The following is a 71,552-nucleotide window of genomic DNA, read 5'->3' as shown; positions in this document are numbered from 1 at the left end:
TCGCATAGAGTGTGAAATGACGGGGAAAATTTGGATGATTTTGTGTTGGTTATGATTAAGGTAATGATTGGGATTTTTTTTTTGAAAATATTTTAAAATAATATATTTTTTAAATATTTTAAAATTTATTTTGTAGATTAATATATTAAAATGATTTAAAAATATAAAAAAATAAATTTAAAAAAAATAAATTTTTTTTAAAAGCACTTGAACTATGAAAATAAACACACTTTAAATATGTTGATGTTGTTCTTAATGTAACTGTGGTTAAACCTTAGAATTTCAGAAATATGGAATTATTATTGCTGTTTGGTATTGTTTTGATTGATTTTAGCACGTTTGTGGGTTCCACATAGCTTGTGAAATGATGGGGTTGTTGAAAATTGAAATCCTGATGAAACAGGTGTTAATTGTTATTGAATAAGTTGTTTGTTAACGAGATTATGGTTAAGTTTTGGGAATATGGAATTTGGGTGTGAGTTTTGAAAGATGAATAAATTGGGGTAATTAATTATGATTGAATATGCGTTACTGTTAATGTGATTATTGATTGTTATGGTTGAAGCATGAAGAGTTTTTGGCTTAGATTTCAGCGTTTATGGGTTCCACAACTTGCAAATTGAAAATACGAGTGAAATTGGTGTTAATTAGGATTGGAATGTGATTGTTTAGGCGATTATCTTTAAAAACCTTGGAAGTCTCTGTTAGGTTTTTGCTCAGATTTCAGTCCTGAATTTTTTTTGTTTTGGAAATGAAATTGGTGATATTTTGTTTGAGTTTATCATAGTTAAGTGACCATGGTTAAATTCAGAAATATCTTTTGTATTAATGTTGAAATATGAATCCTAGATGCACAGTAAAGTGGGTGTAACGAAGAATTAGCTTTTAAGTCTTCATTAGTGAATATTCTAATTTTAATGTTGACTGAGTATAGGGACTGAGTATAGGTAAAGGCTCTTTTGGTTTGTGTTTTTGAATTGGGAATTTGCTTTTGTAATATTTAGGACTTTCAAACTTGAAAATCGTATTTCTCTGCACTATGATTCACTTTGGAACTATTGATGCAGCTTGTGTAACGTTCTTTTTTCCACATTCATGAATGTGAAGGGAAGAAATATAAACAATCCCTCCTAATTATCATTGGATAAATTCATATATCTGTATGTTTTCTAGCGTTTTGATTGAAATCAATGAATGAAAAAAGATACTTTGTTATCCAATAATTTTCATCTTTGCTATGCTTTTTTTTTTAAATGGATTGTGTGAGTATTGACGAACTAGTTTTTCCTTTACCTTGTCTGATTTTCTATTTTTGGGAATTATTTTTGTATCTCATACTTACTAATTTGATAGGTGATAACAAAGTTCTGTTCAGAACGCATTGCAAAATATGCTTTTGAGTATGCTTACCTGAATAACCGGAAGAAAGTGACTGCTGTGCACAAAGCAAACATCATGAAGCTTGCAGATGGTTTGTTCCTGGAATCTTGTAGGGAGGTTGCTACAAAATATCCTGGGATCAAATACAATGAAATTATTGTGGACAATTGCTGCATGCAACTTGTCTCAAAGCCTGAGCAATTTGATGTCATGGTACGGAGTAAGCACCCAGAAAATTCTATAGTTTATATGCGACTTGTGTAGCTATTTCTGCAAAATTTAAGCAATTGCTGTTGATACTATTGCATTGACTGCATGGCCTCTGTTGACTTGTTATCTTAGATTTGCTTGACTCTGTTCTAATCTATCTTCATTTTCTTTTATTAAATCTTATAGTTAATAGTAAGCTGTTTTGTTTTGTTTTGAATTAATAATTTTCTCTTAGAAACTGTTCTTTGTTGACATAAGATTTTAAATTTAGACTATAATCAATAGTGGTTTGTGAAGCTCTGCTGGCTCTTCTTTCAAATCTCAATATTTTTCAGTTTTCCCTTTGCATTTCTTAATTAGTAATATGGAGATAGATAACGAAGTTACCTTTGTTGGCTGATATCACTGGTTTTATAATTTGCAGGTGACACCTAATCTTTATGGCAATCTCGTTGCAAATACCGCTGCAGGTATTGCTGGTGGCACTGGAGTCATGCCAGGAGGTAATCTATGGATATAGTTTGCTTCACAACTTCTTGGTTTATTGTATTCTTCTGTGCTGTTGGAATCCTAATGATAGAAAAAACACAAGAAGTAGGTAATCATGAAACAGTGGTTATCACAGTTTTTTCCTGGTCTAATGTCTACTTTATGGTAATGAGCTCATTCATATTGAATACGTTAAGCTACCTTAACATTGCATGCTTTGCAAAATTTGTTGATAGTGGAACTTAACTAGGACAACATATATGACAATCATGATTTTAGGTGCTCTTTGTTTTGTTAAGAGTTTCTTGTTGAAGTTTTAGTTGGTTTCTATATTTTTAAATCACTTAGGTGCTGTTTGAAGAATGGAATAAAGCGAATGGAAATGAAAGTTTTATTCCTACTTTGTAGGTGTTTGGTTGAAAGGAACGAGAATGAAGAGTGAGAGTGAAAATTAAACATAGTCGTAGTTTCACGGGGAAGTGGGAATAAAAACACAAGGAATAAGAATGAGATTTTTTTATTTAAAAAATAATATATTATTTCAATTAATTCCACCACCACCACCACCACCACCACTGGTTTTGATGCTTAATTGTTTTTCAAATTATTATTATTATTATTCCACTTCTATTTAACAACTACCACCACCACTATTCTTTCAAACCATCACCTCTTATTGTGGTGCTATTAATTTTTTAAAAATATGTTACTGTTATTACTATACCACCACCATCACAACCATCACCGACCACCTATTCATTGTCCTCTTCCTCCTTCTCCACCACCACTATCACTTGTATCATTTTTACTACCATTACCTTTGATGAAATTATTTATTTAACAATTATTCTCTTTCACTTAAAAACTAGACATTAAAAAATTTAAATTCCATTTTGATTCCTTATTAATATTCTAAACACAATATAGAAATTAAAATGCCATTCTGATTCCCTAATTTTCATTATGATTCCTACATTCCCATTGATTAAGTCTACATAATACTTCTATTCTTCTGAATATAAAATGAATGATTCATATGGTGGCGCTGGCTCCTTTGAGAGCTCTATAGTGCTGGAGGATTTCACCAAGACATTTGAGGTCATGAATTGAGCTGTCAGTCTATTGGGAAGTCAGGACTGCAATTAGTGGCCCATCTTGGAGATGGTTTATGCCAGAGAATGTTGAGCTCAAAATGAAATGTGTCTGATAATTGATGTTTCCAATGCTAAGATAATTCCCTACCTGGTCTATTAGAAAGATTTTGTTCCACTTGCCCAAAGTTGTTTTTTTTCCTTCAGAATCACTAGGAATGCTAACAAAGCAAATGGTTATTACAGGCAATGTCGGGGCTGATCATGCTATTTTTGAGCAAGGTGCTTCAGCAGGAAATGTAGGTAATGATAAACTATTGGAACAGAAGACAGCAAACCCAGTGGCACTGCTTCTCTCTTCTGCCATGATGCTAAGACATCTCCAGTTCCCTTCTTTCGCTGATCGATTAGAAACTGCAGTCAAACGGGTAATTTCAGAGAGTCATTACCGGACAAAAGATCTAGGCGGAACCAGCACTACTCAAGAGGTTGTTGATGCAGTCATAGGTGCTTTAGACTGACTGGTTAAATACTCATTTAGCTGCTGGTGTTAGTAAAACATTGTTTGTCTCACACTTGTTCACAACTTTGTTCGATTTTCTGCCCACCACACTCTAGATTTTATCGTCATTTTTTTGCTGGTTGGGTTTAAATAATCTCAATCCCATATGATAAATGATGTTTCAATTTGAGTTATATACCTGTAAAAATGGTCGGATTCCCTGTTTGCTTCGACATGAAGCCTAATTTGTATTTGAATTTGGTGGAAGTTGTTATTTATTTTTTACCCCACAAAAAAAAAAAATTCCAAAAAATACAAGAGAATGTTTTAAGTTGGTGGTGAAGGATCAAATCCACAAGTAAAAAATTAGAAGATCAAAATGTATAAGATTGGTAAAATTAACAACTTAATTTGATTGATAAAAGGCTTTATTAGTAAAAATATTTTTATTTAGGTGTTTAAGGACTCAATTGGAATTTTAAAAGGCTTAATTAATTTTATTGAGGACTTAATTGCAAGGAAAATTAGTTTTTGAAGTCAATTTGGATGTTAATTGCAACAAATTGAAGTTTGGGGATTAAAATTGAACTTCAGAAAGTTTAATTGGTTAAATCAAGGGTTTAATAGCATAAAATTCAAAGTTTTATAGGCAATTAAAGATTTAATTAAAAAATTCATAAAACAATGACTAACATGCAAAAAGCGCATGACTTCATGAACTGAAATTGGTGAAATTAAGGGTCAAATAAAAGAAAATGAAAAGTTTGTCAATCAATTGAGGGTCCAATTAAACAAATAAAAAATCAAGAATCAAACCGTAAAAGACGATCAAATTTGGGGCTGACAATTGAATTTGACAAGAATGAAATTGCATGAAATTAAGAGCTCAAGAGGAAATTATGGGTAAAATTAAAAGAAACGGGATGAGTAGGGATTCAATTGAAGTTTATCAGAACAAAAATTAGAAAACCTTAATTTGTAGGGTTTAGCCAAAATGATGTCGTTCAGCTGTTGTGCACATTTTTCTTTGACAGTTTTGGCTGATCGAGTAGGCACTTTCAAATGAGTGAATGTGACATTTCTAACCATTTCTGAAGCTGCAACCACCACCATTCAACTGAGAAACACCCTTTCTACAACCTATTTACCATGAAATCAAACGTTTACATTCCATTTTCTCTAATGATCTTAACAACATCTTGTCCTCGATTAACTATCAGTGCACTTTCAGATTCCATGCTGATTGAGTTGAAACTTTTAAACGAATGAATGTGGAACTCCAGACCTTCAAATTAAACAAGAATGGATCCAATTGAAAGGTATGCACCCTTTCTACCATGATTAGGTGATCTCAAGCGACGTTAACATCAATGTTGCTTTGACAAAGTTACGAAAGTGGTCAACTCAATCACCCTTAACTGAGACAATCATCTACATAAAACAATCTAACTCTTTTATGTGTTCACACTTAAAATCTCCAAGAGGGTTCTTATCATGGGTTTAAAACTATTTTTTCAAGATTAAAAGATCAGAAACACTTCGACCTCCAAGTTTGTTACAAAACCACCCAAAGCTAATATCATTGATCCAGGGGTGAAACCAATCTAATTTAGGTTTGTTATAACCTTAACAAACTCATCTAAAATCTCTGAATTTGCCTATAATAGAAGAGGTAATTAGGGAAGAAAAGAGGAAAAAAGGAGAGGAGGAGAAACTTTGATTAAGGTGTGAGAAATCCAATCCAGTTTAGGATTCTAAGGGTTCATTTTGTTTTTGTTGGGTTTGAAGATAAGAAGAAAGGGAAGGCAACATTAGAAATCCACTTTAATTTGAAGATTTCAACGTTGGAAGGTATATATCTACAAACCTTGAAAGTGGAGTCAATTAGACTAGCTAGATTGATTTCTATTTTTTAAATACAATGTTTTGAATGTGTTGATGTGTTAATGATTGCGTTGGTATGTTATGTTTACATGTTTATTTGATTTGGAATCTGCCAAATAAGGTAGTAAGGAGTTCATACTTTCTGTTTAGTTAATGCATTCATTTTTGGTTTTTGAGTTGTGGTTTAGTCTTTTGGAATGTTAAAATGTCAATTTTGAAGCCCATCGATTGGTTAAGCATGCTTTTTGTTATGAGTTGACAATTTTAGGAATGAAAATTAATGCATGTTTTTCTCGTTATTGTTAGTTTTTTTTCTTTTACTTATGTTTGTCATTGATAATGTGGTTTGTTAGAATACAGATAATATGTTTTGGAGGCCTAAAATGATCATTTTGGGGTTGAATAGTTAGCTAGGTTTTCCTGGGTTCATTCTCTAGGTTTTAGGCAGTGTTCTTTGTGTTCTTGAGAAGAACATTGTCTTAGCTCTATGATTCTGACCAATTTTGGTCTAATTTTTTGCACGAAACCCTTCAAACAACTTGATTAAAAAATAATCTAGATTAAAATGCATCAATAACATAAATTAATGCAATTAGATTCTAGGTTTTTTTTTACTACTTGAAATACATTATGATTAAACCATGACATTTGAGTGATAATCAATGGTTTTTTATGCTAGATTCTTGATCCATGCATGCTTGTGAATAAAACCATCTCCTTGCTTTTTTGAAATCTTGTTTATTTTAGGTTGCATGTTGTTGGGTTTACATTTGAATGTTCTTGGTGTTCTTCTTTCTTTTTATGTTTGATTTGTTTTTCTTGAGAAATTTTTTGAGTTTTTATGTTTTTCTTATGTTGGATCTGTTTTGGTCTTAGGTTTTTGTTTTGGTTTGTTTTCAAGTCAACCGAGTTGGTCAACCTAATCGGATCAAAACTGGGTTAGTCTTCAGGCCTTGTTTGGTTTGCTGTTATTTTTTTGTTAAGGTTTATTTGGTTTAAGGTTGTGTTTGTCAAATATCCTTTTGGCTTGTTTTGGGTAGTTTTCATTTCAAGAAAAAATGTTTCTTTGCCCAAATGTGATCTTATAAAAATACAAAAAAAATATATAATACATAATAACAAAATGTATTTTTGTGTGTTACGTATAACCAAATTTCTCAAAAATACAAAAAAATTATTTTTTAAAAATATAGATATATATATAAAAAATACATGTGTTTTAGCTTTTTTACAAAATATATATTAACATGCATTTTAAATTAAATAACCATTGTATTGGATCCATAAGAACTTGATTAATATTTCAATAATCACTAAAATTTTAATTCATAAAAATTAATAATCAATATTATGATATACATGTTGGACCTACAAGTAATATTGATATTTAAATATCAAGAGTTAATTTATTATAGGCTTGTGTGCTCAAATAAATTATTATAAAAATAGTTTTGCATAATTTGTGTAACATCAAATTTATTAACACCAATAAATCTTCATCTTAAGCAATAAACAAACCATTATTCGTAAACCCATTAAAATATTTAAACCATAATACAATCTACCTCACCTGTGTACTAAAAATGCAAATACTTTTTCCTAGCTACAATCATATAAAGTAAATTTATAGTCATTATTATTATTATTTAACTAAATTATGATAAAATAAATTATTATTTTAGTTCAAAGAAATACAATTTTTTTTGACATAACTAAAAAAAAATCTCTCTTACATAGACTACTCATCTTCATTTTATATCTCTTAAACCGCCACTCCTGTAGAAAGAGAATACAATACTGAACACTCATCTTCCTCTCCCCTACACTCAACACTTAGAGCATCTCCAATGGAGAAGCTAAATGGATAGCCAAAAATAAAAAACTAATATTTTAGCTTTTTTTTGCTTGTTTTTCATACTCCAAGGGGAAAGCCAAACAAAATGCTAAAATATCTTTTTTTTCCTACAAATGTTATTCCTACATATCTCTTAAAAGAGCCAAAACTAACAAAATGGAGCCAACAAAAGAATAAGCCAATTAAATCTAGCCATGTGAAAAAAAAATCAAAATCATTAAAAAAAATAAAACATTTATTTATTCCACTCTAATAGAATTGGCTTTTCAAATGGTTTTTTTCTATTGAAATATACATAGTTAAAAAAACTATATTTATACTATTCAAAATATTATTTTATCAATTTACCTTTTTAAAATAGCGTTTACAATGGGAAGATGCTCTTAGCACACAAAAAGGGTCAGAATCCATCTCTCAATTTTGCCTGACAATCCATCTTCTTCAAGCCAACCCGCAACCAGCCAAATCCCCGACCGCCTCCAATAAAAGCCTTCACCATCCCTCATCACTGTGCACGACCTCTCTCTCGCAATGCCGACAGCAGCAATAGTAACAACGTCATTCATTCTATTTCCTCCAGTCGACCAACAACTCTTCCTACTCCATCCCCAACATCGGCAACATCTCCACCCGCTGAATAGATCAACCATGGAAACCTAATCCACAAACCACCAGTAGCTGCGACTATCTCCTATGAGCTGACCAACGGCCAAACGCGCCTTCTTCCTCCCACTTCAACTCACGACCAACACCAGTCTCCACTAGCCACCAGTGATCAGGAGAGTTTATATTTTAAATAATGATAGGAAGATTTTTTATTTTTTTATTGATTTATTACTATCTTTTTGTAGTATTGTGTTTGAAAGTAAATTTATAGTGTCTTCGTTTAAGAGGCGCCTCATGAAAAGTATAAAATACATGCTTTGTGTGAGGTACACAACAAACACATTTTTAGTACTTTTGCTCATACGCAGGCGAATCTCATCTTTTGGCGTGCAACAAACACTCTTAAAACACAAGATTATGTGCCAAAAAGATTACTCTACCTTCCGAGTCGGCGAATCTCCTTCGCATATCAAGGATTAATATGGGCATGGCCACCTCTTGTTGGGTCATTTCTGGTTCATTTCAAAATTATTTCTATCTCATTAATTGTGAGTTTATGTCTAAAATCATTCCATATACCTGATGTAAATTGATTTAAAAATCAGTTTGCTTACGAGTTTGGTTTAAAAACAATTTCTAGTTTGTTGCAATATCATTTCTATTCGATGCAGATCCATTTTCAAAATGGATTCATATTTGTTATGGATTAGTTTTCTCTCGTTGCGAGATTGTTTATTTATTATCCGATGTAGATGTAGATTTGTTTTCAAAACCATTTTGGAATCAAACTTAACTCATTGCAAGTTTGGTTCTAAAATCATTTCTAACTCGTTACGAGTTCGTCTCGCATCTGTTCTGGGTTTTTTTTCAGAGCCAATTCTCATCATTTGCAAGTGTGCTTTTTCATCCTTCTCGTTGCGAGTTTTTTTATTTTGGATTTGTTGGTGAAACCAAATTTGTAAGACCTCTGTTTTTAAAATACTTTGGGTGGTATGCCTAATCATTCTTCTTCTACATAAACTTCATTTTACATGTATTATCACATATTTTGTTTCAAGTATCTAAAGCAAATCTCAAAGTTTGCCGCCTCTTGAGTTTTATCTTTGTTTTAAATGCTGGGTGATCTAGCCTCCTTATTTTGTCAAGCATCATATGTTCTTCACATGATTCTTTACCTCTATACATACAAGCCTTTGTCCTTTTCATCCTTTCTTTACAAGTTCACTTTTTAGAGTGCAAAGAAAAGCATTTTTCAATGACTTTTCTTCGTAGTAATATTGTGAAGATGAGGCCATTATCGTAACTCCTCTAATTTTATAATTTTACCAAAAATAATAATTTATATATGATTTTTCTCATTTTTGCAAATTTTAACCATTTTTATGCGTTTTCATGAATTTCTTTTATAAGCCGAGTATATAAAAAATAAAGAGAAAATAAAAGTTATGTGAGTAGCGTGAAAAACCCAAGGAAAATAAGAGCAAAAAAAAAAATCAAAGGAATTAAAAAGAATATGAATATATATGCGAGTTGGATATCTTATTCCTATTATATATTTCCCTGTTCAATCTTTCTGAGAATAGCCTTATCCTTATCTTTACTCGAGAAAGAATCCAACCATTTAGCAAAACATTCTACGTGGAGGATAAACATGAACCTAGAAAAAACATTATATATTATATATAAAAACTAAAACAGTTCAATGTTTATTGTTTAAGATTTTGTTCATCAATTAAGAGTATTCACGTTGCTATTCACATAATATTTTATAGACTTTTTAGACCTTTTAAAGTCTCTTATTTGTTTCGTCCACTACACTTTGGTCTGTATGCCTTGGTTTTTTTTCCATAATAGTTATATTTTCAGTTTTATGTATCCGGGATGTGTTTCGCTATCTGCAAGTTCTCTTATATGCGTGGTAGCAGTGATTATTCTTACATTATGTTGAAGAAAAGTTAAAAAAAGGACCAACACTAATAATAAATAAAAAAAACAAAGCTGATGTTTTTCATTTTCATTGTTGTTCCAAGCGTTCTGCTCGTTAGTGAAAAATACGAAGATTTTTTAGAAGTGGTCTAATTGTTCCAGACGTTCTGCTTGTCGGTGAAAAGTACGAAGATTTTTCAGAAATGGTCTAATTGTTCCACGTGACCTACTCGTTGGTGAAAAATACAAAGATTTTTTTGGAAGTTGTCTAATTATTTCAGATGGCCTGCCCATTAGTGAAAAATATCCAAATTTTTTTTCAGAAGTGGTCTAATTGTTCCAGGCAATCTGTCTGTTAGTAAAAAATACAAAGTTTTCTTGGAAGTGGTCTAATTCTCATGGACGGCCTGCTCGTTGGTGAAAAATAAAAAGATTTTTCAGAAGTGGTCTAATTGTCCTAAGTGACCTGCCTATTGGTGAAAAATTCGAAGATTTTTTGAAAGTGATCTAATTGTCTTAGGTGACCTACCCATTGGTGAAAAATACAAAGATTTTTTGTTAGTGGTCTAATTATTCCAAGCGACCTGCCCATTGTGAAAAATACAAAGATTTTTGGAAGTGGTCTAATTGTTCAAAGCGACCTGCTCGTTGGTGAAAAATATGAAGATTTTTCAGAAGTGGTCTAATTATCCCAGGCGACCTGACCATTGGTGAAACATTTGAAGATTTTTTATAAGTGGTCTAATTGTTCCAGGTAATCTGCCTGTTGATAAAAAAATACAAAGTTTTTTTAAAGTGGTCTAATTGTTTCAGGCGACCTACTCGTTGGTGATAAATACGAAGATTTTTGGAAAGTGGTCTCATTATTCCAAATGACCTGCTCGTTGGTGAAAAATACGTGATTTTTTTACAGGTGGTCTAATTATTTTTGGGTGACCTATCTGTTGGTGAAAAATACAAAGATTTTTTGGAAAGATTTTTTGAAAGTGGTCTAATTATTCCAAGCGACCTACTCGTTGGTGAAAAATATGAGATTTTTTTAAAGTGGTCTAATTGTTCCAATGACCTGCCCGTTGGTGAAAAATACAAATATTTTTCGAAAGTGATCTAAAATTTCTCAAAAGTAAAAAATTTTGAAAAACGTTTTCAATTCTTGACCATTTTAAGGTGGCCTTCCTTTTAAGAATCTCATCGGGGATTTCTCTTGTGAAAATTTTCAAAACACATTGTTCAATATTTCAGAGTTAGATGATATGCATGCATATTTACCTGATTAGAAATATAGGCCTCAATTTCTTCTCAATCTTTTTTATTGCTTGATTGGTGAGGTCTTGTTATTTCTGATTTGAGCCCTCATGGTCGTTTGGCTTCTAGCCCACTCGAGATGGTCTATGTAGGTCTTTTTTTCAGAATATTTTTAATTTTACCTAGCTCAGCCTTTATTATGCCCATCGTAACCCATTTACTAGCTAGAAAATCTTTATCTCATTGATCAATTTGAGAAGATCATTCATTAATTTCTTTTCTCACTACCAACAACATTCAGTGTCACTTGTTGAAAATACCAAGTTATCTTTTGTAATCAAGAATGCCCCCTTATCTCGTTGTAGGAAATGTTTCTTTTCTCTTTTTGCATTACTTAAAAAGATTAAATCCCCTTCTAAACATAATATTGCCCCTTTGTACGGGTCATTGCCCTTAGTTGTGCTCTGTTAGTGACTCAAACAAAAAAATAGTTTTGAGTAAACCTTCTCTCTTTTCTCCTTCTTTGTCTTAATGAAGGAATCTTTGTCTAGAATGAACCATAAAATCTTAATCTTGCATTTTAAAAACAAATATTGTTTCATTGTGAGCTTAAAACAATTTGCTTTTCAAATCATGTAATTCTCTGATTATCATTTTTTTTCTTGGAAAGGAGATGATTTGTTCTTGTGTCAGCGATATTGTCATTGGTAAAGGTACATTCTGAGATGACTTTCTGCTTTTATGGGTTACAAAGTGAAGGGCTCGAGAAAAAGCTCGAGGTTTTGTTTGAGAAAAATTTGTTTATTTTTTAACACAAACGTGAATAATAATGAGTAGCTGATTCTCAATGTCATGACTCTTATGAAAAAGTACTTTTTGTATTTTGAGAGCACCATTTATTATTCCAAGTTGCTTGCTTGATTAGAAAGGACTTCTATAAGCACGTGATATAGGCTGCGGTTTTTTGCTATGAAAGAAAATGATTTATAAGGCTTAAAGAGTGTTTCAAGGTTTTAAAGACTAGGGATTACTATCAACAGTTCGACTCTTTGTGTCTTTCATCTTTTCTTTTGTCACTCTTCTTTGATTTGCCCCTTTTCATTGTGTTGGCCAGTATGCATTCACTTTGTTTTGTCTATCATTTTTTCCTGTGATTTGGGCATGCCTCCTAGCGTTTGAGTTTTTCCGGCTCTTTTGCCTTTTTGGCTTTCTCACAGTTTTTTCATCATTTTTTATCATTGAAAATTTCACTTACCCCTAATGTGGGGTGTGATCATAGTCAGGATTTTTCATGAAAGAAAATTTATTCAGGCTAAAAAAGAGACAACAAGGGATATATTCCTTTTAGAATGTGAAAGAGATAACAAAAATAGCATTTCCTTATTTCACGTGCAAACAATTAAGATTAATAAACTTTGATCTCGTCTAGTGTGATGGTTTAGACTTTGCAAAGAGATGCATTTCATGAGTCTATGAACAACGAATCCACTACATACTATTATGTATACATTTAAAACACCGGACTCAAGAGTCATGGTGTGAGGATGATTATTCATTATTCTATTCATATACTTTGGTTTAGAATTTAATCACCTCAATGAAGGAGTTGTTTGATCATTTGTCAAAATGTTTTTTTAAATAAACATCAAATCATCTTTGAAATCAAAAGCAAGTTCATTTTTTCAAAATTCCTAAGGGGAAAAGATTTTGGTAAAAGAAATGAATTGAGTATATAAGATCATGCAAAGCTACAAAGGTGTATTTATGAGTTCTAATAAGAAACCTCTTACAGGATTTATAAAAATAAATGAAAAAAGAGACATAATTGAAGGACAAGCTCATTATTTCATTGAAACTTTTAGAAAAAAAGGCTTAATAACAAAATCTTATGCCAACATCTTGAGCTATAATGTCTAGCAAGGTAATATATAAAAAGGCTAAACACTTGGAGTTTTCTAGAATCTCCTAATCGTTCCTCTCCTATGAACTCATTAACTAGGGCCTCTTTCCAAATCAGTCGGGGTCATATATAGATCATTCTTGGCCTAATGACACCATAGCTTCATCTTCAGGATGATTGGTTTCTAGGGACTGATGTAGAGAAGTTAGCTATATATGGGGTAGGTGTCTTTATTTTGGTAGTTCTTTTTCTTGCCTTTGTAACCATTTTCGATATAGTGAACCTCAGTTTCTTTTTTTTTTTCTAATGAAATCTTTCTCCTCAATCGAGTCAGCAATCTTACCCAACTAGATGGTTTGTTCAATCCTCTCAGCTATGAAAACCAAGTAAGTGAAATGTTGTGTAGAGCTTCTAACTAAATATTTAAAGTACGGGGCCTTAAAAGTGTTGGAAAATAAACTGATCATCTCTTTTTCCAACAAAAAAGGATCAACTTGTGCAATTGCCTCACACCACCTTTGGACGTATTATTTTATGGACTCTTGTTGTCTTTCTTCATAGCTTGCAAGCTTGACCTATTAAGGCCCACATCCATATTGAACTTATATTGCCTAATAAAGGCATCAACCAAATCCTTCCACTTTTTCACCTTGGTATTGTCCAACCATATATACTAAGTGAGGGCAGCATCACTCAAGCTGTCTTGAAAGAAATGAATCAGCAGTTTCTCATCATTAATCACCTCAGTCATTTTGTTACAGTATGCTTTGAAAAGAGTTACAAGGCATTGAGTTCCAGTATATTTAACAAATTCTGGCACTCTAAACTTTTTGGGAATGACCACATTAGGCACCAAACACATCTCAGTAGCCTTTATGAGATCATATAGGCTAGTTCTCTTAATAGCCCTCATCCTTTGCTCTAAGGCAGCCAATTTTTTCAGGTCATGTTATTTTATCATTTTGTCCTTTCAAGATTCCTTCATTGTAAAGTCAATGGTAGACGACATTCTTATAGGATATGCTGGTTAAGCAAATTGGAAATATGTAGCTTGAAATTCAGATGACACCTTATTTGCTTCTAAATTCTATGGATTAAAAGGAGTTGTAGGCATTTGTGGAAGCTGAGTTGTAAATATTACTTCTTCAGATTTAGATCCTAAATCTTGTTCGAATATACTAGTAGCCTTGCGACTTTTTATTTAAGACTTTCAACTCCTTTTGGTGTTGGGCTTCTAACTAAGCTTCATTTATCTTTTTCACAGTTGAATGTTATAGGTGTGTTTCAATGGAGAACTTATATTTCAACTTGCTAAATAAAAATCATGAAATTATGTAAAAATGTTGATGTTATCAATAAGAAAAATGCTTGTTCAATGTGGACTTACCCTTCATGTGGTGACAATAGTTGTTTATACATTTATTTTGGGAACCTGATGTCATCATCATGCCAATAAAAGGATCTTTGTCTAGTCTTGCCTCAACTTGAGCTTTTGATAAGCCTTTCGGCTTTCATTTCAAATTAGTTCCCTTTTGTCAACCGTAATAACTCAAATTCTTGTATCCTATGTGATGACTATTGGCCACCCAATGGTCTTGGAATTCAAGATGCCACATGTTAGACTCACCATAGAGAAATTACACAGGGTACAACCTAATAGGTAGGTTCTAATCGTTAAATGCATTAAGGGGTAGGTTACTATTTAGTCTCAAAAGGTCTTTCGCATGCTCAATGATCATCTTTGAAAGGTTGATATGAAGCTTACAAGTATTGTGAAGATAAAGACCATGAGTAATATCATATTGGCATATCAACCATTATCAAGTAAACAATCAGGCAAGAGTTAGATGGTTTCACGAGTCTTGTCCAGGCTATAGCCATTACGGATACTGTTACTTTCCCACCTATCTTAAATTTTAAGGTCTATGCTTTTAAAGGGATGCATGACAATATAAATAAGGATGCATGCTAAAGCAGTAAAAAACGATAACCATATAGACACAACATAACAAACATCATAGCAGTTGATAAACAAAAGGCAAAGCTTAGTCAAAGGATCCATAGTGGAGTCGCCATTTTGTTACACCCGACATCACGATGACCTTTAAAAATTAAATGCATAAAGAACAAGTATCTGACATTGTGTTCTTAAATATAGAAAAGGTCTTGTTTAATGAGTTGTCACCTAATATTTTGGTCACTAGGAACCCTAACTAGTCAACAAAGATTCTATGGTATGGGACTGGTTACGCAAATGGAAGATATTATCACCTCTTAAGTGTCCTACCTGAGGTAGACTGCATTACTAGTTGTCTTAAATTGCTAAGGGTTTGTTGTATTTTATTTTTGATGGTTTGCTTATTCGACTACAAATACTTCTAACTCTGGTGTTGGTAAATATTACGTAACCGAAGAAAGTATAATATTATTTACTCTAGTGTTAGTGGATAAGCCAGTAAAATTAATTAAAAGTGAAGCATACATATTTTTTTTAGAAAAAAATGTAAGTATGTATTGTATACCAGATTCACAGTTTACAGTAAAACTCCACAAATCAAACATACAATGATATTATTGAAAAAAAGGCGTGAGGGACTCATAAATAAATTCAAAAAGGTCCATGAATTTTTTGATATTAAAAAAGGTCTGTTTGGTTAGATATCAAAACAAATGAGAGTGAAGCAAAAGGGGTAAGGCATAAAGGTGTGTTTTGCCAAACACACCCTTGACCTAAAACAAATTGAGCTGGTTGGGCCTGGCCTAGTCACAACTAGTTTCTGTTTTTTTTTAGATTGGATCTAGCCTTGCCGTACAAGCTGGGCTAGATCCAACCAGCATGGCCTGGTCACTGGCCCAAGCCACTGATCCAACTAGGCAACATGCACGTGTGAATTAATTCACGTGTGCGTGTACAAACAAATAGTATGAACAGTAGGCGATGAATTAAAATTGCATGTGTACAGTACCTACGTAATTATAATTACAAAGACGACGGAAATAAAGAACTTACCTGGTCTGGAGATGAAGGGACGAAAAAAATGGCAAAGGTGTGCTGGCCGGCATAAAACTACTTTCTTCCCTTCTACTTCTATTTTTAGTCTTCCTATGCTCTTTCTCCTAGTCCTGCTTTTCTCTTCTCTCTAGGTTGTCTCTTTTTTTGCCTTCTAAAACAACTCATAACATGCACAGAATTATAAATTCATATAACAAGTTTGTTTGAGAAAAAAATAAAAAAAACAAGTAAGCACCCCAAATAAAATACATATACTATAAAAATATGAAAAAAAATAACATTTTAAAATTGTGTTCAAATTAAAAAAAAAAAGAAGAAGATGGATTTGTTTACTTAAGATTGAAAATCCTCAATAAAATTTCAATCAGAACATGAATGCAGACAAACATAGAGTTGTTATGACTAGAAAAGTTGCAGGAGGATGAGTTGTGTTGAGATTGAGGGGGGGACGGGGGGCTGTTTTGTTAGAGAAATTTTAAGGAAGTAGAAATAAAAAAGGGGTGAGAGGAGGGTCGAGCATCAAGTCATACATTAAATATTACAAAAAAAAATCTATTGGTGTTTCCTTTTGTATTCGTCAATTTTCTGGTAGTGTTTGACCCTTTAATCATGCTAAAAAAGTATATCAGGATCTAAAAAGTTTACTTTAATTTGATTTGATTTTGAGTTTTTAAGCTAACTAAAATATGTTTTTTTATTATTGGAAATTGGGTTATGGAGGTTCCTATGATATATATTTTTAGTATTTTAGGTGAAAACATGTTAAACTTTTGGTTTTCAAGATCCAAAAACTCATACCTGTATTTTTCAACCACTAAAGATGGCTATAAATTGTTGCAATGGATGACATATTATTCACTCATTTTTTTTAAAATTACCAAGTGGGCGAGCCTGTCCTTCCAAGCCTAGGCATGCCTGAGATTTTCTTTTCAAAGACTAGGCACACAAGCTGAGTCTTATAATTTAGATTAAGATAAGAAACATTATTTAACTAAAATATTGCAAACACAAGACAAGGATTAATATATATTTTAAACCATCTAGTTACACATTTTACTTAATGTTATAACAAGAAATCCCTCGTAAAAAGATAAAGGAGATGGAAAAAAAAGGGACCATTTATTATTTTCTCTATTCTCTGTATTTCACTCTCTTCTTTTCTTCTTTGTCTTTTTCTCCTCCCTTTACCCCTTTTCTTGAACACTCAATATGTTTAGATAACTGGAAAAAAAATAGTGGGTGATGCAATGTAACATGCCACAAGTAGGATATTGATGGGTGATTGCTATCTTTCCTTCTAACCAATCCCTTACTATTGATCTCTACAAGACAAGCCATTAAATTTTCTAGTTACTTTAATTTTAGGTAACGACTTCTTTTTCATTATTTTAACCTGTTAAAACTCATTGCTAGATGCGCTCTTATGATAAGTTTGATGATCTTTAATTAAGGACTAAATTAAAGAAACTTGAGAGTAAGAATCACCTTGTAAAAAGCATTTGAATCTAAGGGTCTAATTGAAAAAGACAAAGGGTGAAATTGTAAAGATTCCAAAAGATTAAGATTGATTGGGTCAATTATAAAGTTTCAAAGGTTTATGGACCGAATTAAAAGAGGTTGTAATTTCACTGTTCATTATCCTCTTCTAATTAAAAGAAAAGTTGCCCAAGTACCAACTTTCATGCTTTTGATTCTTCTTTATCTCTTCACCAAACAAGATAAACTTCAAACCCCCTCACACCCTATCGTTTTTCCTCTCATACCAATCGAAACTCAATTATTTTATGCCCCAAACCTCCTGTAAAATTCATATCAAAAGTGTCACCTTAAGTTGTCCAAAACATAAGAGTTGTGTATGTCCTTGCATTGCTAGCTGCAAAACCAAACATGTTTTAATCTTCATCTTCAATCAAACTATGATCCATCCCCAAACATAATGGTTCAAGATGACCCAGCTAATAGGCTTTATAACCTTCCCTCTTGGCCTATAAAACAACTCTAAAGTTATAACTCATAAAAAGAAAAGCAGAAAAAATCACGAAGCTCATGACCCAATAATCTGATGTCAAATTATGAAATTAAAAAATATATATATATTTTTAAAAATACTGAAGTTAAATCGAGATAATTTTTGAAATCTATGAAACGAATCATGAGATTACATCTCCTTATAGAAGGAAAACACAAAAATATCACGAAGTAAAATTCTTAATCATCCAACTATCAATGGATGGAATTGAAAAATAAAATTTAATCAAGACAAGGATTATAAAACAAAATAAATAATAATAAAAAAAACGAGGATTAAATTCATTATAAAAATTAAATGAAATAAAACAATGTGGCACAAAATTGATAATTTTAAAAAATAAAAACAAATGATAAAAAAAATAGCAATTAAAATAATGAACATCAAATTAAATGTAAAAATTAAATGAAATCAAATGTTAAGGGATGAACTTGAAAAACAAAATTAGCTTAAAAAAGCAATAAAATCAAAACAAATAACAATAAAAAAAATAAGAATTGATATAAATACTTACTGATAGGACACATTTAATTTTTGGCAGGGTTGATGCGAAACCCGAGGCAAGGAAAGAGAAAATATTGGGGGGAAGTCCATTGGAGCCTAACTATTGCTCTGTTGTGTACACATGTTTGACCACTATGAAAAGGATATCAGGACGCTTCCAATAACGTCGTGGAAGGTGGTATTTAGTCACCGGGAAGACACCTCACGCATCGTTTAAAGAGCTGAGACTTCTTTCACTAACTAACATATTTGTTGCATGAGCCAACCACATTTGGTTTAAAAATAATATTTTATATTCATTAAAATACCAGAATGAAAATACAAAAACATCCCTTGATGTTAGTACAAAAACTTTGCTTTTAAAGGTAGTCTAGTCTTTTTACTATAGTTTAAAAAGTAAAAATCCAGAAAAACCCCTACCTTTCAGTTAAATATATTTTGTTTTTAAAAGTAATTTAATCATTTTATTAGCCTTTAAAAAAATAAAAAGAACGAAATATCCCAGTAAATCTAAAAATAACTAATGGAATTTTTATTAAGAAATAAAATGTTCATTATACTATTTCAATTGACTGTTTGCCTTCAAAGGAAAACACTAAATCTCCTTTAGCTTTTTTAATTTGCCTATCATCCTTCCTTTCTCAGTTTATGTACAACAACTCATTCCATCCTTAACTGTAGCTGTTCTTTGTATATAAATTCAATATAAGTATATGATACTGAGATATGAAAAACAAGTTCTCTTTGACATCCCATTTATTTCTCTTGTCAATTATGGCTCCTTCTTTAACCATACAACGCATGCTTGATTAGCCTGGGAAATCTAGACCAGCCAAGCATTATCGTAGAAACACTGGGTACATGACTCAACTACTAAGATTAGTCGAGGCATAAATACTTGTCCATTATCTGTTGAACAGAAACTTTAATAACCAATACATTAAAAAAAAATTAAATTAAATTATGCCATCAAAACCTGTTACTTGTACGGATGTTTTGGTTGCCCCCACTGACAAATCTTTGACAGAACATGTTTATAGTTGATGCTAAGGAACCCAAAATCTTTTTGATGAACAATACTATTAATCACGCTTATATTTTCTTCAATTAATACCCTTAATCTGTCTGTTAAAGACACATCATACTTCTTGCATCAAACAACTTGCATCACTAAGCTTTTACTGAGAACAAGTAGTAACATCTGCTAGTGTCTTGATGTTAGTGTTTCACATTATTTGAATGCCAACGGTAATTTGCTGCATAAACAAGACACCAGCATAACTACTCCAAACAAAGCCATTTACTCTTGGGCCAGCCAGAGTTTCCAATAGGCCATACCCAAAACCTCATCGAAAGAAATAATTGACGGGCCCGTAGAATCATTAGGCCATAAAATGTTTCAAGTCCACCGTATGAACCATAAAATGCTGGCTAGCCGATTGGATAAAAATCCTGGTCACCACTTTCCAACAACAAAGCAAACTAGAGCATGCTGCACTAAGGCACTAAAGCAACAGTGAGTATCTGATTTATTAATATTGTTTAAAGCAGACTATATTCAACCACAAAAATTAACTGAAAGGAGTTAACAGAAACAGAACCAAAAGAGATTAAGAAGTTTCGAATTATAATGCTGATCACAAGTAATAAGTAGAAACTTGGATTGAGATTTCAATGAACAATTTCTTATATGGAAGCTTGGATCTCATCTGAGGCCACTGCAGTTCCATTGGGGGCATCTTCTGGATGCAGTTGAGCAGAAACCTCATCTATAGCAGAATTTAGCTGTGCAATCTTGTCAGCAAGCACTTGGCGGGTTTTCTGTTACCATAACATGAAAACCAAAGAAATTTCAATGCAAATAATGAGCAAGATACCAAAAAAAAAAAAAAAAAAGAAAAAGAAAAAAGAAGCTAATGTGCAGGAGCAGGCTTGATTTTGTTAAAAAGTATGACCAGTCTAGATGCCTTTCAAAAATTCTACTGCTAAAAGCCTTCTATATTGTTTGACAATCAACAGACTTTTTTGCACAAGCATGCACATATGTAATGCTAACAACCTAAAGAAAGTGAGATAGCTAACTTATTTCTCTTCCTCTAGCAACAGTATCAATGAAATACCCAATAAAAATTTCAAATTGAACTTAGATAACGCAAATACAGGTCACTAAGCATGATTTAAATGGATGATAAATGAAATAACAAATTCCCACCTCCAAAGCTTTCTCCTCATCATATATGAACTTGGGTAGCTTCCTCATCAAATCTTTTCTGTCTGCTCCAGCTAATGCCTTGCTAATCTGAAATACAAGTAAACATCAATCAGATACATAATATGTGTCATTTTTTGCACGTGTTACAACTACCTCATGTAAGGTGCAGCTTACAAGCAATATTCTACTGGACAAAAGAAAACCAATGGTAAATAATCCATAATAATGTATTAGTGCACCTTGTAGTGCTTCTTACAAGACAATCAAATAACTTGTTATGCAGTATGCGCAGATTAAAAAGCGCAAAAATAAACATGTCATGTCTGGTAGTAATCAAGCTAGCAAGTCTCACAATACTAAATAGTCTTGAAGAAAACACACGCCATCCATCTCAAAGAATAATTTAAAGAAACACAAGTACAATATAAATAGAAAATTGAACTATAGCATATCACATTAGTCATTGAGCAGTACCTGTGGAGCATATACACAACCCAATGTTCCAGCTACCATTCCTCCCAATATGAAACCGCCAATGAAGATACCTGCACCACTTGATCCACCACGCTCACCACTGTCCTTGCACATGAGAGGAAAAAAAAGAAGAAAAATCACAGTTGAAAGAGAGATATGGTGGTGGGTGGGTGTGGATCAAAGACCCCTCTTGGAGATGTCGAGTAAAAAGTAATGAATATGATACAACAAGTATATAAAACTTACAAAACTAATAGTAGAGAAGCAGCAAGCAAAAAGAAAAGGAGGACTAATTGAATATCCAACTGATTTCAGAGATAAATTTAGGTTTTACGACTTGAATTTGGACTCTTAATGGTAGGCAGTGGCTATTGGACAACATATATACAAAAGCAGTTCTGAAATGGAAGTAAAACAAAATTATAGTGGAGAAAGAGGAAAAAGAGCACATATAAAATCCAACCATGTGTGATTCTATCAGTGTCACAGCTTTCATGTTTTATAGGTGATCCTAACAGATAACAAAAGTCTCAGTTCATGAGAGTGCACACCCTCAAATGGGTGACAGTAGCCATTGAAAAAATTAACCTTGATGCTGCTAATCTGTCTTTACAACAGATGATGTACAGTCCAACAAATTACAACAACACCATACCTTGCTTGAATTGTTAGTGACTTTTTATGTGTTGTGGGTTTTCCTTTACTAGAGAGATTACCAGGTCTAACGCATATTAGGCATTGGTCTTTTGGCTTCAAAGAAGAGCCTGGAATTTCATAATAACTAATGATTAGAAAAGGCAGGGAAACCAATGAACAAAACAGTATTACTCATCACAGTGAAGTGGTCATGCTGGATAGGAAAAGGAAGAGAAATGCATATACAAAATTGAGATCCATCATGAATTAGGTATCTTCAAATGCAATAATAATTCGTAAATAAGAGCACAAAGTGCCTTCCTAAGTAACCTGAACAGCAAATCATATCATCTAGAAACATAAAGCAAATTAAAAAATATTTCCAGTTCAGTATTAGCAATAATTAGGAGTTAATCAGGTAATGTCCTCCATTATATCAATAGATTGAAAAGGCTAAAAAATTTGTTTGCTACATGATCAGACTCCATTATAACTTAAAATTTCGAGAAAACTGACACAAAATGAAATTACATCACCAGTTCTTCCAAAATTAACATGATATTTTGGATCTTTCACATTTCAAACATTCCTTTAAAACCCAGTTCTCAAAGGTCATAACTTGGTGCATAAAAATCCAATCTTTAATTCCTTAATAAAACTCCTATGAAGAAATGCAGTGAGAACAAAAGCCTAGATGCTAAAAATTAACAAACAAATGAGAAAAAAAATTTAAAAAAGGAAATTTCTTTTCATTTCTTGAATATTTATCTCAATCAAATAAAGCTTACAAAAACTAAATCAGCAGTCAGAATCCACATAATCAGAGAAAACAAAATTACCAGCAGATAAAAAGTGAGCTTGGGGAGTTGTAATTGAAAGAAGAGAAGTTGAGAGAGCAGTCATTTCTTGGACTTTCTTTTGTTTGAGTAATCAGAAAAGGAGAAATGGCACTAAAAAATGGTTGCTTTGCACTTAATTATGTGTCCTCGATAATATCGAGCTCATTGTTTTATTTACGATTGATACTGGTATGTGATCTTCGTCTAGGCTGCGGAGATGAACTTGGGCTGCATTAGCCCATCATTTGAGACTACTCAGTCAGCTAGTATTAAAGAAGCCCAAGAAAACCATTCTTAAAACTTTAATTCACTTTTTTGGGTTTAAGCAATTACTGAAGTTCCGCGTAAAGAAATCAAAATCAAGTTTGGGTTAGGCCCTGAAAAATAATTTTTTAAAAATGAATTTTGTGCAAAGTAAATTCTGAAATAGTATTTTTTGATATTTGATAGTGTAATGAAAAATAAACTAGAAAATATTTTCTAGTATTTAGTTATGTTATGAAAAATGAACTGTAAAATAATTTATTAATGAATTAATTTTTTTTTCTAAATTTATCTAATATATGAAAAATATCAAGTTTTGATGTAACACTCATACATATTAGTTCAAATTCATAAATATAAACATACTAGACCGAATTAAACAAGTAAACATACTTGTCAAAAAACAAACATAAACTTTCTTATCATAGTGAAATCATCTAGCAATTAGACCTGTAGCAGTGTTAGTTCATAAAATTATGAACCTAAAAATTAGCATTTTTTGTCATAAATGCTTTTGCCAACATTTCATTTTGGACCAAGTGATCAAAAGCATAACCAAGAGTGATCTCCTCAAAGCCTTCAACTTTCATCACTTCTATATATAACTCATTAACATCAAGTTGATTTTTGCTTAGGCTTTGAATTACAAACGCTACATCTCTAATCTTTTTAGACAACTTTTCAACATTATCATCTTCATACGTTCAATATCTCTTTTTATGTTGCCTCTTTTGAGTATTAGAGGAAAATGTCTCTTTACCTTTTGAAGTTTCTTCATATTCTCCTTCATTTTCAATTGAAATAGATCGCACTTCAATGTTCTCTTCCAGGTTGATATCAGCATATGATTTAGCAGTGTTAATGCATAACAGTGCTTGGTAATTATATACATGCATGCATTTACAAGGGCAGTTCTTTATTAAAGTCGAGTCTAACAAGCTTAGGGAAGGAGACTACAAGTAGCTCTTGGTTAAGTTTAGATTCACATGTGCCTTTTGACTCCAAAAATGAAAGCTGTGCATGGAAAAGGTGTTGCGATGTTGTGGTCGCACAAATTAATTACCCTAGCTTAAAACACACAAGATAGTATAGAGCAAGCAAGGGGTCGATCCCACAAGAAAGTTTCAAGTCAGATTTTTATGTTGTACGCTATGTAATTAGGGGGATTTGGTTTGTGATTATCTAAACTATGACAGCAATTAAACTAGCAAACAAAATCAATTAAAACCGAAACTTATCAAGAAAACAAACATTGGTCGCAAGCACACATCCACCAACGGAAATTAGAACTGATCCTAGAAATGAAAATTGCAGTTTATGTTCTGAAATTTTATATTTTCTTAACGTTGATTAATTAACGGATCCGCCGTATAACTAATCCTAACTAATAAACAATCAAAGTGTCCGCACTAATGATTCAATTTAATGGTAGCTTTAAGAACTAGATAATTTCATCAAGATTAACATTCAAGCTATCCGCAGCTTGTGTCACTTTGTTCTAATGTTCTCCCTAAGTTCAATAACGTAGTTCCGCCACAATTATCAAGCTTAGTTGCTTCACAAGTTCATATATCACAACTTTGGTTTTGATATTAAACTTAGCAATAGATTGTTCACAACAATAACTTAGAGTTCGCTCTAGCAATCATCAACAACAATCATAGGAAATATGCATAGGAAAACAATCATACTCATTCATAACATAAACTAAAAATAGAAGGAAGAATAAATCTCACAGTTCTTGAAATCCGAAGGTTTGTTGTGTCCTTGCAACCAAGAAAAGAGCTTAGCCTTGCATAACTATTGAACAACTACTTCTAAAGAATGAAAAGAGCATGATTTTTTAGGTTTGTAGAGGAGAGAATTTGTGTTTATTCTCTGCTGGCTGCTGCCTCCTTCTGCTCTCCCTCTTTTCTTTGCTAAGAAACCCTTGTCTCTATTTTACAAAATAGTCCTTCCTTAAGTTGACAGTTTACATTTAAGTACTTCAATAACTATTTTTCCTAAAAAGAAGAAATAGCCTTGCATGAAATCTTGAAACTCTGACTTAGAGGAGCTAAATTGCTGATATAAAAACTTGGATGTCGATTTAGATGCTTCGGAATGTAATTTGGACTCCTTTCTTCACGAAACCTGTTTGCTAGCAGAATTCAGTTTTCATCTTTGAAAAATCATATCTCCCTCATATGACATCATTTTTGGCTGAAATTTGGGGCGTAGATAGTTCTTTGAATTAGGAATCCAAGAAAATTAAGTTTACATCAATTGGACTTCTGTAGCTCCAGATATTAAATTTTGAATGGCCAAAGGTCAACACTGGCAGAATGCAAGATTTGACTTTGCAGGATGTGATTTCCATGATCTTTCTCCTTTTATTTTTCTTGCATTACATTTCCAGAACGGTATGGATGTTAGATTTTTAGTGCCACTAGAATCACTTCATTTCAATCTCTAGAACTCACGCTCTGCACAAAACATCGACTGAACGTCAAATCTGCCAATTACCTCCAATTTACTCCTTTTTGCATCTTTCATCCAAAAATACCTTCAAAACATAAAACAAAGAATATCAAGGCATTTTATATATAAAACATGGACAAAACATTAGATAGATGTGGGTGAAACTATCGAATAATATGGTTACATCAAATACCCCCACACTTAGCTCTTGCTCGTCCTCGAGAAAGGATAAATAAAATCAAATTGAAAAAAACTATGATCAATCTCTTAATCTCCCATCAATGTCCAAGAATATATGCATTATAAACAAGAATACAATCATGAAGGATAAATAGTATAATTCTCATGAATTCATTTACATGCAAACTTCAAAACTCAATCAATCGTCGGGATTTAAATGAAATCTATTTCATGCCAAAGTGATAGGTCCTCTCATTGATATACACTCCAACACTCATGTGTTTAGGGTTTATGTGTTTAAATCTCTCAAATTCAATCAAAGAGTATGTTCTACCATAAGCTTGCTTTTCAATCTCATCTCCATTAGCAACTTATTACAAGTACTACATGAATCAAAACATCTTATTTTCCGGTTGTAATGGGGCTAAGGTTAAGGTGAGGTAAAAGAAAGTAAAAGGAAAGGTTCAAACCAAAAAGTAGAGCATTCTGAAAAATGATATTTCAAACAAGATATTCCATCAAAGCATATACATTTTTCATCTTTAATCACCAATGCATAACTTCTTTTGATTTCAAGCTTTTTCAACATAAAATCTTAAGAACCTAAAGTAACACTTTTTTGCTTTTTCTTTGTTCTTTTTTTTTTCTTTTTTTTTTTACCTTTGGCAACTTTGCCCATCTTTTCATCAAGCATCACTTCTTCTTTCTTTTTACATAATTTCCAACCATAATTCCATGAGATATCATAAGTATATGCTCTACTAATCCTTGGCCAAGGGAAAAGGAAAACATATAAAAAGTTAAGGCTTATACATGGATAAAGCAAAGAAGAGATAAACAAGCTCAAAAGGGGCTCACTAAGGATAATATGCTTTAGGTTGGCTTTTTGGCTCAAGTGGTTAAAATTTCTAATGCCTTTATCATCTTCATGTATATATGTAATGCGAATGTAATCTCAACAAGATATGAAGCAAGTTCTAGAGATACATATCATTGAAAGAATGCACAATCAAAGAATATAATGTCGAAGGCTCAAAAGCTTGCATTGGTATAACACTATAAAGTCAACATGGCATATTCTCAAAGTCAATCCCTAAACCAATTAAACCTTAAAATTTACATGCATACTCCTTCATTTGATTTATATCTTCATCTATCTCAACTAATTCTCATACATAATACTCATATTCTCAAAAACCAATGGGAGTTCAAAAGATCAAACATAATTATTTTTTTTGAAAAATAACAAAGAAAACTAAAATTAGAAAACCAACATTCTCCCAATACCCCCACACTTAAAACACAACATTGTCTTTAATGTTGAAACAAAAGCAAAGGAACAGAAGAGAATGACAGAAAATAAATTAAAACAAAACATTGTCCTCAATGTTGAAATAAAAGCAAAGGAACAGAAGAGAATGACAGAAAATAAATTAAAATGCGAAAAAATAAAAGATAAGGAAAAAGAAAGCAAATTTGATTTTTTTTTGTGCTGCATTGCCTCCCAGTAAGCGCTTTTGTTTTATGTCATTGGCTTGACATGTGGCATGCTCATTCTTCATAGATTGGTTCAGCTAACTTTACAGAAGTGGTGAGTTCTGCTGTCCAACCTTCATAGAAAGGTTTCAAACGATGCCCATTGACCTTGAGTACTTTGTTGGTTTCTAAACTTGTAATTTCAACTGCACCATAAGGAAAAACATTAGAAACAACAAAGGGTCCAATCCAATGAGAGCGCAATTTTCCAGGAAAAAATTTCAAACGCGAATGATAAAGAAGGACTTTGTCTCCAACATAAAACTCATTTCTTGTAAGCATTCGGTCATGAAGGTTCTTAGTCTTTTCTTTGTAAATCCTAGCATTCTCATAAGCATCATTTCGTATTTCTTCCAATGTAATTCCAATCTTTTTGGGCACCAAAAGGATAGGCGCCACCCATTCATTGTCCATGATGGGGTGAATGACTCCTGCATCATGGGGAACAGTTTGCAAAGCTTGCAAAGCCAATGCTGATTCATGCATGTTTCGGGGAACACACACGTGCCTCTCCATCGCTTCTATCTTGGTGAAATCATAGCCATAGCTCAAAGCTATGCTTAATCCGTCTTCGCAATCAAAATCACAAACTTGCTGCACACACTTATCAATTTGATCATAACATGTGATAGAATAAACATTGCTATAAGAATATTTCATTGCATCATGAAAATTGAATTCAATTTTTTCATCTCCTACCTCTATAAACAAAGTATCCTTACCACAATCAATCTTTGTGATGGTAGTTTTCAAGAATGGTCTCCCAAACAATATAGGAGTGCTAGTTGATGAATCACAAGAATCATGTTCCATATCAAGAATATAAAAATCACATGGAATAACCAAACTATCAATCTCGACTAGGACATTTTCTATCACACCAAGTGGGTAAACAAAACTACGATCCGCAAGTTGTATTACAATGCTAGTTTTATTCAAAGGCTCAAGACTAAGAGAATCATAAACATGTTTGGGCATAACACTAATGGATGCACCTAAATCGCATAAAGCTCTTTTAAAACTAGCATTACCAATAACACATGAGATAGTAAACGCACCTGGGTCTTTTTGTTTTAAAGGCAGATTCTTTTGAATAACGCAGATACAACTTCACCTATACTTACCGTTTCATGACCTTTCAGTTTGAAAGCTCTCTTGGTAGTACACAACTCCTTCAAGAATTTTGCATACTTGGGAATTTGCTTGATAGCATCAAGCAAAGGAATGTTCAGTTCCACTTTCTTGAAAACCTCTAAGATCTCTTTTTCTTTGTCTTCTTTCTTTAACCTAGAAGAACTCACAGGAAAGGGTGGAATTGTTTTAAAACTGGAATTAATTGAGTGAGAAGTTACCTTTGGAGTGTTAGTCTTTGTTTCAGTTTGTGGAGGAAGAGGATGTTCTTTCTTTGTACTCAATTCAGTTTCTATCTCTTCTTCCTCCTCCATCTCAATTTGTTTCAACTTTTTCTCTTCAAGTTCTTTCCCATTTCGCAGCATGATAGCATTAACATTCTCTTTTGGATTCAATGCTTGGGAGGGCAACTTTCCATTCATTTGTGCTTCCAATTTCCCTACATTTGAAGCTACTTACCCCATTTGCTTTTCCAAGTTGTGAATACTTGACCTTGTTTCCTGTTGAAAAGACATGACATTTTGTTGCAAGGTAACAGTATTAGAAGCCAAAGTTTTCATCATCTCACAAAGATCATCATTGGATGACGACCCCATAACATTGGAGTTTGTGAATGGACCGGGTTGTCTTGCTTGATAATTTTGTTGGGGCTGAAATCCATGGGGATGGAACTGTCGGCCTTGATTGCCTTGTTTGCCTTGTTGGGATGGGTTGCTGTAGCGTAAGTTGGGATGATCTCTCCATCCAAGATTGTACGTGTTGGAAAAGGGATCATATTTACGTTGGGGCTGTCCGTTGAATGCTCCATCAATTGCATGAGCTTGTTCAATGTAATCTTCTTGCATTGTTGGGCACATATCCGAAGCATGTCCTTGTAAGGAGCATATGCTACAAACTTTCACCTGCTGCACATTTCCACAAGCCAAAGAACGCACAAGAGAAGTAAGATCATTAACTTTATTTTCAAGGTTAGAAATACTTACCTCATTTACTCGTTTGTTGGAGAAGTCTCCACGAGTGCCAAACTGTTTTGAGTTGGCTGCCATGTTTGAGATCAATTGGCGTGCAGCCTCGGGTGTCTTATCCACCAATGCACCTCCACTTGCAGCATCAATGATACTACGGTCAGTAGGCATCAATCTTTCATAGAAATATTGAATGAGCAGCTGCTCGGGTATTTGATGACAAGGGCATTGAATACATAGTTGCTCAAATCTTTCCCAATACTCGAAAAGTGTCTCTCCATGAGATTGTCGAATCCCACATATTTCTTTCCTTATATTGGCAACTCGAGATGCTGGAAAATACTTCTCCAGGAAAATCTTCTTCATAGCATTTCAAGTTCCAATAGATCCTGGAAGAATAGAGAAAAGCCATGCCTTTGCTGCCCCCTTCAAAGAGAAAGGGAAAGCTTTCAACTTAACTTGTTTTTCATCAACTACATTTGGTTTCATGCCAACACAAACCATATGGAACTCCTTGAGATGAGTATGAGGATCTTCTCCTGCAAGACCATTAAATGTTGGTAACAAATGTATAAAACCAGATTTGAGCTCAAAGTTTACATTATTGTCAATGTTTATGCACAATGGTTGATTTTCCACATTATGAGCAGCAAGCTCCTTGAGTGTTTGTTGTCGTGCAATAGCCATGGTGTTGAAGCGAGCTTCCTTTCTTAACCCGCGTAAAGTGCTTTCTATTTCAAGATCAATCTGCACTTGAATTTGATTAGTAGAACGGGTCACAGGCATAAATTGCTAAAAAAAACTCAAAAGAAAGTAACCACACAAGAGATTGAAAACAATACAAATTGTACGAAAATCCTACGGTAGAAAACTAAAATTGCCTAAAACCACTAGAAAACAGCGAAATTTGGCCTCAATAGGGTGGGGCTAGTGATTTATCACTAGTCCTATTCAGAACGTCGTTTTCCTTTAGAAAACAAAAGAAACATACCTAATTCCACCAAAAACTCTGTTTTGAACAGTACCGTCGCAAGCAAAAATTCTGTTTCTCTTTTTTTTTTGAATCACAGCAAATAAAAATAATAGTACAAGCACAACAATCAACTAAAATTACCTCCCCGGCAACTGAGCCAAAATTTGTTGCGATGTCGCGGTCGCACAAATTAATTACCCTAGCTTAAAACACACAAGATAATATAGAGCAAGTAAGGGGTTGATCCCACAAGGAAGTTTCAAGTCAGATTTTTATGTTGTACGCTATGTAATTAGGGGGATTTGGTTTGTGATTATCTAAACTATGACAGCAATTAAACTAGCAAACAAAATCAATTAAAACCGAAACTTATCAAGAAAACAAACATTGGTCGCAAGCACACATCCACCAACGGAAATTAGAACCGATCCTAGAAATGAAAATTGCAGTTTATGTTCTGAAATTTTATATTTTCTTAATGTTGATTAATTAACGGATCCGCCGTATAACTAATCCTAACTAATAAACAATCAAAGTGTCCGCACTAATGATTCAATTTAATGGTAGCTTTAAGAACTAGATAATTTCATCAAGATTAACATACAAGCTATCCGCAGCTTGTGTCACTTTGTTCTAATGTTCTCCCTAAGTTCAATAACGTAGTTCCGCCACAATTATCAAGCTTAGTTGCTTCACAAGTTCATATATCACAACTTTGGTTTTGATATTAAATTTAGCAATAGATTGTTCACAACAATAACTTAGAGTTCGCTCTAGCAATCATCAACAACAATCATAGGAAATATGCATAGGAAAACAATCATACTCATTCATAACATAAACTAAAAATAGAAGGAAGAATAAATCTCACAGTTCTTGAAATCCGAAGGTTTGTTGTGTCCTTGCAACCAAGAAAAGAGCTTAGCCTTGCATAACTATTGAACAACTACTTCTAAAGAATGAAAAGAGCATGATTTTTTAGGTTTGTAGAGGAGAGAATTTGTGTTTATTCTCTGCTGGCTGCTGCCTCCTTCTGCTCTCCCTCTTTTCTTTGCTAAGAAACCCTTGTCTCTATTTTACAAAATAGTCCTTCCTTAAGTTGACAGTTTACATTTAAGTACTTCAATAACTATTTTTCCTAAAAAAAAGAAATAGCCTTGCATGAAATCTTGAAACTCTGACTTAGAGGAGTTAAATTGCTGATATAAAAACTTGGATGTCGATTTAGATGCTTCAGAATATAATTTGGACTCCTTTCTTCACGAAACCTGTTTGCTAGCAGAATTCAGTTTTCATCTTTGGAAAATCATATCTTCCTCATATGACATTTTTTTTGGCTGAACTTTGGAGCATGGATAGTTCTTTGAATTAGGAATCCATGAAAATTGAGTTTGCATCAATTGGACTTCTGTAGCTCCAAATATTAAATTTTGAATGGCCAAAAGTCAACACTGGCAGAATGCGAGATTTGACTTTGTAGGATGTGATTTCTATGATCTTTCTCCTTTTATTTTTCTTGCATTACATTTCCAGAAAGGTATGGATGTTAGCTTTTTAGTGTCACTGGAATCACTTCATTTCGATCTCTAGAACTCTCGCTCTGCACAAAACATCAACTGAACATTAAATCTGTCAATTACCTCCAATTTAGTCATTTTTGCATCTTTCAATTGATTGAAATCAGGGATAAAATTGCAAGAAAATCAAAGTTTATGGTCAATTAACGATTAAATTAAAGATATTCATAACCAATGATCTTTTTGAAAAAACCACTAAATTTCAGGGACTCAATTCGTGTGAAACAAGGGAAATTGAAGTAAATTGAAAGTTTAATGGTCAATTAAGGGTTAGTTTGTATAAATCTAAAACCAATGACCAAAATAAAAAAGGTGTTGAAATTTAGGGTTAGTATTAAAGTTCAGCAAGGATAAAATCGAATAAAATTAAAAGTTTGAGGTCAATTAGGGATGCAATTAAAAGAAATTAAAGGTCAAATGACTATATTGAACTTTAGTCAAATCTCTAATTAGAACTCTAAGAAAATCAAAATAGCACCATTTCACTTAAATGAAAAGATGAGTTTTGACTAAAACACATCGTTTTATTTAAGTGAAATAGTGTCTCACTATTGTTCATCATCTTTGACCTTTCATATTAGAAAGGCTGCTTGGGTGATTACTTTTCCAAAGCATTTAATGTTTCGTCTCTCCACCAAACCGGACAAACCATACACCACTATGATTGTCTGACATTGTACCACACCCCTGTATAATTCTTGTTGGCTGATTGCCCTTACAGTCGTCGCCCTAAAGAGGCTAACCCTATCAGCCTTTAACAGCTCATGATGACCACTTTGAACCAATGGTTGAGATCCTTCCTGATTGAATCTTGTGGTCCCCAATAAAGATAAGATGTCTATCTTCTCCTCTATAAATAGAAGTGGATTTTAGGTATTAAGGAGCAAGAGAGAAGACTGTAAAGTGAGTAAAAAGCTAGCTTTTTTAGCATTTTCAACACGTTTTTTCTCTTCGCCGCCACTACAACCATCTTTTCCACCATGAATTCTAGCAGCTCCAGCCTTTATGTCGTGACCAACAACAGTCCAACACCCTTGCAACTTAATCTTCTCACTGACACCCAATCTCTTTTTCTAGTAGCGCCAGCCACTTAAAACTAGCTTTACCGCTGGCTGCTTCTCCACCAACAGCTCCACCATGAGCCACCAGCAACACCTCATCCAGCCTAGGTAAGCTTCTTCATCCCTCCTACTCGTGTACTTTCTTTTCATGCCTGCATGAAGGACGTGAATTAATTCACGTCATGCAAATGTTGGCTTTTGCCAACAAATGTAAGCTGAGCTGGACTAGTTTAAGCTCAGCCATGTTGGCTGGGCTGAAAGGGTCCAGAACATTTCAAAAAGGATTGTTGGGACTGGAGTCAGCCCAACCCAATTTGATTGGGCCAAACTTGGGCCTTGGTTTGGGTCAAGTCCAAATAATAAAAACAAATAATTTTTTTAAATAATTTTTTCAAAGACCATTTTAAAATTATTTGTGGGTTTGTTGCATGTTTTTCTAACAATTTTGTTTCATATCAGGTCTTAGATTTACACTTTAAAATATGGCCCTAGTATCAAAATATCTTATTTTTCTAAAAAATAAACCAAATTTCTTTTATAAAAAAGATGTTTTGTTTTCATGCATATGACTAAATCCTAAAGGTTTTTCATGCATATTTCCTAAAAAGGATAAAATCATATTTTTATCATGTTTTAAATGCAGAATGTATATCATAATCGGTTTATGATAATCCATTATTATTTGACAAAAATACAAATAATCCAATAATATTTAGTTTGTTATTCAAAATGTTAGGAATTAATTATATCTAATAAATAAATGTGATGTTAAATATGGACCTTAGAATAGTTAGGACTTAATCCAATAAGGTAGAGGCTTCTTCATGAAAGGAGATCCGCCTTGAATTTTAGACAAGACCAACAGATAGAAAAATGATCTAGAAAAATAGCAATGCAGCTTGCCTTAGGTTAGGTGTACTAAGGTTGATGTGTCTTTCCCTTACACAACTAGTCTCCTTACCTAGACTTTTGCAGGCTATTAGATTTTCTAATGATCATAATACTAGGTGACGACTCTTGAACCCCATAATCATAACTTAATGATTAAACCCAAAGCCCCCTTTAATTTCCAGGAGATAGCTCTGCCACGCGACGTCGTGCATGTCATAGTATTTTTGACATTATATTTTAAATTAGTAGCTTTCTTTTTATAAATAATTCATAGCGATAATATGCAAAATGTAGAGATTAATCAATTTTTTTTCAGATCCTAGTTATTGAATTCTATTTATAAACTTGATAATTACTTTTTCAATCCCTAATTAATGAATAATAAAATAACAAGTGATTAAGTAATTTTAAAATTGCTAACAAAATATATTGAATGACTCTACATCTACGTCTAATAAATAACAAGTCATACATACAACTTTTGTGTGGTAGACTACTTAGTCTCTTAGTTAAAAAATATAAACCCTAAAAATTTTATTTTTGTTAGTTACCCATTACAACTTAGATTCAAAATTCTGAAACTTTCTTGAAAGAGAAAAACAAAGTGAAATAACCCCAACTAAATTTATTATTTAGAGAATTAAAAAAGAAACTGACACTGAAAATTCAAGAATCATAATAATCCTGAAATTCTAAGGGTATAACATGTATACAATTAATACAAATAAATCAAGAAAGCAAAAAAAAAAAATACCTACCTAGAATTTAACAAGAAAAAAATAACAAGGTAGAAACTATTGAGATATAAATCTATAAGTTATCGTCTTTCGTCATTTTTTACTTTCTTTTTTTTATTTAATTTTTTGCAAGATATATATTAATATTTTAATATAAAATATCTTTTTAAAAAATTTAATGGGGTATATACCAAGACACTAAAAAATAAAAAAAAAAGTATTATAGTTTGACGTGGTCAATATTTGAGTGTACGTAGTTATTAAGGTAATTTGTCTTCGTTGTTTCTGTTTGTTTCTTCGAAATCCGGCATTAATATATTTTTGTACCTCTACTTAAAGAAAGGCTTCCCACATTGCGAAGTCTGCGAGACTGGATCATTTTAATTGGGGTGAGAGTTCTAGACACTGAGAAGTACAGCTTTAAACAGCCATAGCCAGCCATGGCTGCAGGTGGTTATGGAGAACGTTCTTTGAAGGAGACGCCCTCTTGGGCTGCTGCTCTGGTTTGTGCTGTTTTTGTTGTCATTTCTATTGTCATTGAACTTGGAATTCATTCCCTTGAAAAGGTAATTAGAAACTTCTTCCTCGGGAAATATGAATAAATTTGACAAAATCTGATTAGTAATGTATATGATTAGTTAGTATTTGTTGACAAATTTCGTTATCCTCTTTGATTTATCAGTTAGAATCCATATGAAAATTATTCTTATATAACTAATTAACTTGTTTTTTTTTATAAAAAATATTTTTGTTATTTGTAATGGTAGTGGTTTCAAAAGCGACAAAAAAAGGCCATGATTGAGGCTCTAGAGAAACTTGAAGCAGGTAACACTCTCATATTGTTTCAATCCTCTAGTTTCCGTAGAGCAAAAAATATTTAGTCAAGTAATTTGAAGGTTTGATGATTTGAACGACGCAGAATTGATGCTCCTAGGCTTCATATCACTACTTATAACAGTTGGTACAAAACCAATTTCTAAGATCTGTATTCCTGAGAAAGCTGGAAATACCATGCTTCCTTGTAAGAAGGAAGCAAAGAAGGATTATGGGAACGGCGACGGGAGAAAGCTATTATGGTATGCTGGAGATGATATATCCCATCGCCTTCTTGCTCCCGCCGCCAGTGGGGATGACTACTGTTCCCAAAAGGTAAATAAGCGCACACATATGCATATGCCGCAAATGTTCAATTTCTTTAAGAATATAGAGTACCAGCTATGAAATAAAATGGTTAGGGAGAATCCCGTTGAAAAGGCCTGTAAATTAATTAATCTTTATTTATATCTTAATTAGTTTCTAATTCTTTCAACAATCATGGATTGCATTATAGAGATAATTAACTTGTAGAGCATTAACGTGATTTCATGCATGTATTCTTGCAGGGTAAAGTATCACTGGTTTCACAGTCAGGGGTTCATCAATTGCACATCTTCATATTTGTGCTGGCAGCATTTCATGTTATCTATAGTGTAGTGATTATTGCTCTGGCAAAGGCTAAAGTATGCCCCGCTTTTTCTTTTTCTTTTTTTCTTTTTTTTTTATGGGAAAAGGATAAACATGACTTTCAACTATTATCACGTTCTCGAACATGAAAATAATTGGGGCTATGCTAGCCCTTTCCCTTGGAATCTTGATTGCAAAAATGATGGGGCTAAAAAGGGTTGTGAATGACTCGAACAGATGAAGAGATGGAAATCTTGGGAATTGGAGACAACATCTCTAGAGTATCAATTTACTAATGGTAATTGACACTAACATAACTGTGTTTGGAAAAAGAAAAAATGGTATTGAAGTAGTAACATTTTGGCTCTTGTGGTGCTTGAATTAGACCCTTCAAGGTTTAGGTTCACTCGTCAAACTTCATTTGTTAAGCGGCACACCGGCTTATCTGCAACGCCTGGTCTTAGATGGATTGTAAGACCTATTCTTTTTATTTACTTTCCATTATTACCATAATTGTTTTGAAAAAGGAAAAAAAAACAATGAATAGGTCCATTTTCTCACAAAAGCTAGTGCTTTTCAGGTGGCCTTTTTTAGGCAATTTTTTACATCGGTAACAAAGGTTGATTACCTTACATTGCGACATGGATTCATCAATGTAAGCTTGTGTGCTTTTATCAGTCATTTTCCTCTAAAACACCATACCAAGTGCAAGAAAAAGTTTTGAGTGACTTTCGAGCAAGGCTCAGTTTTTGGACAGGGGAGGCTGAACCCAGAAAACAAATCGCGCTTGACTTGTTATGTGTAAATTAACCAGACGAAAAACAAATTGCAGGCTCATTTTGCACCAAACAGCAAATTCAACTTCCACAAGTACATTAAGAGATCAATGGAGGATGACTTCAAGGTTGTCGTTGGTATTAGGTTGGCCTCACTCCCTTTTCGTCTGTCTAAGTGGATCATTAGCGAGTGGCTTATATAATTCCATGTTAATCTGCGACTTCCTGACTGTTAAGGTTGTTAATTCTGCAGCATTCCACTGTGGATATGCTCTATCATATTCCAGCTTCTCAATGTTTATGGTAATTTTAATTTTCATTACAACAATAATATTTAATTTGAAGCCAGAAAACAACGACTGTAGTTGACAACCATTTTGATTTGCTTTTGCTTGTGTAGGATGGTATACATTTACATGGTTACCATTTGTACCACTAGCAGTAAGATAATCTGCTTAATTAATTCCTAATTCTGTTTAGTAATCTAAACCTTAATTATCATCCTAGTAAATCTCTTTCTTTACGCTCACAGGTAATCCTTATTGTCGGTGCAAAGCTGGAGATTATTATCGTGGAAATGGCTCGGGAGATCCAAGATAAAACTGCAGTGGTGAAAGGTGTTCCTGTGGTCGAGCCTAGCAACAAATACTTTTGGTTCAATCGCCCTGATATTATTCTTTTCTTAATACATTTCACCTTGTTCCAGGTAATCTTTACACTCAATAATCTCTCAAGGCTTGATCTAGACATGGCAAAAATTAAAAAAAATTACTAGGATTTCCGTTGATGATTACGATTTTCTTCAAAAAAAAAAAAAAAACCCTGAAAGAGCCAAGGAATTCATTTTTTCCTTCTCCTGTACACACAGATCCCGCACAATACCATTTCTGTTTCTGTTTTTTATGTTTATTATTACGTAATTCTTTTATATTTTATCCTTTCACATTATATTGTATTGATTCGCAATTGGTCTTAATATTTTATCTCTTGCTCGAGGATCCTCGAGGTTTTAGAAACACATTCCAACATGGGATATTGACACTCGATAATTTTGCAGAAAAGTGTTTAATTTTTTTGATTTCAAAACATTGAAACAAAATGGGCTAAAATTGACATTGGGTAAAAACAAAGAAGATTTTTTTGCCACTGTTTCTGTCAGTTCTTTTCCTAATTTTTTGCTTTATGTTTTTGTCAAAAAATAAATTTGATCCCTTGAGTTTTACAAGTTTACTCTTTGGCATAAACATTCATATTATTTATGTTTTAGTCCCTTCTATTCATAGAAATGAAAGTCACCGGAAAAAGACAAAGGAGAGAAAAGCTTCTATTGTCCACATTTTAGGAACTGAAAAACTCATCCATGGTGTCTATGAGTTTAAGTCAATAAAAAAAGTTCGTGTTTTTTACTTTTTATATTGCTGAAAAAAATAGATTGATATTGAAAATAAAATTTTATTTGGGTTTATTTTGTGTTTTTGAGCTAAAATAAGGGTTTTTTTTGGGTTGATTGATAAGTTTCTTTTGTTTTTGTCTAAAGGTGTTTTTTAGGTGTTTTTAGACTAAAATAGTTTGAAAATGAATTTTTGGGTTTAGAAAACCAGGGCAAGATTTTTCAACCATTCTACGCTAATTGATTTCAAAAAAATTAAATAATCATCTATTTTTATTTTTTAAAAAATAAAGATGAACAACAAATCATCTTGCTCTTAAATAATTTTTTAAAAAATAATTAATCAAAAACGTGAGTTTATCTTAACAAGCCTACATGTGTGGCCCTTTCTTTTTATAAGCTAGGTATTAGGCCACCAAACCTAGGCATTGTCTACTAAAAAATTAGAAAAAATAATAAAAATATCAATAAAAAAAATATATATTTCTTTTTAGTGTAAATTTTCATTAATAATTGTAGAAAAAAATGATGATGAAATAAAAACATAAAAAAATTTTATTGATGTTTTTAAAAGAAATGACACCTGACAGTCCTCTTCTCTCCCATCATCTTAGGCCTTCATCACTAGAATACCAAAACATTATTTTGACTTTTACAAGTTTCGTACTAAAACATAAAAAGTATCATTCCAAAAATATAAAGCAATGTGAGTTGATATGGAGATCACAAATATGATCTCTAAATTGTTGGATCGGTAGTTAATTTACAACTCAAAAAAAAAAAATCTCCAACAAAATTGCTCATGAAAAGGCAATTCCACTGGGATTTTTACTAGAAATTCTCATTTTGAAAATTTTTGTAGAACTTACAGAATGTATAGCTACCTACTAATAGATAATTTTGTTAGGAAAATAAATGAAGATGAAGTTTTCGATGGAATTACGGACATATTATTTTATCAGCAATTGCATTAGTGTTTTTTAATTTTCTAGTAGTGGTCTGGCTCTTTTTAATAACTTGATTTTTTTTCTTTGAAATAAATTGAACATAATTAAAATAGATTAATAAAATATATGTATTGGATGCCTAACCTAATAGGTATTTTATTTTTATTAAAGTTAATTAAAATATATAAATTTTAATATTTCTTTTAATCTTTTTGAATAAATACTTGATTGATTTTGATTTGGTTTTTGGATAAGGTTTAACATTTTTTTATTCAATTACCTTTCTAGTGTGTCTATTTAGATTAACGCTTGATTAAATAAAATTTTATTTCTAAAAAATAAAGTTTATAAACACAAAAGTATCTATTAGTCATGTTTGGAGATCATATATTTTAATATATATATCTACCTCATAACTTTCTAATTTAGTATCTAGTTAATATTAACAACTTTTTATTTATTTATACATACACATATAATTCTGTTTTATTTGGTTAAATGCGTACATTAATTTTTTTATGTACCATTAAATTTTTTTCTTCATGGAAAAGAAAAAAGTTAGATATGCCTACACATTTAATTTTTTTTCCTTTTGAAAGAATGTTCTGACCTTCCACAAATGAATGTTAATTAATTTAGTAAGAAACATAATTTGCAATGATATATACAGACCAATTACCTCTTAGTCTCCCCTAATACATATTCTTGATTGGTGCTCATGTTTCTAATTCTTACAGAATGCCTTCCAGACGGCATACTTTTTGTGGACATGGGTAATTTAAGTCAATCTAAACTACACTTTATTTGCTTTTCATGCCCACTTTCTATTTTTTGTTTAATTGCTTTAATTTCTTGTGACCAAAAACTTCTTCGATGCAGTATGAATTCGGATTGAAATCATGCTTCCATGACAATTTGTTGGAAATGCTTGCAAAAGTTGTCCTTGCCATTATCCTTCAATTTTTATGTAGCTATGTCACCTTCCCTCTCTATGCCTTGGTAACTCAAGTAAGCAACATGTCCGAGATGACAAATAGTTGATTAACATCAAGTGTTGCTACCAAATTCAAAGATGTCGACGAATGTTGTTGTTTTTTTTTGTGTGTTTTTGAGCAATTGGCAGATGGGGTCTCACATGAAGAAAGCAATATTTGAAGAGCAAACATCAAAAGCAATAAAGAAGTGGCAAAAGTCAGCAAAGGAAAGGAGAAGGTTAAAAAACAAGGCAGTGGCAGATGGTTCATCAAATGGGTTCTCAATGACGAGTCCAGATCATCAGAGTGGTACCCCAAGCAGGGGCACATCACCATTGCACTTGCTTCACAAGTTCAAACACAACTCTACAGACATTGAAGGTGGTTTAAGTACTTGTACCTCTCCTAGGTCTTGCTTTTCTGAAACTGAGTTGTCTGAAATTGAAGGGGCAGCACCCTCTAGTGATGATTATGAATTGAGAAGGCAAAACAATCCTAAAAGACTAGAAGAAAGTCGTAGTGCTGATTTCTCTTTTGCCATGCCTTGAAAAGATTGAGGCAGCTGGCTCTAGATATATATATATATATAAATGGGTTCTGCAACTAAAATTAAGTTGAACCCAGGTGGTAATGTTAGCCATTTAGTTTGTCGATTCTACTACGTAATATAGTCGGTAGATAGACCACCCTTGTTAGAGGGGCGTGGGATAAATTATTAGCTAGGAATAAGTTTGATTTTGAGTTTGAATATTTTTTTATGTACTATAATAAAATGAATAAATAAGTAACAATGTTTGGTTGAGAGCAGTTCGTTAGCATTTGTGTCAAGTGAATTTGATTATTTTTTTTAATTAATGTGGGTGTCCAGATCAGCTTGCATGTACCTCGACTAATCCCATGAGCCCTGAAGTTAACGACCATGTAAACCTCCAGTGGCTATCCTATTAGCCATCACAGGGCTCGAACCTCAGATCACAAAAGAAACAAACCCTTTGATTTTAAATTCTTACCACTGAGTAAGGTTAATTTGATTTCTTTTATGATACGGTGGGGGTGCTCTGTTTTCCTGGTTTCTAACCCCAAAAACGATAGCGTATAAAGACTACTATTCCATTTCAAATGTGACATGCTCTGTTTTTCTGTGGGGCGAGCTGATGTGTAAAAGATTAAAACAAGAAAAATAATTTGCTATCTAATTTTTCAGTAATTAGAAATTCTAATTAGTGTTTATAGATTTTAAATAAATAGCTAGTTATATAGTAAAAATAATAAACATTATTATATATATTTTATTTAAAATAAATTGTATTGTTGTTTTGTTTTTAATGATGATTTTGAATGTAAAGAGGTTGAAGAACAGAGAATTTAGAAAAACAAGTTCTTTTTATTGAAGAGGCTTCTCCTTCGAGGTCTACCCTCATAAGGTTTTGCCTTCTAATATTACACACAACCTCTATTTATACTATTTTTTAGGCTTTTGCTTACATCATGCCTTACATAATAAAGTGCTGGAGCACACTTAATAATACACCCTTATGATACAAACGACAAACTAGTACAATACTAATATCAACCGACAATAGGTTCATGATCTGGAGAGAGATTCTGATCTGATAGGTTGCCCTGATCACGAATAGCTTGGACTTGTAGGGCCAACACATACTCATTGTCGGCAAGCATTTCCATCTCATATGGTTCCAAAAGCTTTGGTATGCCCAGAATTATCTGCTTGAGTTTTTTGTTTTTGTATTGGATTTACAAGTCATAGAGATGAGCAGAGTATTGAGGGTCATACAAGTCATAGTCAATTTCTTCATCAGGATCTATTCCTTTAGGCCATACTTCATCTAGAATAATGTTGTTCTTGAGACACACTGTTTTTTGCAAGGTCCGGAGTTCTGAGAGATTATCTAAAGGGCTTTCATACAGGGAGTATGTATGAGTTTTGTAGATTGCAGCTTGTGGAAAACTTATAACCAGATTATCTGTAGAAGCTTTAAAGGGCCTGTGGAATGTGAAAATAGAGAACAAATAAGCAAAAACTTGCTTAACAGACTTGTTACAACTCAGGCTGCGATGTACTTCAATCCAGCAGGTTTATGGATGTGGGAATTTGGATTTCTCCTGTTGGAGAAGAGAGATCCATTGTGTGCGGTTGTGGAACCAAGTGAGGAATTTGAGGGTGTGGTACCAAGAGTCCGAAGAAATCGAGAGAGAAAGTAATCAGTGGGAAACTCAATAGCAATATGGTATAGGTGACAGAAATACTATAAGAAAAAGTAGAGTTCTTTAGGGAACAAGCCAGAAGGTTTAAAGGTGAAAAGGTGAATGAAAGGGTATTTGGGATAGATGCCTAGGCTTTGGAAACAAAGAGAAGACATATCATAGTTAAGAAGGAGGTAGTATTGGAGGCTAAATAGTTTGTCTTTGGCCTGCAGGTTGAGAGTGTGGTTAAAAACCATGCCTTGAGCAAGAAGGGGTAAATCATTTGCAGGGAAGTCTTGTTCAGGTAGAGGTGGATTGGAAGAAGAGGCCATAAGGATCAGGGGAAAGAGTAGTTTTTGTGATTTAGGTGGTCTGGTAAGCATGTCTGGGATCAAGTTCTTGGTTTCTTTTATATGGTCGACGGTGAAAGTGTACTTGAAAAACCACTCTGCTAATTTCAGAAGCTGTGATGAGGAAGCATCTTTAGTCGGAACTGTAGCATTTTTGGAAAAGAGGAATAGTCCATGATTACTGTAAAGTGATAAGCTACCAGGTGAAACTTGAATTTTTAGATGCCATACTTTACAGCTAATATTTCCTTGAAAGTGGAGTGATAGTGAGTTTCTGACTCCTTAAAAGACCCGCTTTTGTAACTACATATGTGTTGGTGGCCATTTTTATCTTCAAGGAGGACAGCACTCCAGTACTGGTCACTGACATCAGTTTGGAGGATGCGGTGTCCTGTTGATGGAATGATTAAAGCAGGCAGATTTTGTGTGGCTGTCTTTAATTGTCTGACAGCTTGTGTCTACTTTTCTGTCCAAGGGTCCGCATCTTTTTTAAGCATGAGTTTGAGTGGCCTTTTCATCTATGTAACTCGAGGAATAAAATTTCTGAGATATTGGACAATGCTCAAAAACTGTTGAACTTGCTTTCTTGTGAGGGGGCTATCTGAAAACTTTTGAAATTCTTCAGCTATATGGGTGCTAGGTGTATAAGCACCATTTGCAAAAACCATGCCAAGAAATTCAATTTCCTTTTGACAGATGAGCATCCTGCTTTCAGAAAGCATGATGCCATGTTGGTGAACAAGCTCTGCAAATTGTTTTAACAAAGTAGCATGTGACTCCTCATCTTTTAAGAAAAGTAACACATCATCAATGTAGACTAAAGCTGATGGAAGCATGGGTTCAAATACTTTTATCATGGCTTTTTGAAATAATGAGGGTGCCACTTTGAGACCAAAAGGCATGACTCTCCATTGATAATGATGGTCTGGTATACAGAAACCTGTTTTGTAGCGGTCTTCAGGATGAATGCCGAGTTGCCAAAAACCAGCCTTAAGATCAAACTTGGAGAATACCTTGGCATTGTGAAGGCATGAGAATAAGGTCATTATATTTGGCAAGGGGAACTTATCATCTTGTAGGAAATGATTCAAGGGCTAATAATTAATTACCAGCCTGAGCTTGCCACGTTTCTGTTCAGACCTTTTATTAACATAAAAGGCTTCACAAAACCATGGGGAGTCTGTAGGTTCAATTAATCCTTGGGCCTGTAATTGGGCACATTCCTCTTGAGCTAGCATCTTGTGCTCAGGATTCATCCCGGAGTGACTGGCTTTCGTGGGATTGATGTCCTCATTAATAAAAAACTGTGGATTTTGCCATAATGGATGAGAACATTTAGCAAGAAATTTCTGATGAGAGTTTGAACATGAGTGTTAGATTATTTGAGCTTTGATGAGGGCTATATGGTCTGTAGAAGAGGGTTGCATTTCATAAAGTGAAGGGGTAAAGGTAGTTTGGGCTTGGTAAAGTTCATAAATCTCGTCATCAGAACTTTCATCTGCCATAACTGCTATGGTAACAGGAGTAATCTCATCCGTGAGTGAAAATAAAAATTCCACTTTATCATCATCAGGATTGAACTTTGTGTTTTGGGTCAGGAAATCAATTAGCTTCAAGGACTGGGCCTTCTTTTGTGGACACGTTTTGGCAAAGTGACCTTTGTGCTTACAAATAAAGCATTTGTTGGAGCTGGAAGTGAAGTGCTTGGGGCGTCTAGTATGGCGACATCGTAAGAACTTCCATTTCTTCTGGCGGCCATTAAAAGAAGATCGATGAATTTTCTTGAAATGCTTCTTCTTCTTTAGGGGACAATTGCAATCAGAATTATCTGAGCATTTGATTAGCAAATCTGGTCTTTTGCAAGCACGGAGCATAGTTTTATCAGGCTGTAAGATCTTGGTAAAATATTTGTGTTGATCACACAGTTTGTTGTGCTTCTAACACCTGATGAAATATAGTGCCGAGAGATTGTTGTCAATAACTTATTTTCTAGTTTTGAATAATCTGAAGGTTTCATCGGCTAGATCTCTAGGTATGGATGCCAAAAAGGCATGCTTAAGGCTTGGATCATCGGGACCAGAGAGAATATGGTATCTTCGGCACATTTCTTTAAAATGTCTTTCAAGATCAGATCTCAAATAGGAACAACACTTCATTTTAAAGTACTCATACCGTGCTATTTCCTTATCGTTTAAAGCTTCTCCAAGGAATTCATAATGGAGCCAGCCCAAAGCTTCAGAAAGAGATGCACTGTTTACAAATTACATTTACCAATAATCACCTAAGACATGGAACCAATCCCATAAGGTGCTAGAGAATTTGGCAGAAAACCGTTGCAAGGCATCTCTGAGGGTTGCGTCGTCCTTAAGCTAGTGAGCCATGAGTGAAATTTAAGGATTCTGTCTCGCCATTTGACTCGTGGTATATCATCCAAAGTAAAATAACCACCAGTACTTGGAGAATTGATATGGGGTTGATAATGGCAAGGATTGAGATTTACTTCATCATCACTGCTAACCGGTTCATCCACACTAACTCTTGTGGTAGAAGTTGGAGGAGGCTCTTGCCGAGTTCGTGAGGATTGAGGATCTGTAGGAGGATCAGCCATGAGTAATGGTGGCATGGGACAAGGGTCAGAAGAATCATCTTTAGGAAAATATTCTTCAGAAGTAACAAGCGTTGCGTCATCATGAGTCTCTTCGTCAGATGTATGGGCAAGAGGTTTATGAGTATAGATCTTAGGAATTATCTGTTGGGAATATGTGGTGAGAAAAGACTGAATAGGATTGGAAGGTTGATTTGACTGAATCATAAGTTGATAAAGGTCCTGAGAGTCTTGAAAGGAGTCATCTGGTTCATGCTTTTTTGAGTCAAAAGAGTCAGAGGATGAGGAGATGATAAGGGCTGGTGATCTAGGGTTTTTGGAAATGGTTGGTACTGGGGTTTTCCCTTTATCTCTTTTAGGGAGAGGCTTGAAAAGTTTTTCGGTGTCTGGATTTCCAAATAGTTGAGGTGTAGCAGGTGGAGGTTGTGGGTTGTAAGAAGGGGAATGTTTAGCCCAATAAGGGTCTGGATAATAGGAGGCCATCCTATTCTGTGGAGGTTTAGGAAATGGTAAAGGCTTAGATTTGGATTTGGCCAATTCAGCCTAGAGAGACTTGAGTTGTATTTTGAGAGACTGAATCTCCTGTTCCTTCTGAGGGTCTACATGTTTGCCATTAGAAGCTTGAAGGAGTAAATACCCATGGATGGTGGAGATCCTTTGTTGAATTTCAGCACACAGTTACTCGAGATGGAGAATTCAAGAATCAACAGAGACAGTCATCTTTTTTAGATTAGTCTGCACCGGTCAACCTTAGATTCAATTCTATGAAGAACAGAATTTTGAGCGATGACATTTTGACTTTGCCAATTAAGAACTGCTTCTGGAAAAGTTCGAACCCTGTCTTTGACCTGTTCTTGTAAAGCAGGAAAATCATCATCATAAGATTTTGTAGGTTGATACATGGAGACTGTGGGGACTTGTTCTGGAGATCCCTAAGAGGGAGGAGTATATGTGACAAGGTAGTCAAATTTGCCAGAGGGTTGCCCTAAAGTGTTAATTGTTCGGTCTCCTTGATTGTATCTAACTTTCAGCTTTTGACTGGAGGATTTATGTTTTTGCTTGGGGGAGTCAGTTTCCAAGTCCTCATTACAACAACTCTCACAATTACAAATGTCCCAAAAAACATGGTTGTCCTGAGAAAAGGAATAGACTGGGCGGCCGTACTAAGAAAAGGACTCTACAGGTACTGGAAGAGGAGCTTGAGCGGGTTGCACCATCGAGATGGAGGAGGAAAAGATTCCTGGTGGAGAAGGGGAAGATTCTCCTTTCTTGAAGATGATTTCAACAGTACCATTAGCTTTTTTGGTGAACTCAGGTTCTGTGGATTGTATAGGGATAGAGCTTTGATGTAGCTTTTCATAATTTGTAATCCAAGAAGAAGGGAGTAACTTTTATAAGTCCTCTTTCGGGATTTGCCTCAGGACATAAGTATAGGTAGCTCTTTGATTGGTATCAACAGTGATAAGCAAAGCATCATTGGTAACAAGGAGTACTAAATCAAAGACATGATTTTGGACCCTATAAGCCATTTGATAATGAAAAGTGGCTTGATAGGTGTCTAAAACTTGATCAGCACTAGTGATTTGTAGTTGAACTTTTAAAAAATTATTGTTGTTGTTTGTTTAAACTTATATATATATATATATATTATTTAAAGTATTGTCTTTGTTTACAAAACAATTCAGCCCTATATCAAACCTTATCATTTTAAGTGGTTATAAGGTGACCGAAAATTTTATTGATTAATATCTCAATTTCATGTAGTAATTGATATTATTATTTACTTATTGACATCTAAAAAAACAAGATCCAATATCGGACCTTATTATCCCAAGTTGATTGCTAATTAATAAAAATAAGTAATTCATTAATCAAGAGTTAATTGATACTATTACCCCATAACCAACATCAAAAAATAGTGTCTAATATAAAACCATTTCATCTTGAGTTTGTTAACAACTAATAAAAACAATTAATATAAGGGAAAAAGAGTATGTTACCTCTTTTGTAAATTTTGTATATAAATTTACTGGTTCTCCAGTCTTGTATATTTTTAGATGTGATATATATTTACTTACCTTTGATCAAAAATTAATATAAGGGAAATTTTATTATTATTTCTGTTATTATCTTTTAGGTATTTATTATTATTATTATTATTATTATTATTATACCATTCCATCTAGGGTTAGTTAACAGCTAATAAAAACAATTAATACAAGGATAATTTTATTACTGTTTTTGTTATTATCTTTTAGTAATTTATTTATTTATTTTATTATTATTATTATTATTATTATTATTATTATTATTATTATTATTATCTTTTCAATCATTTTTTATTTTTATTAATTGTTTTAATTTTGTTTTAATTTTTAATCAACATCTAGAAGGTAGAGCTTAATATTATACCATCCTATCTTGGGTTGATTAATTAATTATTATTTTTATTAAGTTTTTTTTAATTTTAATTTTTTATAGAAAATTCAACTTCCATCCATTAAACTCAACGTTCATAGCTTTTGAAAAATTAACAACAAATAAAATGCAATCCAACCAAACAATAATATATATATATATATATATATATATATATATATATATATATATATATATATATATTGTAATATTGATCACTAGTCTTCAACAGCACTTAACAACTACACCGCATCACCAGAGCTCCTCAAACTCGAAGGATAAAACCCAGGGACTCGAGCACCACCACAGTTGCTGCTGCAGGCTCAATGCCTGTTGAAGGTAACACCTCCTTTAATTGGAGATTTAAGGAAGCTAGGCTGCTTGCAAGGAAAATCATCACTATTGTTCACGTGCTGCTGTTGGCTGGAAGCAATCTCTATCGCTGCTCCCGTTGCTGAAACCAGTGCTGTTGTTCATGATTGTTGCTCCTGGTGAGGACAATCACTACTGCTGTTCAGTGGCGGAGCCACAATGAATCAAAAGGGGCAATTGCTTTTTTTTTTTAAGTAATTTTTATATTAAAATATTAATATAATAATTTTATAGGGTTAATTTTCTTTATTAACTACTAATTAAATTAAATTTTTTTTTCTTTTTTCACTTTTGTCCGTCTTTTTTTTTTCAAGTCCAAAACTATTAATTAGTTAAACAAGTAACCTCTTATACTTTATATTTTAGGGAAGTTTCCTTCAACTTTTCTATTTGTTTCATTATCTAATTTTAATTTTATTTATTTATAATTAATTATTGAAAATATTGGGGTTTATAATAATGATTGGGTAATATTATATGCTAATGGATATGAATTGAAATAAGTTTTGATAAATTGATATGTATTTTGCTATGATTTTCATATGAAAAATTATGGTGATGAATTTATTAGTGATTAAAAATGAAGTATAGGACAGCTCAAAAAATTAGAAACATGATAGATAAATTAAAAAGAAAACATTTAATATTTATGTTTAATCTACTTTTACAAAACAATAAGTCAGCAAGAATAATATCAATTTGTGACAATCCTTTTAAGCTATGATTTTAGATGTTATGTACCATATATCAGCATAGAATTGTTTTCAAAAATTTTCCTAGTTCTTGAAAGATTTAGAAATAGATAAATGAAAGTATGTTGTATATATTGAGAAAGATATTTTGAAGGAGATTAAAAATAAAATCATTATAAAACAGTTTTAAAATATAAAAACTTGAAAAAAACAATTATAACATAAGTTTTTTTATTTTAAAAATATTCTTAAATTAATTTTACTTAACTGTACATGTATTTCGAATTAATTTTTTTTATATAACACATGCCTATATAGCCAACAATATCAAATATTTATTATTAATTTGTCCGTCATTTAAAAAAATATGGCTCAACCAATACTGATGCTGCTGCTGAGTAACTGTTCACAGTGCTGAGAAGAGACCCATGTTGCTTGCTCACGGTTGAAGCTGCTATGGCTGCTGCTGGAAAGAGAATCTTCTACTGCTGCTCACGGTTGAAGATGAGAGAAACTGGCTGCTGCTGGAAGGAGGAGCTTCCACTGCTGCTGTGAGGAGAAGCTACTGCTGGACTGAAAGGAGCTGCTGGTCTGCTGCTCACAGTGCTGCTTCCCTGACTGAGAAGATAATCCTGCTGCTTGTTCACGGTCGAACCAGAGCTGCTGATGAAGCTGATCACGTTGCAAGGAGCTATTGGAATTTGCTGCTGATGGCATGACTGAAACTCACGTTGTTGAAACCAGCGCGGCTGCAGTGAGGAGAAGCTCTTCTCTTCCTCCCTCCAGTTACGAATTTCACTTTTGCTGCCCTATTTTTTGCTCAATCAAAATGACAATAGCAAGCTTTGCAACATTTCCAACTTCATTGTCAAACAAAGATGCAACTCTCGGAGGTAGATTATCTGGTGCTATTTGCACATTGTATGGAATTTTCAATATGCAGTCTCTGGTTTGAATGCTTATAGAAGCAAACAATGACCAGTTGTGTGCTGATTTGCCAACGTAAAGCTTTGAAGAAACTTCAATTCTAGCATTCCTTTACAATGCCTATAAATAAATTTATTGAGATGGATAATTGATTAATCAATTAATTTTAATAAATTTATTTAATTTTTTTAGCTAAAGTAATTGGTAACTTATACTTTATACTTAGTAGGCCAAGATAACTTATGGCTACTTGCAAAAGATTTATTTTGATGGAGATGAGAACTCTTCAATGCTTAAACAAAGTATCTTTTTAAAGAGAAAAAATACAAAAATATTTTAAAGAGAGATGCTCTGAAAATATATATGCAGTAGAGAATAAAAATTATGAATCTTTGTTCTGAATGTCTCATGGTATATTTATAGCCCACGAGTTTTATTCTTTTACGAAGAGAAAGTTTGGAGTGTAATCTTACTCTAATAGTATTTAATGAGGGATAAATATTTCTTACATCTATATTAATGTTTGATGAGAATATGGTGAGTTTCTAGAGGACTTTTATACACCTAAAAGGTGCAGGATATTAGGGTTCAAAACATCAAATGTAGCTAAGTCTATAAAGACGGAGTTCTTCTCCAAGGCTAGACTCAAGAGAGGATGATCATTTCATTGGACGTGTCCTATAAAAGATGATCATTACCTTGATTGTCAAAGTTCATGTACCTTGGGTCTAGCATGCTTGCTAGACCCATGTTGTCTTGGACTTAGTGGACCGCCAAGTCCAAGTAACTTGAGTCTCGCATGTTTGTTAGACCTGCATTACCTCATTCTCATGGACGTGCTAAGGGAGGATGATCTATTTAATATTATTTTAATAAACTTTTAAATAAAAAACAAAATTTACTTTAAAAATAACCAAAATATAAAAATGTTCCTTTCTTTTTTTAGTTTAACGTGGGTGTTCGGGCCAACTTGCGCGTACCTCGACTAATCCCATGGGCCCTGAAGTTAACGACCATGTAAGCCTCCAGTGGCCATCATATGAGCAACCACAGGGCTCGAACTTGAGACCACAGAAAGAGTAAACCTTTTAGTTCCAAGCTCTTACCATTAAATCACCGCTTAGATGGTTAAAAATATTCCTTTCTTGCTTTAACGTTGGTTAAACAATTTTTTTTATTTTTTATTTTTATTTTTTTGGCTGTTTCAGCTTGTCGGCCAGTTCAGTTTTTTTTTTTTTTCCCATCGTTTTAAGCATAAGTTTGCACAGTATTCTAGAAAAAAACAACGAATTCTCTTAACGGTGAAATCTTTTTTTAATAAAATACTCAAAACCTTGTATCAGATTGGCTCCACCACGTGGCAAACTATAAAATTAGTGGCGAAACTTTTAACACTTTTTTATCTATCATTGGAGATATTCCTTTTTTATATATATAAACTTTGAAAGGCAGCAAACGTTTTCTTAAACGGCGAGGTCCTCTCTATACGCCATGAATTTCCCAGTAGTAGATCTGTTCTTACAGTGATGGTATTTACAAGTTATTGTTGATTTCAGTACCGGAGGGCACGTCATGCTAGCTAGCGACCACCTTTGATCGAGCTGCTCAACTCTTCCCCCAACACCAACTAACCCGATCCTCGTCTCATTAGGCCAACCCCAGTCTTGCTTCCTTAATTAGGTCTAAACCAGAAAAAAAATCATGAGAAGATAGTGTTTGTTAGTCAATAATAACAACAAATAAATAAATAAAAATTTATCCGGGATGAAGTTAGGTTAAAAATCATGAGAAGATAGTGTTTTTTTTTTCATGGGTAAAAAATGGACGGAAGAACTAACTATTCTCATCCAAAGGTGGAACGTGCCTTGGGAATTCCTCATTTGTTTTTAGTTTTATTTATAATTTATAATAATTAAAGCCAACTTCTAGACTGAGCAGCAAAAGTCAATGGGCTTTTAGTCTTGGAACAATGTCTGAATAAAGTTCTAATAAAAAATGGTCAAAGGGTGTGGACCACCCAGAAGGAAATATAGGACTAATTAAAGGACTGTATGCTGACCTTTTTGTTATGTTAATTATCGCCCTAAGTTCTACACATGGGATTGGTGCCACAACTCCCAAGAAAATATTCAGAAATTTAGCTGGTGCCTCAGGCTGAGCTGGCTTTAATTAAAAATAATATTTTTTTAGATTTGTTTTTTATGATGAACAATTAGGTGTAACGCATCCATCAATAATGTTTGGTCAAGGCGGATTACTTAAAGAAAAGAGGAGGAGTTGACAAAAAAATAATAATATCAGTATTGATGCTAACTTTTAGAATGATAGTAAATCATTTAATCAAATATGGAGCTGCACACAAGAAGCAAGACCTCATTGGAATTATAATCATAAAACCCCATTTTCAAAACAAATTTGAAGGTGCTGAGTTTGTTTGTTTTCAAGAGTTCTTTTATTTTCATAATATGCGTTTTTTCGCTCATGTGTTTTAAGGCGGTATCTGTTTTTGTGATGACACCGTACTTTTTAAAAAATTAAAATTTTCCTCTTCAAATTAGATTTTTAGTGTTTTTTGAATTGTTTTAATGTGCTGATGTCAAAAATAAATTTTTAAAAATAAAAATTATTACAATCATATATTTTCAAACGAAAAATACTTTTAAAAGTAACTGCTACCATAATACCAAATACTCCTTTGTTGATTTTTTTTTCAATATTGATTAGTTAAGAAAACAATATGTTGGTTCTCTTTTTGATTTTTTAGTAAATTAAATGTTTTCTTTAATTTTAACAATTAATGTAATTTAATTAGGTTAGTGATTGTGTACTCAATAACTTTGTTTAAGTTATATCAATACTATAATTAGTAAAACAAGATTCAAGTCTCAATAACTATAATTTTAGTAAATTAAATGTTTTCTTTATTAATATGATGCATGTATTTTTGTGGAAAATATATTTCAATTTATGTTTTTCTCAATTCCTTTTATATTTTCGTCACTAATAAATCAAAGATTCAAAAGCATTAATTAAGAAATGTATAGGAAAACAATAAATTAATATTTTTAATAGTTAAAACAGATTTTTAAAATTATTTTGAAATATAATGCAAACGTGTATTAATTCATGATCAATTAGACATAATTCCACAATCAATGCCAGATTCATTGCTCTTAACACGTTTTGCTGTACATATTTACACAATTTCTTTCCTCATCCTTGAAAATTCTTTATTCTCCCGGTCCAGAAGCAGTTTTAATTTCAACTTTTAAAAATATAAATGTTCAATAAATATTTTGTTTTGAGAAAAGAAAATGTAAAAACTAATTATAAGAAGAAGAAATATCTTTCCTACTTCTTTAAGATAAACTTAATTAATAAGCTCTCTCATAAATATATGATAAATTGTTGTATTTTCAATTAAAATATACTTTTGCATAAATATATATATATTAATTTGATGTTTTTCAAGTAAAAAATAATTAAAAAAAACTTTAAAAATTAGCCTAATGGGTAAGTTGTATGTTTCTCATTATGATGTCTTGTTCAAAGTCTAAGGATGATGATGGCAAGGAGTAGATGGGGAGAAAGGGATTTATAGTTGTAAATAGTTTATTGATTGTGCTCTTGCTGCAGCTTGTATCTAAAATTATTTTGGAAGTCGTAAGAAAATAATATCTAAACAATCAATTTTTTTTTGACATTATTGTATAATAATTTAGATTTGAAAAATCTCACCTTGATTTTTTTTATTTAATTTGAATTTTAAATTAAATCATGTATGAGCTATTTCGACGTGATCTTATCAACTAAAAAAGTTACAAAAACAAAATCAAGGAAACAAAAGCATGTTCAGCCCAGCTAAACCCCTTAAAACCGCAATTTGAGTTATCTGTTTTGATTGAATTATTTTTTTATTTTATTTTATAATAAAAGATATAGAAATAAATTCACAAAAAACTTAATATTAAATGATAAAGATCAATACAAATTTAATATTAAAAAATTAATTTAAAAAAAACTAACAAATAAAAAAAACAAAACAAAAAATCTAATGACTAATAAAAAAAATCATGGGTCTCTTATAAAAAAAACCTAGGTGCATGCGCATGTGAAGCACGCATGTCTAAGCTTTTTTTATATAAAAATATCTTTAAAAAATATATAAACTACAAGCCGGTTTATGAAATAAAAATAATTTTACTCCCACAACAAAATTGTTATAAAAAATTAATAAAGTTAAAAGAAGAGTATAATAACATTGTTCTCTGGTAATATAATCAATTAAATGAACCCATATTTTTTAGTTGTATTTATAATTATAATATAAATAAAATAATAATAAAATAAGTCCCAAAATATCAAAACTCAAATTTTATCTCATTTCAAAAAAATTCTCAGGCAAACGGATTTTATATGGTTAAAAATGAAGGGGGGGAAAGAGAGGATAAAAAACTATAATCCGATTGGACAAGGAGCACCTTCTTTCTAATTATAATTTCCTGTCTACCTCCTCAAACTGAGGACGTTATCTTTATGTATATTTAAAACTGACCAGAGGAGGGAGGTGTCTTTAGTAGCCAAGTAAATAAATAAAAAAAACTCCAAATGCAAAGTAGCAGAGGGAATACAAAACAGGACTGATTCTCTGTTGCCTGTTCTTCTTTTGTTTATTGGGTTCCTCTAATCTCCAAAGGTAAATAAAACCTTGTTTCTTTGTACTCGCTTGCCTGCGTTGACCCTCTCTTCTCGTCTCTTCACCCTTCCTTTCTCCCTCTCTCTCTCTTGACATAAACTTCCATTTTTTTTCATTTCAGACCAAACAACCCCTTCATTTTTATCACTCATTCATCTCTGCTCTGTTTCCTCTGTGCTTGTTTTAATAGGATGAAAGTGCTGTTAGGTCTGTCTTTAACGGGTGTTTTTGGAGGTGTAGTGGTTGAGGCAGCAACTGAAAGTAGTGCTACGACAAGGCAGCTTGATCAAACACCAACATGGGCTGTTGCTAGTGTTTGTGCTGTTATTATCATCATTTCTATTCTCTTGGAAAAAATTCTTCACAAAGTTGGAACAGTAAGCTTTTATATGTCTGTGTAAATGTTGTCTGTAATGCTTTTCTTTAATTTTGTATGAGTTTCTTGGTGCTCTTCGACTGTTTTTCCTTCTTGGTAGTACAGTTTAGTGGATACTGATATCACCAGATTATTTAGTTTCTTCCTTTTTTTATATAAAAAAAACTCTGCTATAATTCTTCTTTATTCTTGTTATATGGGGAGTTTAAACAATCTATGCTATATCTGTTCTTAATTATGTAGAAAGAACTGACAACTCGAAGTCACAGAAAAACACTGCTCTCTCTCTCTGGTGGCCTTTTTTTTTTTTTTTTTGCTGCTTAAATTTCGTTGAATTTCCCTTTACTGCTATGAGAAAAATGATTTTTTTTTTCGTTTTGCTTTATCCTTGTTTCCTCTAATGTTAGCTTTACTTGGTTAAAAGAATAGTTTTTTTTTTCCTGTCAATTTAGGGATTTGTTCTTTGAGTCTCGCTAATTTTCCAATTTTTTATTTTATTTTCAATTCAGTGGTTTACAGAAAAGCACAAGCAAGCTTTGTTTGAAGCCTTGGAGAAGGTTAAAGCTGGTAAAGAACCAAGCTTTCTATTTCACTAGTACTAATGATCATGATTCTCTCCTTTGGCCTTGACTTTTTGCTTAATGTTTTTTTATGTGCTCCTTTAGTGGGAATGTTATTAGGAAATTCTGAGTTTGGAATGATTATTGCAGAGCTGATGATTCTAGGGTTCATTTCACTGCTCCTGACTTTTGGGCAGTATAACATTGCAAAAATCTGTGTTCCCCAAGATGTTGCAGGCACCATGTTGCCTTGTAAGAAACAAGGTGTAACTGATAAAAGTAGTAGCACCAAAGGGGAAGAGGAACCTGGACGGAGACTTTTGTGGTTTGATCGTAGATTTCTAGCTGGTGCTAAGGGCGCAGTAAAATGCAAGGATGTAAGTGCATATGCTGCAAAACTTGCTGTTTGTTGAAAATTTAAGATCTTCTATTGGCTTTAGATAAATGGGCAAGTTTAAAGTCTATCGATGAAAGTTTTTGTCATGACTAGCATGCAAGATTTGGGCGCGGTAAATGCATCAGTAATGGCCCTGCATTGTATAAAAGAAGCTGAACAGTGTTTAAATGACAACCATTTAAAGCATTATTTTACTGGAAACAAATCCAAAGAATGCTTTCTAGTGGAAGGTGGGGGAGTAGGTATGGGCATGCTAAAGCTAAATTACATGATATTTGATGCTTTTATATGTATTTTCATTAAGCCAACTAGTTTAGTTGCATGCTTAGAAGTTTCAGAAAAATCCCACATGTTTTTGGAATGAACTCGTTGTTTTGATGTCAAGAATATACTGTGGGCTGTGAAATGCATTTCATTCTTGAAAAATGATTCACATAAGCTAATTGGTTGATACTTGATGGATACTGATAGGTGTAAACATGGTATGACACACCTTAGATCTGACCCATCAATTTTCATCTTGAGTTTCCTCAGTTACCGTCACAATTTAGACCACGACAATACAGAACTAACATTGAAGCAACGAAGTGATAATACGAGGAAAGAATGTTATCACATTCTGGTGTTTAATGAGATTGATAATCGATGCTGTTGGGTATAATGCAGATCTAACATTGAATAGGCATTCTGGAACTAATTGTCTGAGGACATGCCAAATTTGATTGAAAACAGAGTACATTCTATTGTGGGATCTTGAATTAATCTAAAGCAATGGAAGAAACTGCTTGCTGCTTAAGGATATTTGTTCCTGGTATTGAAATTTAATGTTATCCATCACATTTGGGCATCCTCAAGAGAGCTCATAATAAGTTGTGAGAACATAAACCTGTGTTTATCCAAGTCTAAAGATCCTTCTTTTCCTTTTATGAAATATTTTATGGTACGCATTACTACATGCTTTTGAACAGTTTCTTCAAGTGTTGTAACTAGATAATCATTCCACAAGTTTGTGCCATAAGTAATTTTCTTGTTGCTGCTTTACAGTAATTAATTTTTATACCAACATTTATTACTCACATTGATTAAGTTGGATATTAAAATTTGTCTTCATTACTGTACGAGAGGATAACATTGAACCATATCTTGCTCAAAATGATAACTATTCTGAATTTGTCCTGCAGGGATACGAACAACTCATAACTGTTGATGGGTTGCATCAATTACACATCCTCATATTCTTTTTAGCATGCTTTCATGTGTTATTTAGTGTTATTACAATGACACTTGGGAGACTAAAGGTATGGAAATGTTCTTTTTCTTACACTTTCCTTTATGCTAGGCTATCCATACACTCATCCAATTGCCTGGATTGGTTATGTGCATTACTGGAAAATAAAAAACCTATGGTAATGAATAAACTAGAAATATTTTGTCTAATTTTAGGTAGACAAGCCTGTTGACAAACCTATCTCTGTCCCTGACCCTTAATGTGATGCATTGAGTCAAATTCACAGTTGGTAGTAAGCACTTACTTTTTACAGACTCGCGCCTGGAAACGGTGGGAGCTGGAGACTTTGTCCCATGATTATGAGTTCTCAAATGGTATGCTGTCTTATCTTAAAGGCCAGGCTCCCTGTTTATGTTATAGCTTGAACTTTTCTTCATCAAGTCCAAACATTATACTTGAATACCAGGGTTTGTATGCTCAGTTGGATATTATCTTATGCACAGATCCTTCAAGATTCAGGCTTACTCACGAGACATCTTTTGTGAGATCACACACCAGTTTCTGGACTAGAATTCCTTTCTTCTTTTATGTTGTAAGGATTATATCACTTAACTAGCATGTTTTTTTTTTTTGGTGTGTGTGCATGTGGTAGAGCAGTATGGTCTCAACTTGTTTGTATCTATTGCAGGGATGCTTTATCCGACAATTTTTCATATCTGTTAGCAAGTCTGACTACTTGACATTGCGCAATGGATTCATCACAGTGAGTCTTCGTATGGTCAAATTTAATTATTCACTGTTGGATTGCCGCTTTCTATTTTTGACATTGCCATTTTTACGTAGGTCCATTTAGCTCCTGGAAGTAAGTTTAACTTCCAAAAATACATCAAAAGGTCATTGGAAGATGACTTCAAGTTAGTTGTGGGAGTAAGGTAATAGTTCATTTATTATCTCTCTCTTCATGTTATATTTCTTTGGTTACACAAGATTTCAAATATATGCATCTTGATTTAAATTGATTTGTTGGCAGTCCTGTTCTGTGGGCATCCTTTGTTATTTTCTTGCTTCTGAATGTTAATGGTAAGTTCCTCTCCCATGTAAATTTTTAGAGCAAATAAGCACTTAAAATTTGAATTTGAAGACAGTTTGATATGTTCGCGTTCCGTTACAGGATTGCAGGCTTTGTTCTGGGCTTCTATAATACCTGTGATTGTAAGAAATCTATTCCCAGTGACCAAGTTTCCAGATCAGAGAAAATATCATTGTTCTGACCATTTATTGTTGCAGATTATCCTAGCAGTTGGCACAAAACTTCAGGCCATTTTGACGATGATGGCTCTTGAAATCACTGACAGACATGCAGTAGTCCAAGGGATGCCTCTTGTTCAAGCCTCAGACAAATACTTCTGGTTTGGTCGGCCTCAGTTACTTCTTCATCTTATCCATTTTGCTTTGTTTCAGGTACAGTATGGCTGCCTCTGCAAATACTAAACCTTACATTACATATACTTAAAATGACATGGTTAATTTTAGATTCTTGAATATCAAGATTCTTTGCTTTATTCATATTACTCAAACTTTAAGTGTGCTAATTGTCATGTTCTTTATATCTTGGTGCTTGCAGAATGCATTCCAGATAACATATTTCCTGTGGATATGGGTAATTAACTGTTTTCAGCAACTCTATTTTGCAATAATGGATTGCCTGCTCCCATTCTCTACTCCATATCTATCCATTGCTCAACATTGATGTTCTATATATGCAGTATTCGTTTGGGTTGAAGTCTTGTTTCCATGCCAATTTTGATCTTGTTATAGCCAAAGTTGCTTTGGGGTAAGCATTGGTTTTTCCCCCCATCAATAGATTGCCATTTCCAGTAATAAATCCATCACAAACATGTTGTAGAGGCTTTGAAAATTAACAGTATCCTAACTTCAACATGGAGAAGACCATGTTTTGGACATTAGTCTTTATTTCAAATTGAACTGATAGACTGAATTTCCGTGGCCTTGCAGGGTTGGAGCTCTAATTCTGTGCAGTTACATCACACTTCCTCTATATGCCCTTGTAACTCAGGTACCTTTAAATTTCCAAGAGCTTACAAGACAAGCTCTTCTGTTGGAATGAAGATGATCGAGTAAAATACTGCAAAAGGAAGTTCTAACTTCAAAAGGATCATTTGTTCCTAAAGCAAGCCTTTGATCAACCAAAAAATAATCTCCTCATTACTAGAAATGATAGCATGGGTTTCAATAATATCATAGCAAAACCTAAAAGATGCTGGCACTAAAGAGTCCTCGTCTCCGAGGACCTATAGCCTTATTCGTAGATAAACTTTGTATCGTTTGTGCTTCTTCTCTTTCCCATCGCTTGTTTCTCACAGGTTTTTTTACGGTTTCCCGGATACTAATCTTTATCGGTGGACACTCTCAGATGGGTTCGCGTATGAAGAAATCAGTCTTCGACGATCAAACATCCAAGGCTCTGAAGAAGTGGCACATGCTTGTGAAGAAGAGGCATGCGAAAGGAGGAAAGACTCCTTCTCGGACGCTGGGAAGTGTAAGCCCAAGCGTGTCTTCTGTCTCTTCCGCACACGCATTGCAACGATTCAAAACAACCGGGCACTCAACGCGGTCATCATACACTTTCGATGATCAAGACGAGTCCGATTTAGAAGCCGAGGCATCGTCACCCACAACAGCAACAACCAGTTTTATTGTGAGAATGGATGATGATGATGATGATGTTACGGAAGTTGATGTGCCGCGCCAAGAAGAGGAAACCACAAATGAAGACGATTTCTCCTTTGCCAAGCCTGCCCCTCCAAAAAAACCATAGTTTGCATAAACTGCAGCATCATCTTCTTGTACATTAGTTTACGAAAGATCATTGTAGATTCAGATAGCGAAATACAATATCGAATTTATATATTTTTTTGTGTGTATATTTACACTCTTTTCAAAAATCTTTCTGGTTTTGAATCTATAATATATCTTTTTTATAGAACCTTTAATATTTTATTTTTTTATAATACATGATTGGGAAACCCCTACATGGTGGGTTGATAATGATGATTAACGTTGATGTGAGCTTGATTATTCAATTTGTAAAATTATTATTATCATTGTTTTCTTGTTGGGCGGATGTGACAACCATATCTCATCTAGAAATGTGAGTATGGCCATAGCATCCTCGTGGAAATAGACTCACTCTATTCATATTAATCATTGAAAAAATGTGCTTTTGTGTCATCTTTTGAATTGAAGTATATAAAAAACACTCTATTTATATAAACCATTTTTTCAAATATTTTAATTAAACAATTTAATTAAATCATAATCCAATTAGGATAACATAAAAATCAATTATTAACTAAATACTTTAATTCAATCCTAATACAATTAGAAAAATTAATTCTATAATTAATTTAATTTAGGTTTCAATTTTAAAATATAAAGTCAACATTTTATATATGGAGGGGCAGAATTATAATTCCATCTCATAGACCATATTATAATAAGAAATAAATTTTGAGGGTAAATTTGTAAATTGCACTCTAAAACCCTATTGTAATAATTTATACGGTGTAGGGTCAAATTCATCAATTTGCCCCGAAACATAATATTTTTTGTTTAGGGGAGGGGGGCACAAAATCATAATTCTCAGCCCACTGCTGATGGTTGGAGCAGTGGTAGCCAGCATTGTCAATGCAAGCTAGAAGTGCGAAGGTCTACCCGTCGCCCTTCGCAGCCTTTAGCGGTGGTCACAGCCACCCATAACTGTTGCCTCTATACTAGTGTCGTGTTAGCTAGGTGCACAACGCAACCAAACATGTTGGCATAGATCCCACTATTGGAGGTTATGCAACAACCATCTTTTTAATTTCCTATAAATATATGCCAGAAAAGTAGATTCCAGCCAAATTCAAATAATCTCGCTAGATTTAGTTGGAACAATAGCCAAACAAATGTTTTTAAAAAAATCATGAGAGAAAGCAAAATTTAGAAAAACTTAATTTTGCACTTAAATTTAATTTACAATTAACACCAATAACAATTAAAATATGAAAACAACAACCCTGATTGTCTAACGATGACTCTGAAACCCTTGTTAGGTTTCTTGAAATACATACATACAGTAGAAACAATAAATTTCAAAACTTTTCGAGAGTCTCAAGGATCTTGTCAAAAAAATTTAGGGTTTTTTAGGGTTTATACGAATATAACCAAAAGATTAGATGTTCTTCTTGACTTTGAATAATTGCTTCAAAACTGAGTTATGCAAACCACAAGTCATCCAAGTTTCAGGCTTCTAACGATAATCCATACGAAACACCAGTGAGAAATCTTCTAAACCCTTTTAGGAAAGATGGATTTTTATGCATTTGAGTGTTAGCCTCTTTTCTTTTATGTTTTTTAGGTGTTCTGTAACTTAAGTAGTTTTGTACCAAAAAGAGGCATAACATTCTATTTATAAAGAAATCTTAAAACCCTATAAAAAAAATATCAATTTACTTCGTGAATAATATCATATATATTATTTCAAGATAATTTTATAAATTTATTCAATCAAATCCCTACTTGATTTTTCTAAGTCTAGAATTGTAATCCTTTGTATTAATTACATTTTAGTCTTTAATTTCTAAAACTTATTTACAATTAAGTTACACTTGATTAATCATCTCATTTTAATTTATGACTAATTATTCTTATATGTGTGACCCATTAAGTTTCTTAATAAGTTGACCTAAATAAAAATCACAATCCTAAATAAAATAGGATTAAATAAATTAATTTATTATCAATTCAACATATAATTGATTTATATATGAAGATCAAATACAATGTCTAGCAACATATCATAATCCCCCAAATATTAGAAAAATCTTTTAGTGACTAGTTTCTTAGTGTAATTATTGTTACTTTATCAACAATGTTCTATTTTAGATATTATAAAATGGAGTGTGTCTACTATGTTAAATCATGTGTGTTCTTAATACCATAGTCACTAATTCTTTTATTAAGATTTGAAACTCTTTTCAAATCTCATTTCACCTTGCGCAAAGATTTGCATTCAATATTATTTGAGAGCAAATTGAATATTTTTCCTAATTCACTTAAGGTATTGAAAACTCTCTTGATTACTCAAATACTTTTATATAATTCGTGTTATATCCAATATTTGTCCATTTGTTACCCTTGATGACAACTTGTAGCAGGATCAAAATATAACATTTTTTATATAAGATAACTTGGTGATATCAAGTTTAAGGATAACTTACACAACCGTTATGTAAGTCTTTCTATAAACACATGTGATATCTTCATATGAAACTTTCATGCAGGTCAGTTCAGTATACATGTCATCTTAATTACAAGCACGTATATATTAGTTCTAGGTATTTCTCATATCTCATCTTTTGAGAACAACTGCTTCTTTTAATAAATGAAAGAACATAACATGTATCAGTTTCAACAGCTCTAATTAATGTTCAGTCTTAATAGAGCATTGATCACGAACATTTAGAAACAATGCCTTAAAGAAATAGAAATCCCATAATTATAACAACTGTATGATTTCATTTGCAAAACATTTATGTCCCAAAGACTCTATTTTTACTCTAGACTCATTAATCAAATATTTGATTCATTAATTAAATATTTGATGAATATTAAAGATAAATAGAGTTTTTATTAAAATTAAGTATGTTTTCATGAACAAATTAAGTCAATGATGTCCTAACTAACTACAAGACATATATACTAACTCTATAACTTTTTAATTGCCACCTATATATCCTAACTAAGTTTTTAAAATTATGTTTGGTAAGTGTTTCGGAAAAGATACATGCACAAGAGATATAAACGAGTGTTAGGTTGAAGAGACAGAAATGAAAATATGAAATAAATCTATCTCAAAAGAATTTTTTAATAAATTTTTAATACTTTTAAAATAAAAAATTACAGCTATTTTTATCCGGCTATCTTTGTATTAATTACACTAAAAAAAAAATTAAAACGTTCGTTAAACAAAAGCCCACCCCACCCAGGGGAAATATTTGTCAAGTATAAGGAGATAATTTCATAAGATCGGGTGAAAATAAAGGAAGCTTAGTTCATCTTGATAATGTCTTCAAGTGCCTCTATGTGCTCTCATGGGATAGGGGGCGGGGGCACCGTCTGTGGCCCCATCTCGAATAGCTTATAGCACCTACAAAACCAACATTTAAAGCAAAAATGTCCAGATTACATAAACACTGATGTTAGATATTAGTAAACTTTATTCTTAATTAAGAAACCAAAAAATTATCAAAAATATTTAATAACAAATCAAGAGATCCCATTAAAGTCTACATGCGCAACAAAAGATAAATAATGACGTGAATATATATATATATATGCATGTATGTATGTATGTATGTATTAACAAAGAAATAAATACAAAAGACACATACCTAGAAAATAATTTCCCAAAAAACCCACACAACTACGTCAAAAAAATAATCTTGAAAGAAAAACCCAAATCTCAAATTCCTAGATTAGAAGGCGGGGAGGGGGAAGTTGCTAAAGGAGCTTTTATGGAGGACTTACTGTACGTAACGGTAGGAAATATCAAATATGGGTATGCATAAAGACGTGAATGAAGGCTTGAAGATTGGAAGGTTGTAGAGCCAGTTCGAACGAGAGAGCTGCTGGTGTTTTACCAGTCAGACAAAAGAAAAAAGATTGTGTCGTGACCGTAGTCTTTAAGAGTGTCCATTTCTTACTTCAACTTTCAATTTGATTTTATCAGTTTTCTTTCTAGTTTATGAAACGATTTTGCTGTCGCTATTTCTTCACACAAACCTCAGCCTTTACCTTCCAAATGAAAATTCTATGATAGTTTTCTTGGAATCCTCTTTCATAAGACCTAAGATGTCTGTCAGGAGCTGCTTGCTTGAACTCATGAAGCTGGATATATACTCTCCTTTTGTTTGTATCTGCATGTGGCAGCACGGCAAACAAAAGTTGGATACATGTTTCTGGTATAGAAAGCTGGGTGCTCTCTTTTGTTTGTATCTGCATATCACCACTAAGGTGACGATGCATATTGACCTGCTCGTAAATTTAATGTGCATAGCCCTTCATTAAGATTTTTGGTACGTGTTTTACCATGATATATATATATTTGTGTACTAACTATTATTTAAATGCTTGTCTACGGGTAGATATTTTCAAGGCTTATGTACGAGCAGCTGGGAAAGGTTTTAAGAAGAGGGTACTTTGCTATCTAGGTCGGCAGCAGCACTCGATTTGGTTAGAAAGATAAGTGCAAATCACGAGTGATCTGTATTTTATACTGCCAGAATGGTTAATAGAAGACGTAGGCTGTAAAAAAACAGAGAGAGACAGAGACAGAGACAGAGAGACTGAGGTTGTCGTGTTGCTGCTTATGGGAATGAACAAAGCTCAATGTTTTGCGTGTCCGAAAGAAAGAGAGCAACCCACCCACTTGGATGACAAAAGGTCTTTGCTTGACATGGATTCATTTACTTCGTGAGACAGATGCAATCAATGTTTAGCCTAAAGAATTGGGGACTGATTTCTTTTGTTCAAATTTGACACAAACAAGTTGCTGAGGCTAGTTAATTTGAAACACTTTTCAAATAAGTATGGACCTCCTCTCTATACATACATATCGAGTCAATTGCTGACGGAAACATCAGCTTTTCTATTCAACTCAAGCACTGTTCGATCGGGATTATTTTTTTTATTAATATAGATGTTTAGGTCAACTTGTGCATATCTTGACTAATTTTATAAATCTTGAAGTTAACGATCATATAAGCCTCAGTAGTTTTAAGAGAACTCGAACTCATGATCATTGAGGAGTAAACCTAAAACCTGATCAGTTGAGCTACCTCTCAGGGCTACTCGATCAGGCTAGCTTACGCGTACCGCGACTAATTTCACAAGTCCTGAAGTTAACGACCATATAAGTCTTCAGCAGCCCTGAAATTTATGGGACTCAAAATAATAATCTTGAGAAAATAAACTTAGAATCTGACCAATTAAACTACACTTTAAAGATTGCTACATGTGAGGGATCACGAAAGTATCCTGACTCACGACAGCCTAGTATTGTTTTATAATTTTGATTCAATTTTGTCTTCAAAACAGTTCATGTTTCATTCGGATTATTTCTTTGAAGTTATTAGTCTTAATCTCTCCTTCATACTTGATTAAACAACAAATGGATGGATTTGTTCTCGAGTAGAGAATATAAAAAAGAAATTCTGATCATAATTAATATAAGAAATCAACTTGTTATTTTTTACTCCAACAAGAAATTAAGACCGGCACTGATAAAGCTAGTCCAATAATATCCTAACGAAAAAAAAAAGTGTAATAAAAATGGACCAACTAAACTTGACTATAGTCGGCCCTCTAGACTTGTTAATGTCAAAGTTGTAATAATGATAGAATATCAAAACTCCAAAAGAGAAGGAGGAGTTGTCTCAAACCCAGATGGACTCTAATTAATTGAAACTCAATCGTATTGGTCCAAGCAAGAACTTATCCAAAATAATACACCGAGGAGGAGCTGCCTCCTTTCTGTCCAAACTAGTTACCCCTCGCCCCCCTTTTAATTTTCTCCACCCTTAGAAACTGAAACCGCCTACCCAAAACTTAAAATCTTCAACTCTCCACGGACTCTTTTTACCTTTCAAAAATATATATATATTTTGTAAAAAAATAATTTTTTATTTTTTTTATTGTTTTAATATGTTGATGTTAAAAATAAATTTTAAAAATTAAAAAAATATATTATTTTAATATATTTTCAAATAAAAAATACTTTAAAAAACAATCATTACTATAATACCAGCCCGGTTATAAATTAATAACCTCCCGTTATTCAAGAAACAAATCCTTGATTTACTTCAACAATAACTTCCGTGAAACCATTTCTTGATTTATTTAATGAGACAAATCCAATAAATGTTTGCGTCAACTTGTTCAGCCTAAACAATTTGGTAACAATTTGGTATTGATCTTGAAACAAACAAGTTGCTTAATTAGACTAATCAATTTGCTTGTTAAGAATTAATTGCAACATTTATTTTTTCTATCTCTAATATTATATTAGCCTTGTTTCACAGCTAGTTAATATTAATTTTTTTAAATATAAAAAATATATTAAAAATATAAAGAATATTTGAAGTGTCTCAGGTCTGGCGGTCATGTCTTAACCCAACACGCGCCAACAACTTCTGGAATAAAAAATAAAAAAGATAGCGCCCTTCATGGTCCTTTAAATATCTACAATATGATCCATAATGCAAACACTCTATACACGTAGTACCAGCATAGAAAGAAAAACAAAAAAAATCACATAGCTTAAAGGCCAATAATTTAACGTTGAAAAACAAAATTGTAAAAACAATTATTAAAAAATTGAGAAAACAAATCTGAGTCAATCATGATTAACTTGACTAATCAATTACCCGAGATATAAGATCGAGATAACACAACATAAAAAAAATGGAACAAACAATGAAGATAACAGCTTAATAATAAAATATCAAATTATGAATTCAAAAGAAAAATTCAAATTTCAATAAAGGATTGCCTCGTTGGAAGGCAACCATAAAAAAAAATAACAAAGTAAAATATTTAACCATAAAACAATTAAAAATCCAAGTAATATAGACCAAATATGATATAAAAGCAAAATGAAAGTAGATAATCAGGGGCTAAATTGAAAAACAAAAAAAAACTATGAAAATGATAAAAAAAAAAGTAATAAGAATATAATAATTAAAAAAATGAGGACCAAAATGAATTAAGAAAACAAATGCAATAAAATTGGAAAGGACGTTGCCAAAAAAATAGTAATTAAGAAAAGTTAAAACACAAAAATAAAGCAATCAAAAGTAGAGGGATCAAATCGGATTAAAAAATAAATCTGAATAAAATTCCCAGGAAAAAATAATAATTCAAAAGTATCAAAAGCCATATAAATAGTGATCAAAAAAAGAAGGATCAAAATTGATCAAATCACAAACTAGAGGACATAATTGTTTTTTTTTTAAGGTTAGGCACGAATTTCTAAGGAATGAGAGAGAGAAAAGGAGAAAGAACAAAAACCACACCACAGCCCAACCGGACTTTCCCCGTTAACACTTGCCACACCGCTAGAAAGAAAACGACTCGCCGCTCCTAATACTACCAAGGAAGTAGGTTTTCGATAATCGAAAAAGACCTCACACGTCACCTGAATTGCGCCAAGGCCATCACGCACTAACGTGTGTGGAACCTTTTTTTAAATAATATTTAATAATGTAAAATAACTAAACAACCCATACCTGCACTAAAAAATAACAACAAAACAAAAAAAAAAGACCAAGATACCCTTGAAACTAACTTTATTTTTCTTGGATTCTAAGGGTAGTTTTGAAATTTCATTTTTTTAAAAGAAAAAGACTTAGAAGCCCCCTTGCATGTTCATTTTATTTTTCTCCTAAGAGGTATTATTGTAACTTAACTGTGTAAAATTCTTGAAATAGAATAAAAAATTTCCCTACAAAAGCTTTATATATTTTTTTCCTCTCAAGGATAAAACAATTATTTAACTATACTAAAAAAGAAAATAACTGGATCAAATTGCCCCTAATCAATTTTAAAATGACTAATATACCATTTAAAAAAGATAATTGTATTTCCAATTGCAAGCATAACTATTTTTCTCAAGCATGACTATTGCAAGGGTAAAACTATAAAAACACTACTCGATCCCATGAATAGAAACACGTGTCCAGCAGCATAGTAATAAATCACTTTAGTATTTTATGTAACGTCTCATGCACAGAAACAACAAAATATTATCTTGTAAGAAAAAAAGAAACAAGAACTTGTATGGTGGTGTGGTACCTTTATCCATAACAAGTAGGACCTGCCTCCTCCGACCTCTCCATCCTTCCTAATTAATTACTTCTTTACCCAATCCATTTCAAAGTAGAAACTGAAGGTGCCCTGCACCCCTCCATTTCTCTCTATATATATCAAGAACCTCCCCCCTCCACGCTATCTTCTACAACCTTCCAACAACCCCAGACTTCAACAACTCATGCCTCGCTTTTCAAGAATCCTCTACGCCTCCGCGGATGCGGATGCGGATGCGGATGCGGCAGCGCCCCCAGCGGCTGTTAACGTTCAGTCTGACCTTATGGTTATATTAGCAGCTCTTCTGTGTGCATTACTATGCGTGGTGGGGCTTATTTTGATGGCTCGTTGTGCCTGCATCCGCCGTGTTACCGGTGGGTCACCGTCTTCGGACAAAGCTAACAAGGGTGTGAAGAAGAAGAACCTCCAGCTGCTGCCCAGGTTCAGTTACTCTGCTGGAGATGGTAGCGGAGAAGGTGGTGGCGCCACCACCAAGTTTGGATCAACAGAGTGCGCAATTTGCTTGGGTGAGTTTGTTGAAGGAGATGAAGTTAGGGTTTTGCCTCAGTGTGGACATAGCTTCCATGTTGTCTGCATTGACACATGGCTTAGGTCTCATTCCTCTTGTCCCTCTTGCCGTAAGATTTTGGTGGTGGCTAGGTGTCAGAAATGCAGTCATTTTCCTGCTTCCACCTCCTCCGCCTCCTGTGGTGGTGGAGCTGCCACTGGAGAAGATTGCAATGTTAAAAACAGTGATACCAATCATCATGCCCAAGAAATGTAGTCACTTTCTTGCCTTGACAAATAGAGAAAACAGAATTTTGCCCCACTTGGTCGTACTGTAAAGGTGATTAGCAGGAGTAAAATGTTCCTGGACTGTCTAGTCTAATGCATGCTTAACTAAATCACAGATCATGAGTTATGTATATCAGCAAGCTTTTATGTACCAGATCATATTTTTAATGCTAATTTATATCTCTCCATTTTAATGATTAAGCTCTTTCCAGGTTAGAATTCGAGCATGACTAGTTTTTGCACAACGAGGGATTGGGTTTTGAGCGCATTGCCACCCGCATTGCCACCGGTGAATATTTTACTGTTTGATTAAGGCTTTATTTAATATTGTAATGCGGTGGAGATGGATAGTAACTTTAAAAATTGTTTGATTTTTATTGCAATCATCCAGCATTTATATTCCCTTATTCTATTTTCATTCTCAATTTCTTGATAAATTATTTCTTCTTGATCCATTACCCGTTTGCCATTTAGTTCGAATTTTAGTTTCTTAAACTTTCAACTTAACTCAGTGTATTTGAAAATGTTTTAAATAAATAAAATTCAAAATATTAATTTTATCCTGAGCATTTTATCCAATTTAATGAATCCAGGGAAGATATTCCCAGAGGTTAGAAAAGGGTGATTGATATTTATCCTACAGAGAGCAAACCATTCTCGTGACTTTTCAGAGTCGACAGCAAATCCGAGGTTATCCTCAAGAAAAAGATTGTAAAATATCTCATCCATCAAGGGTTGAAAGGGGAAAGCAATGCATCCCCCAGCCCCGGCATGACGAAAGGGATAAGCAACAACCTGCCTAAACAATTAAAGTGATCATGGAACTTCTCACTTGTGTAAAATACCTGTATGATTTTAACTTTATGACTCGATTTTTAGTGACTTGGCCAACTTTCCCCAACTTTCCTAAGAACTTGACCAATGGCAAGATGGCATCTCTCCATGCAACTTCTCACTTGAGTGCCATCATTATCTGACTGCGAAGAAGCTTCAGCCTAACACAGGTGTGATTGTTCCAGGGTCAAAATTTTGAACTAATGAGAGAACAGAGCCCTTTATATTATATTGAATATAGATGTAAACTTCATCTGGTTGACTACTTTGTTGCAACATAACCATGAAGGCGAGTATTGAAATATCTTCATTAATTATCTTCTCAAGCTGGAAAGGGGGACTCGACAAGAGACATCAAGAGATCAACACAAAATTTCAGGAAGGACATCTCTTTTACCTCGTGGAAGATTGGACCGTTACCACCCCAAAATCACCATGAACTAGATTGGTTTAAAGTTACAGGTTAAACTAATTAGTCCTAGCCAATCCATCTAATCATTCAACTCCCTCCTCCTCATCATGACTGCCGCCACCAAACATGGCCGCCATTTTCATGGCCAAATTAGGAGCCATTTACCTCCTTTGAAAATCAGGCATCAACCTTAAGCTGTCACGCGCATTTCCTATTTCAGACATCAACTGTTCTAAATCCTCAAAGTCAAAAGGTGTAGCTTCATCCGACTCTCAATTTTCACGAGGCTCTTGTACATTAGGCACCACTCCCTTATCACTCAGCAATTCCATTGCTGATGACGAGGGCTGTATGTCTTCTTTACCAAACTTTTCTCTGTTCTCATTCTCACATTCTTTGATAGAATTATTTTCAGCAACTGACCCCCCTACATCTGGAATGGCAGTTGTACCATTTGCAGAAACCCATCCTCCATATGAGTCGTCCCGTGTTTCAGCTGACCAGCAGATAGTACTTTGTACTCAAATTCATAATCAGATTCTTCAGAGATTTCTGGGCAGGGTGTGTGAATGCATTTCACTTAGCATTTCAATTAACAACACACAATATGAATTTAATAATAGTGGCATGCCATGTCAAACCTTCTTTATCAGGTAAAGTTGGTCGAGATATCTTATTGTCAAATTTCAGGATCATTGCTGGTCACATATGAGCAGAAAGAGCACCATAGAGACGTTTTATTCCTTGCGATCCCCGTCAACTGATAAACCTGCAAAAAGAACATTGCAATTCTCCTAGATACCAAAAGTAAGATGCATAGAGATTTAATATTAGTTACAACTTTACAACTTTTGTTTGTTCCCTGGTTAATCTTTCATCAACCTAAATCTATGACTAAATCCCATGTTAATCTCAATGAAGACCCAGTCATGTTCTGTTCCTACTTCTCTTTCACTTCAAAATTTCAATTCTCAATCCATCAGCAGGAAAAAGTTTCAGTAAAGCAGGGTGAATGTCCTTACTGATATTCTACAAAATTATTGACCTCAATTATAAACCATCAAAACACTTCTCATTATAAAGATAGATAGATATATCAAAAGTTAGGTAGAATGACAAACATCAGGATCTACATTATTATTAGCATCATGATTTTACTTGAGAAAACTACATATTGCATAATGTCATTTATTGAGTACTTGCTATCCATCAGGAGCTTGGAAAAGTCATGAAATAGATCCCTTTTGAAATCATTACAAACTTGGAGATAGAAGATGGTACTCACATTTGTCAAATCAACATTCAAAGCACAAGCTTCAATGTACTCAATGCCATTCTCAGTGCACCATTCAATACAGGACCTCTTCATCTCCCGCAATGACTCTTCTTCATCATCCAACAAACTACCTCTTTAAGTTTCAGAAATTCCAAACTCATCAAACTCTATACTCAGATTATCAAAAGACCCCAACTCTCCAATTCTCCTTAGCTGTTTTCTATATTTAGCATGAACAGGATGACCAGGAATCCGATCAACTTTATTCCCAACACACAACAATATCAAAAAGTTGCTAATATCAGTTCCAGCGATCCAATCCTTAAGTGCAACAAGAGATGATAACTGCACATAGTTCAACAAAAAAACCATACTTAACATCA

At 33.2% G+C, this 71,552-nt stretch overlaps 6 protein-coding genes across 8 annotated transcripts in view; 4 read left to right on the top strand and 2 right to left on the bottom strand.

Annotated features, from left to right (window-relative positions):
* LOC133673588 (isocitrate dehydrogenase [NAD] regulatory subunit 1, mitochondrial-like) overlaps positions 1 to 3,939 on the top strand; it is a 4,708-nt gene extending 769 nt beyond the window's left edge. The window contains exons 2-4 of the mRNA XM_062094463.1: positions 1,354 to 1,593; positions 2,015 to 2,093; positions 3,417 to 3,939. Of these exons, the coding sequence (XP_061950447.1) occupies positions 1,354 to 1,593; positions 2,015 to 2,093; positions 3,417 to 3,691 (594 nt within the window). The 3' untranslated portion in view covers positions 3,692 to 3,939. The remainder of the gene's footprint in view (positions 1 to 1,353; positions 1,594 to 2,014; positions 2,094 to 3,416) is intronic.
* A 16,201-nt stretch (positions 3,940 to 20,140) lies between these two features.
* On the bottom strand, positions 20,141 to 22,956 carry LOC133672633 (uncharacterized). Its single transcript, XM_062093103.1, has 5 exons — positions 22,796 to 22,956; positions 21,976 to 22,084; positions 21,321 to 21,420; positions 20,847 to 20,933; positions 20,141 to 20,455 (listed from the first exon to the last, which is right to left on the bottom strand). The coding sequence occupies exons 1-5, from the start codon at positions 22,857 to 22,859 to the stop codon at positions 20,321 to 20,323; spliced, it is 495 nt and encodes a 164-aa protein (XP_061949087.1). The 5' UTR covers positions 22,860 to 22,956; the 3' UTR covers positions 20,141 to 20,320.
* A 12,054-nt stretch (positions 22,957 to 35,010) lies between these two features.
* On the top strand, positions 35,011 to 40,648 carry LOC133673339 (MLO protein homolog 1-like). Its single transcript, XM_062094072.1, has 14 exons — positions 35,011 to 35,136; positions 35,338 to 35,395; positions 35,490 to 35,719; positions 35,953 to 36,069; positions 36,251 to 36,311; positions 36,399 to 36,484; positions 36,594 to 36,668; positions 36,846 to 36,934; positions 37,043 to 37,092; positions 37,190 to 37,230; positions 37,322 to 37,495; positions 39,864 to 39,899; positions 40,006 to 40,134; positions 40,250 to 40,648. Exons 1-14 carry the CDS (start codon positions 35,011 to 35,013, stop codon positions 40,646 to 40,648), a joined length of 1,671 nt encoding a protein of 556 aa, XP_061950056.1.
* A 13,558-nt stretch (positions 40,649 to 54,206) lies between these two features.
* Positions 54,207 to 59,933, top strand: LOC133672532 (MLO-like protein 10). 3 transcript variants are annotated; one of them, XM_062092964.1, is made up of 16 exons: positions 54,207 to 54,365; positions 54,556 to 54,742; positions 55,251 to 55,308; positions 55,452 to 55,678; positions 56,880 to 56,996; positions 57,240 to 57,300; positions 57,430 to 57,518; positions 57,615 to 57,689; positions 57,770 to 57,858; positions 57,957 to 58,006; positions 58,098 to 58,138; positions 58,214 to 58,387; positions 58,551 to 58,586; positions 58,693 to 58,760; positions 58,943 to 59,003; positions 59,361 to 59,933. In XM_062092964.1, the coding sequence occupies exons 2-16, from the start codon at positions 54,557 to 54,559 to the stop codon at positions 59,763 to 59,765; spliced, it is 1,737 nt and encodes a 578-aa protein (XP_061948948.1). In that variant the 5' UTR covers positions 54,207 to 54,365; position 54,556; the 3' UTR covers positions 59,766 to 59,933. The 3 variants fall into 3 exon arrangements, with proteins under 3 accessions (XP_061948948.1, XP_061948950.1, XP_061948949.1); XM_062092966.1 differs by having other exon boundaries at positions 54,212 to 54,365; positions 54,606 to 54,742; XM_062092965.1 differs by having other exon boundaries at positions 54,219 to 54,742.
* Positions 59,934 to 67,821: 7,888 nt separating this feature from the next.
* Positions 67,822 to 68,848, top strand: LOC133672940 (probable E3 ubiquitin-protein ligase ATL44). Its single transcript, XM_062093513.1, has one exon. The coding sequence runs from the start codon at positions 68,037 to 68,039 to the stop codon at positions 68,634 to 68,636; it is 600 nt and encodes a 199-aa protein (XP_061949497.1). The 5' UTR covers positions 67,822 to 68,036; the 3' UTR covers positions 68,637 to 68,848.
* A 1,317-nt stretch (positions 68,849 to 70,165) lies between these two features.
* LOC133673338 (uncharacterized) overlaps positions 70,166 to 71,552 on the bottom strand; it is a 2,689-nt gene continuing 1,302 nt past the window's right edge. The window contains exons 4-7 of the mRNA XM_062094071.1: positions 71,343 to 71,514; positions 71,151 to 71,300; positions 70,535 to 70,591; positions 70,166 to 70,389 (exon numbers count right to left, since the gene is read on the bottom strand). Coding sequence (XP_061950055.1) covers positions 70,166 to 70,389; positions 70,535 to 70,591; positions 71,151 to 71,300; positions 71,343 to 71,514 — 603 coding nt within the window. The remainder of the gene's footprint in view (positions 70,390 to 70,534; positions 70,592 to 71,150; positions 71,301 to 71,342; positions 71,515 to 71,552) is intronic.

The sequence above is a fragment of the Populus nigra genome, chromosome 14, assembly GCF_951802175.1.
Source record: "Populus nigra chromosome 14, ddPopNigr1.1, whole genome shotgun sequence".
In the NCBI taxonomy this organism is placed as follows: domain Eukaryota; kingdom Viridiplantae; phylum Streptophyta; class Magnoliopsida; order Malpighiales; family Salicaceae; genus Populus; species Populus nigra.
Note: the sequence above shows the minus strand (reverse complement) of the source record. Positions and strands in the feature narration are given on the sequence as shown.

What these genes read in the sequence shown, in the direction of transcription:
- LOC133672633 (XM_062093103.1), bottom strand. Translation starts at nt 22,859, where the DNA reads ATGACTGCTCTCTCAACTTCTCTTCTTTCAATTACAACTCCCCAAGCT. An exon ending in AGCTCACTTTTTATCTGCTG is followed by an intron (nt 22,085 to 22,795) that starts GTAATTTTGTTT and finishes ATGAAATTCCAG; the next exon opens with GCTCTTCTTTGAAGCCAAAA. An exon ending in TCACTAACAATTCAAGCAAG is followed by an intron (nt 21,421 to 21,975) that starts GTATGGTGTTGT and finishes GTGCAAGGACAG; the next exon opens with TGGTGAGCGTGGTGGATCAA.
- LOC133673339 (XM_062094072.1), top strand. Translation starts at nt 35,011, where the DNA reads ATGGCTGCAGGTGGTTATGGAGAACGTTCTTTGAAGGAGACGCCCTCT. An exon ending in ATGACTACTGTTCCCAAAAG is followed by an intron (nt 35,720 to 35,952) that starts GTAAATAAGCGC and finishes GTATTCTTGCAG; the next exon opens with GGTAAAGTATCACTGGTTTC. An exon ending in CCAGCTTCTCAATGTTTATG is followed by an intron (nt 37,093 to 37,189) that starts GTAATTTTAATT and finishes TTGCTTGTGTAG; the next exon opens with GATGGTATACATTTACATGG.
- LOC133672940 (XM_062093513.1), top strand. Translation starts at nt 68,037, where the DNA reads ATGCCTCGCTTTTCAAGAATCCTCTACGCCTCCGCGGATGCGGATGCG.
- LOC133672532 (XM_062092964.1), top strand. Translation starts at nt 54,557, where the DNA reads ATGAAAGTGCTGTTAGGTCTGTCTTTAACGGGTGTTTTTGGAGGTGTA. An exon ending in TGCGCAATGGATTCATCACA is followed by an intron (nt 57,690 to 57,769) that starts GTGAGTCTTCGT and finishes ATTTTTACGTAG; the next exon opens with GTCCATTTAGCTCCTGGAAG. An exon ending in CATATTTCCTGTGGATATGG is followed by an intron (nt 58,587 to 58,692) that starts GTAATTAACTGT and finishes CTATATATGCAG; the next exon opens with TATTCGTTTGGGTTGAAGTC.